Source organism: Rutidosis leptorrhynchoides, chromosome 9 (assembly GCF_046630445.1).
Source record: "Rutidosis leptorrhynchoides isolate AG116_Rl617_1_P2 chromosome 9, CSIRO_AGI_Rlap_v1, whole genome shotgun sequence".
Lineage (NCBI taxonomy): Eukaryota > Viridiplantae > Streptophyta > Magnoliopsida > Asterales > Asteraceae > Rutidosis > Rutidosis leptorrhynchoides.
This window is the reverse complement of record NC_092341.1, coordinates 137569843-137641931: the sequence shown is the minus strand read 5'-3', so window position 1 is coordinate 137641931 and position 72089 is coordinate 137569843. Positions and strand designations below refer to the sequence as shown.

Sequence of the window (72089 nt, the reverse complement as noted above, 5' to 3'; positions counted from 1 at the left end):
CCTAAATCGTACTACTCCTTATTATGAGTAAGGGAAATATGACCTAGGGTCGTATTTTTAAGATATCAGTAGAATCGAACCTATATTTAAAGCCTAAGATAGTTATAAAGGAGTAGTGGTTACCTAATTTTGGGTTTTTCTAGTTTATAAGATAGATAAAGTAAATGCAATAAAATTCGTAATTCAGATAAGTTTAAAATAAGTGCATACTATGATTTCATCAGTTATTCTGCCGAGACTATGGAATGCTGGCTCATGAATAGGTAGAGGCCTTGTATTCATTACATTGGTCCTAAATGCCCCTGTCGTAAGACATGTCACTGGGTAATGCGATAGACTTGAAGATTCTGAATAGACAGCAATGTTCCTTACCCCCGACGCCCGTGCAGTCTGACTACATGCATACACGTTCAGACGGCTCATCCAATTGAGCGACTCGGTTGGGTGACGTATTAACATTCTACAAAGGTCTAAACTTTCTTAAGCATAATAGAATACAAGGTTTACCATATCCGAGAGACGTGATGTGTTTAAAAGATAGTTAGGCCCTTAAAAGAGTTCAACCATAAAGAACACCATGGCCAAGTCAAGTTGACTTCCATGAACACGTTCGGTTATTCTAACGGTCCAATCCTTTATGTGTTTAAACAAACGGTTCCTTAATTAACCAAGAATCCCTCAAGCGAGGTGCAATGCTTGAGATCACGTTATGGTGCAGTGTACTAATCAGCACTGACCGGGTTCCATGGCCTTACTTAGCAGAGGTACAGCTTACAACAACCATTGTGCTTCAGCATGCACGTACGAAGTTTATATGCTTGGTGACTACACTAGCATGGTCTTAAACCGACAATGTACTAGGGGTCTAGTTAGATGTTTCACTACGAAAGAGTCCTCAGTCGGAATCCAAAGCTTGATAGACTTACTACAACCGATGTGCCTCAATCGATCTTACGTTGTATTCGATATACTTCTCTTACCAAGGGGTGACACACATAGTGTACTCTGAATCGGGGTTTGCGACTTCCCAATAACAGAGCCAATAACTACGTTCTATTAGTTGGAAAAATGATTGCGTTTAAAGCATAATCAGAAACCATTTCAACAACATACGCAAATCATAATACTATTTCGGCATACACTAAAGATAACTACTCGCTAATCATGGCAACAACATCACAGAACATAATGATAAAAGACATTATAATAAGATAAAGGATAGAAGTACCAGTAGATTAAATGATTTTTGAATACAAAAGTGACAACTTCAAACTCCAGACCGTTCCTAATACAATCTTCGGCGTTCTTCTCCGGGTATTAGATTTCCCGCACGGAGTCGAAGACCTTGAAAGTATGACTAATATTGTACAAGAGAGAGAAAGAAGTGAATTGAAGTGTGTGTTGGAATGAATGACAAAGACCCTTTAAATAAGCATGAAATTTCCTGCAAACGGCTGACAGGCCGTTTGGCAAGCCGTTTGCAGGGGCCGTTTGTCAGGCCAGCCCGTTTAACGTGCCCGTTTGATCTAGGCATATGGCAGGCCGTTTGCCATACTGGCAGGCCATTTGGCATCCCGTTTGGCAAGCCGTTTGGCTTGCTGATTCGCTGGATCGTAACTTGATTTCTTGTCTTTCACCGTTTTCGCTTTAGAATCTTCGTTTTAGCTCCGATTCTCTTGATTCTTTTTGCACCGTCTTCGTAATTACTTGCTCTTCAATTTTAACCGACGAAGCGGGTATTTTGCCGATAAAGTTTGAATCTTTCTTGTTTTTGGGCCTTAATACCGGGGTGAAAACGTGACGTTTTAGCCGATATCAACGCTGCTTCCGACCGGTGTACCCTGGGAATAGACGCAGAATCTGTTTAGGGAATTGTGTCAGACACAAGATCGGTTCAACCTATTATCGGTTAGATCATTTTAACTTTCTCTTTTTGATTATTTATTAGCAATCTGATTATTACGTTTGTGATTACTTGTTTAGTTATTTCAGTTTCGTATACAATTTACCTACAGTAATGACACGAACGATCTTTAAATGAAACGTTTTAAAGAGACATTTATTGCAGCGGAAAAAGTAATAAATCAATAGTTATTACAAACCAATACGAAATTTTTAAGATAAATAAAATGTAGAATAAATGCGGATTCCAAATAGTCAAGCAAGATAACATCTTGTTCAAACAACATCTAGTTTCCTAAGACAAAACATGCTTAAGAATGTTGGCATAATGGTTAAGTGAGTTCATAGGTTTATTATAACAGTAAAGTTTGTGGACCACGACATTTCAGTTTCAAATGTGATATAACAATATCAAGAAGTATGCCATTAGCGCTTAATATCGAAGCTAAACATTGTACCCTTGACGCTTAAATCTCATGTTGTTAGTCATTATTAAGTAACCGCTTGACCAACAGTCAAAGGATAGGGATGTTGAACCCAATAGATCTATACACAATAATTAAACTCACTTAAACCAGTGATTGACGATATGAGTCACCGTAATATAAAGAGAAAATTTTTCCTTGACTCGCCTTAAATTCTTTATGTCATAATGTCGGAACGTTCATATGAGTCACCGTAATATAATCCCGGAAATTATATTACCCTAATTCATATGTGCATTCGACATCATTTCATATAGTCAAGGTGGCGTGTCAATCAAATCAACCACGTGAGATTAAGGTAGAACAAGAGTTAGATGTGAATAAAAGAGTTCGAGTATAAATGCACAAGTAGTCAAGTAATTCCTACTTCAAGTCTATATGCCGGTTGTAGTCTAGATTCACTAATGTACCCTATGACTCGGGATCGACACCAATGAACTCTAAATCCCTACAACCAACACTCTGATACCATCTATAGCAACCCGACAAAATCGTCATTGACGGCGCCGACTACTTAGGTCCCGTTACGTGGTCATAAGTCTTTAGAATAACGTTTGAACAAAATGCGTCACCTTCATTTCAAAAGTAAAGATTGTTTCCAAGTTTACAAGAATGGTTCAACCAAAAGTTACGTTACAAAGTTATAAGTACAAATGAAACCTATGCGACACAGTTTTAAATAAAGTCAAAAGACGCTCCATGTATGCACATATACTCGACATCCAATGCAAGTATCAAAATAATGAGCGGAAGCATGTATCACAAATCGTTCAAAGACCTGGGAAAACATAGAAATCTGTCAACGAAAACGTTGGTGAAATCATAGGTTTAAGTAAGTAAGTGAGTAAATACAAATGAACCACAAGATTTATAACATTTCAATAATAGTTAACCATTCCAAAAATTGTTGTCACGAGCACCCAATTATCAATGCTTAACTTTCCATCCATAGAACCCCATTACAATAGTGTTAGAACATACACTGATTCTCGAAAATATATTTCATCCGATATGACGGTGGCGAACCGTCCGAATGAGGGTTTGTCAAACCCATATGGATCCACATAATATAAGTTCACGCTTACACCCGGCAAGTGTAACTAATGATAATCGAATTAAGGATTTTGTTCTAAACTCGTATGTAGAATGTTTGTTTTCCTGTACTTGTGTTCACTTAGTAAAAAGAAACGTTTATGTTTTCTCATCCCAAATGTAAGTTCAAAAGAGTAAAAGTGGGACTATGATCTCACCTCGAGTGTAAGAGTAAAAAAAGATACTTCAATAAGAATTTGTGCACAGAACAAATGCTAGTCTTGACCTAAACAAGTAAGTTGTATCAATAACGGTAAACACGATTGGTCAAAGTTGTTCAATTAGTCCTATGGCTCGTTACGACTCGATTATGTAGCATGTGAATCAAATTGTCAAGTTTCATGCAAGATACAAGTATAGAAACAAGTTAGAAAGATTGCATAAGTATTCAGTTAAGTTTGATTAAAAGTCAAACTTGATCGGGTCAAAGTCAACGAAAAAGTCGACATGTTCGGGTCGGGTCCTGAACTATTTTTCTGAGGTTATTAATCATATATAAGCATGTTAGAACAAGTTACATGTGAATCGGAGGTGCGTAGCATAGCAAACATTTTTCAAAATTTGACAAAGTGGGTCATAAGCCAAACACGACAAATGTCGCGCCGCGACCAGGGGCGCCGCACCGCGACAATGAACGTGGTCTGGTGCCTGGTCAGTTTTAAAAGTTCAAGTCTTTTCCAAACTTCAATTTTGCATAAATCACAAACCGTAAACGCTTAGAACACGCATCTTATGTCGTTGAAAGCTCTTTTGACAAAGGACACAACTAAGAACATATCATCAATCAAAACTAGCATTTACAATAGTCAAACTCTCGTTGAATGTTCCATAAACGTTCATAACCAAAAGCTTCAAGTTTGTAAAACGCATTTCATGATTCGGGCAACCAATTTACATGTATGATACGCCGTTTCGAAGGTAATTAAACATACGATACAATCAAACACTTACTAATAACATTTCATGGCATTCAAAACATCAAAAGTTCGTTTTAAGTCTATCAAACCCTAACCAAAATTCACAAAAATCAATAATCATGTTAGTGAAGTTTTCTTAATCAACCTACACATCAAATTGAAGCTAATGATGCTAGGAACACATTTAATACATGAACTTGCAACATTTAACAACATTTAAACAACCAAATCATCAAATCAAACACCCCAAATTTCAAGTTCATGCAAGTTACTTCAAATAACAAAATCGAGCATATAAATCATATATTAATGTTAGACTTGAGCCATAGACACTAATTAACAACTTTATAAGTTAAAAACATCAAGAACACAAAATCTAGTGATTTTAGAAAGTTACCCAAACTTGATGAAATCGGTATGGAATCGAAGAGGAAGAGGAGAGGATTCCGAATATGCAATTTGTTTGGATTGATGCTTGCTCGATTTTATTTGGATGATGAGTCTTTGGATTGAAGATTGAGAGAAAATGTGGAAGTATGAAAGAAAAAGGAAAAAGGAAATAGAAAAAAATGAATGGATGAGGATGGAGTTTGACTCCTTTGACCTAGTCACCATTTTGGCATTTTGGCAAGTTTAGTCCCTCAAGTTTGTAGTCAGGTGCGGGAATTAACCGAATGAATTATTTTGAATTTCATGAGAGTATGGGAGACGTTATAATCCAATAACGAAATTATTAAGAATGTTAGCTAACGGGGGATACGAATCTAGTTACAAAGGATATTATTTAAAATAAAAAGACGGGCGTTAAAACAATTTAACGAAAAAATGCGGGATGTTACATTACCCACACCTTAAAAGAAATTTCGCCCCGAAATTTAGTTGGAAGCAATAGTCGATGTCTCTTCCTTGAGACCTTGCGTTGTCAATGCTATGAATAAGTGAAGACACGTCCTTGGGCATTCTCATGAACTTTGACATTTGGGATTTCACGTTGTATTAAGGCTTGTTTTACGATCCACAATTTCAACCGGTTTTTCTACGAAGAGGAGTTGTCATCGATAGTAAGTTTATCTGGAAGGATAGCATGTTCCTGTTCCGCAGGACACGTCTCTAAGTTTGTTACATAGAACGTAAGGTAAACGGAAACTTAATTGAGTCAGGAGACCTAAACGGTAGGAAGCGGTTCCAATACGCCCCAAGATTTCAAAAGGATCAATGTTGCGGATATAACTTTCCTCAATTTCCCGAAACGGATTACACCTTTTCGAGGTGCGGTTTTTCAATATTACACGGCTACTGACTTTGAACTTGAGAGGTTTTCATCTAACCTCGGTCTAACTCCTTTGGTGATTACGGGTTGTCTTGAGCCCTTCTCGGACTTAAATTATCTCAACGGTTATTTCTTAAATGATTTCGAATCTGATGATTTGCTTGTCACCTACTTCGGTCCAGCGAAATAGGAGAACAACACTTGTGGCGATGTAAGGTTTCGAAAGGTGCGGCGTTAATATACGAGTGGTAACTAATGTTGTAAGAGAATACAACTAAAGGCAACAATACAAGTTTGTAACATGTCTTTCCAAGATTTGAACCGTACGTTTTTTTTGGTCTGCTGGTTTGTGGATAATACGTGGTACTCATGTTTGGACGGGTCTCCGAGGTTCCTTGTAAGGCATCCCGAATTTAGAAGTGAGACGAGTATCCCGATCTGAAATTTTAATGGAGATGGCACGCCGTGCCGAACTAGAATTTTCTTTAAAACACGTTTGAACAAGTTTTGTCTCTCAAGAGGTCCGCGCTGCGGAAGATCTATCGGTTTCCGAAAATGTTCGTTAGGACTATTCACCCTCGTGGCGAATACTAATATAATGTGAAGAGTTTCTCTCTCCATTGAGAAATTTTATAAAAAGTTTCTTTATACGAAAGTGCGAGCGAAAAGACAGGAGTGAAATGGGAACTTAGAATAGGATGAGTTCACACCTTGAGGTAACCATGTCGCGCATCTAGTGGTCAAATGTTGAGACTTGGTGGGAAAACGAGATAGTACACGTAGTTTTATAGTTCGGAGTTGAGTAGTAGTTGGCCATATCAGAAGCATAAGAGTGATAAGTCAAAGAAGAAGGAGGTATCCTTGGATTGTGTGTCATCTTGGGTCCCAGTAATATCAGACGGTCATAGTGAAATAGCAGAGTTATGTATCGTGGTACGTGATGACAAGAAGATTGATCGGATCCATAAATAAGTATTCAAATTCTTCGTGCAAAATAATGAATTTCAGTTTCCTTGATTTCGAGTCGAGAGAGTATGCCTTTCACGCGTTCAAGTAGAAATATTTCCATATTTGAATTCCATGGTGCTACACGAATTTAGCTAGTAAGGTTGGTGTGAATAATCGCGTTCAAAGTTCGTACACTGAGAGTTTTAATTCTTTCCTCGGTGAGTTAATGGGGTTAAAGGAAGAGCAACATGAGAAAAAGTCGGAAATGAATCTACGGTAATAACCGGCGAGATCTAAGATTTTACGAATACAAGTCAGAGTCGTGAGGGTTTCCTAATTACGTGAGGCTTCGATTACGAGATTTATTGTAATACCTTGACCACTAACAACATGGTCTAGGATTTGAACTTCGTTTAACCAAAATTCTCACTTGGAGAATTCGGTATAGAGTTGCTCCTTTCTTGAGAGTTCGAGCGTAAGACGGAGATGTTGTTCGTTTTCTTGTTTACCTGAATAGGTTTAGACATCATTTGTAAATACGATAATGGATTTGTCTAGATAAGTTTGCATACGCGGTTCAGGAGGTCTATGAATACGGACAGAGCCTTAGTTAAACTGAACGATATTAAAAGAAAATTATAACTATCGTAGCGAGTTCGGAAATTGGTTTAGGAGGCATTGTCTCCCTTAACCCTTAATTGATGATAACCAGCATGAAGGTCGAATTTAGAATACACGCGAGATCTTTGTAACGGTTCAAGAGGTTGTTGATACGGGGAAGAGGATATCGGTTCTCAACCGGATGTTATTTAGTTCACGATAATCCATACTCATGTAAGGAATCATTTTCTTCTTAACGAATAGGTTTTGAGCTCCCTAGTTCTATAGGTATCAAGTCAAAATTCAAATTATCCACCCAATAAGTTTAACGTACACCCTCCGATAAAATTTATCGGTACGCAATGGTTTTCCATTGGTCACTTGAATGGCGTAAGTACTATCTAGGGGGAGGGGTGGAGTGTAAAGAGTAGGCTCCAAAGCCTTGGATACAAAACATATATCGATACTCGAATCGGATAAACATGAAACATAAGAGTCGTTGAGAAGAAACGTACCCGTAACTAATTGTCATTCCGGGCATCCTAGGTGTTAATGTTGAAAGCTCATTCGCGTACATTGGGTTGGCATTCTTCTTGGGATATGCATTCTTAAAATGACCCAGTTGTCCACATTCGAAACAAGCACCCCTTCTGCGTGCACTGGGCACCTTTTTAGCGACGGGGGCGGAACCTTTACAACCATGGGCCACATAGCCACTTCTTTGACACTTGATGCAAAATGGTTTGCCACATTTTCCATAATGATGTTTGTGGCACGTATTGCAAAAAGGTCGTGTTCTGGCATAATTTTTCCTGCCATCAGGGGTGAAAGGCTTCTTGGTGGAGTCGTTGTGGTTGCTTGATGGAGAGGCTTCCTGTTTTCTTTTGTTGTTAACCGGTTGGGCCTGGCCGTTGGTGCCGGCGCTTCAATTTCATCCATCGTTTTTATAAATCGGCGGACTATCATCACAGCCTCTTGTAGGTCGGCGGGCCTTAATGGCATCACCCCGTGTGGAATGCTCTTAGGGAGGCCATTCATGTAAAACTCAACTCCTTGGGGCCCGGGAGCCCAGAGGTTTGGACAAATTGAGGTTAGTTCGGCAAACCATTGACTATAAGCTTCGAGGTCATCTCGGGCTATTTTTAAATTTCTTGGCCCCTGTTCGAGCCTTCGAGTCTCTTCGCACGGGAAGTATTCGGTGATCATTCTTTCTCTTAATTCGGTCCAAGAGAGTGTAAGGGCTTCATCGATACCCACCGATTGTACATACGTGTTCCACCATGAGAGGGCAATACCGGTGAGAGTGAGGGTGGAAAACTTGACCTTATCTTGGTCCCGACATCCGATTATGCTAAAAATGGCTTCGTTTGTTCAAACTATCGGGTGAGAGCAACCGGTCCCCCGGTTCCATCGAAAGTGGGAGGGTTGTACTTCATGAAGTTTTTGTAGGAGCACCCCCCCGTTTGAATTACCGGCCTCATGATTGTTGTTGTTGTTGGAGAAGTGACCGGCCACGGCCTCTCCCACGGCGGTGGCTATCATTCGTTGAAGAGCTTATTCGAGAGTTTCGGGAGGGGTATTGTATTGACCTTGGTGAGCCATCGTTCCTTCATGACACAAGAATACCGTTAATTAGTATTACCAATAATACTAATCGTGATATGGAATCAAGATAAAGAGAAAATTTTTCCTTGACTCGCCTTAAATTCTTTATGTCATAATGTCGGAACGTTCATATGAGTCACCGTAATATAATCCCGGAAATTATATTACCCTGATTCATATGTGCATTCGACATCATTTCATATAGTCAAGGTGGCGTGTCAATCAAATCAACCACGTGAGATTAAGGTAGAACAAGAGTTAGATGTGAATAAAAGAGTTCGAGTATAAATGCACAAGTAGTCAAGTAATTCCTACTTCAAGTCTATATGCCGGTTGTAGTCTAGATTCACTAATGTACTCTATGACTCGGGGTCAACACCAATGAACTCTAAATCCCTACAACCAACGCTCTGATACCATCTGTAGCGACCCGAGAAAATCGTCATTGACGGCGCCGACTACTTAGGTCCCGTTACGTGGTCATAAGTCTTTAGAATAACGTTTGACCAAAATGCGTCGCCTTCATTTCAAAAGTAAAGATTGTTTCCAAGTTTACAAGAATGGTTCAACCAAAAGTTACGTTACAAAGTTATAAGTACAAATGAAACCTATGCGACACAGTTTTAAATAAAGTCAAAAGACGCTCCATGTATGCACATATACTCGACATCCAATGCAAGTATCAAAATAATGAGCGGAAGCATGTATCACAAATCGTTCAAAGACCTGGGAAAAACATAGAAATCTGTCAACGAAAATGTTGGTGAAATCATAGGTTTAAGTAAGTAAGTGAGTAAATACAAATGAACCACAAGATTTATAACATTTCAATAATAGTTAACCGTTCCAAAAATTGTTGTCACGAGCACCCAATTATCAATGCTTAACTTTCCATCCATAGAACCCCATTATAATAGTGTTAGAACATACACTGATTCTCGAAAATATATTTCATCAGATATGACGGTGGCGAACCATCCGAATGAGGGTTTGTCAAACCCATATGGATCCACATAACATAAGTTCACGCTTACACCCGGCAAGTGTAACTATTGATAATCAAATTGAGAATTTTGTTCTAAACTCGTATGTAGAATGTTTGTTTTCCTGTACTTGTGTTCACTTAGTAAAAAGAAACGTTTATGTTTTCTCATCCCAAATGTAAGTTCAAAAGAGTAAAAGTGGGACTATGATCTCACCTCTAGTGCAAGAGTAAAAAAAGATACTTCAATAAGAATTTGTGCACAGAACAAATGCTAGTCTTGACATAAACAAGTAAGTTGTATCAATAACGGTAAACACGATTGGTCAAAGTTGTTCAATTAGTCCTATGGCTCGTTACGACTCAATTATGTAGCATGTGAATCAAATTGTCAAGTTTCATGCAAGATACAAGTATAGAAACAAGTTAGAAAGATTACATAAGTATTCGGTTAAGTTTGATTAAAAGTCAAACTTGGTCGGGTCAAAATCAACGAAAAAGTCGACATGTTCGGGTCGGGTCCCGAACTATTTTTCTGAGGTTATTAATCATATATAAGCATGTTAGAACAAGTTACATGTGAATTGGAGGTGCGTAGCATAGCAAACATTTTTCAAAATTTGACAAAGTGGGTCAGAAGCCAAACACGGCAAATGTCGCGCCGCGACCAGGGGCGCCGCGCCGCGACAATGAACGTGGTCTGGTGCCTGGTCAGTTTCAAAAGTTCAAGTCTTTTCCAAACTTCAATTTTGCATAAATCACAAACTGTAAACGCTTAGAACACGCATCTTATGTCGTTGAAAGCTCTTTTGACAAAGGACACAACTAAGAACATATCATCAATCAAAACTAGCATTTACAATAGTCAAATTCTCGTCGAATGTTCCATAAACGTTCATAACCAAAAGCTTCAAGTTTGTAAAACGCATTTCATGATTCGGGCAACCAATTTACATGTATGATACGCCGTTTCGAAGGTAATTAAACATACGATACAATCAAACACTTACTAATAATATTTCATGGCATTCAAAACATCAAAAGTTCACAAAATTCACAAAAATCAATAATCATGCTAGTGAAGTTTTCTTAATCAACCTACACATCAAATTGAAGCTAATGATGCTAGGAACACATTTAATAGATGAACTTGCAACATTTAACAACATTTAAACAACCAAATCATCAAATCAAACGCACCAAATTTCAAGTTCATGCAAGTTACTTCAAATAACAAAATCGAGCATATAAATCATATATTCATGTTAGACTTGAGCCATAGACACTAATTAACAACTTTATAAGTTAAAAACATCAAGAACACAAAATCTAGTGATTTTAGAAAGTTACCCAAACTTGATGAAATCGGTATGGAATCGAAGAGGAAGAGGAAAGGATTCCAAATATGCAATTTGTTTGGATTGATGCATGCTCGATTTGATTTGGATGATGAGTCTTTGGATTGAAGATTGAGAGAAAATGTGGAAGTATGAAAGAAAAAGGAAAAAGGAAATAGAAAAAAAATGAATGGATGAGGATGGAGTTTGACTCCTTTGACCTAGTCACCATTTTGGCATTTTGGCAAGTTTAGTCCCTCAAGTTTGTAGTCGGGTGCGGGAATTAATCGAACGAATTATTTTGAATTTCATGAGCGTACGGGAGACGTTATAATCCAATAACGAAATTATTAAGAATGTTAGCTAACGGGGGATACGAATCTAGTTACGAAGGATATTATTTAAAATAAAAAGACGGGCGTTAAAATAATTTAACGAAAAAATGCGGGATGTTACAATAAATGGCTGATGTTTGGCTGGAACTTGACTTTCTTTGACTTTTCCTCCATACATCCTCTATCTTTCGGCCTTTTGTCATTTTATCTTCTTTATCCATCATTTTTCATCTTTTTGCCTATAAAACCATATACACTACTCCAAACACATAAAACGTTAAATGTTCACGAAAATAGGATATAATTTAGCTTAAACGAGTAATATCATCTTAAAATAGTTTGTAAAACATGTGTAGAATATGTGATATCAGTATATCTCCTGATTGAATCACGCTTGTCAAAAGGTAGTTGTGTTGAAAAGTCACAAGCCAAGTTTACGAAATTTTAACAAGTGCCCGAAAGGATGTTGAGCGAACCTTTCAGTACTTCAAGGTAGGTTTGTTATGTTGATGACACTCTCTCAAGCTATAAGTGTGAATAAGATGCGTAGGGTAATGTACACTTTTGTAATATTATACAACATTCAAGAAGATAATGGATTCACAGTTAGTTCGATTAAGGAAGAAATGATTGTTGAACCAGAGAACCGAATCTAACGTATCGGAGATAGAGGAAGGGGCAGTGAAACAATTAATAGAGAAATACGAGATAATTAGGTGCACGATCAACTAAGGGATCGATCTCGCCGGGCATTTCTGACACCTTCCACCAAATTTTCGCATAACGAATGGATTTTATAAATTTATTGAATCTTGTATTTTATATATTTTTTATGTTTTTAGGAAACATTATTTATGTAACTTTATATATTTGTATATATGTATTTTATTTTCTTATATTATCATTCATAAAAAAAAGACATAACAAAAAATAGGGGACCGAATAAATTTGACATTCCATATAACACAACTTCAAAATCTTATATTTTCACATTAGACCATGCCTCCGATTAGAGATTTCACGATGCCATAGGAAAGGGGGTGCATCTTTACTTAGCATCACGTGTGACTTTGGTCGAGAGCAGCGCCTCAGACTCTCTGGTATGGCAATGCCCTAGGCTAGGGATTGACTTACGCTACGGGTCACAATGAACCCCAATCTTTGAGCCACACCGACCACAACGGGCTCTGTGGGGACGTTGTGGTCCAATTTGTTGCACCATTGTGGGGCGACCACAATGGTTGCAACGACCCATTTCGCGTTCATGGCATATTTTGATTAGTTGGCCGAATTTGACTGAGAATTCAAATGGAGGACTTTTCGTTGATGATTAATAAAAAAATAATTTAATTTTTCTATATAATTAACACACTCCATTTCATTTTTCAAACACACTTCATATCGTTTTCAACATAATTCTTTCTTATTTTATACATTTATCAAACACAATTCTCTCGAATTTTATACTCCTCAACCATTAATTCGAGTAAAGTTTTCATTGATGTGCATTACGGGAGTAGAGCTGCGTATGACTGGAAGTCATATGTTGAGGGGGAAAAATATCATTTGAAGATGTCGACATTACTGACTTTGATATATCAAAATTGAACGAGTACCTTGAAAAAGAAATAGCCTAACTATTTACGAATATTGTGTATTTCGACGTAAACTGGGAAGAGTTGATGTTTATGTTTTGAATATCATATGGGATAAGCAAAAAGAACAAGCTTTGACAAGTCCCTGTCGAATTGAGTTGTATATTGTAAACTTAGGCCAATCGAGTCGAGTCAAGCTCCGGTCCCTTCCGATTCGAGTAGCCTCGAGTCAGGCTACGTGAGTCAGGACTCGTTCGACAGAAAATATTAAATTTGTTTTATGTAATCGTATTATTAAATTTTAGGACTTTAAATTATTTTCATTTTTGATTTTTATGACGTTTTTAATTTTATATTTGTAGGACTTTAATAATTTGTAATCGTTTTGTTAATTACATGTGTTTTAATAATTTCTTTTGTTTTAATATTTTAAAAACAACAATTTAATTAATTAATTAATTAATATAAAAATTAAATTAATTAAGTAATTTCAAGAAATGAAAAATAAATATCACATCAACGCCTCACAAACCCTCCTACAACACAACAATAAACTACACCGTACCATATGGTCTTACAATCAAAATATTACCTCTTTCTAAAAACAATAAATTTGTTTCATTAGACTACTCTTAACTATGCCTCTGATATCAAAGGCAAGTGATGTACTTTTTGATGATATAACAGGTTTAGAAGTGAAGTTTTTTAAAGGAGAGTGTCAATTTTAAGTGTTAAATTTGTGAGGAGTGATGTGGTAAAATATTATTAATGGTTTGGTATAAATTATATTAATAAATACTATATAAAATTAATGGTGAAATTTGATTGGCTGGAAAATTCCTTGACACAATTTTTTTCTGTCAAACTATTAACTGACGCCCCGGAACATTAAAATTTAACGCCCTGTTTATAAGCGTCGGGAGCATCAAACTAGTGCCACTTTGAATCCTAATTTGAAGGGCAAAACTAACTCCTAGTATTCTGGACCAATGGGAGTGGAGAACCACTCTTGCATTTAGTATATATGATAATTTGACGGGTAAAACTCACTCCTAATTAGGAACAACCTTACACTCACGTTAAAAGGTAACGTGAAGTTTAATAATAAAATGAGTTTTTCTAAACATAGCTCTAAAGGCTATGCTTAAGAAAAGATTCCATGCATGAATACTAGTACAAAAAGTGTAGGAGGTAGTTATTAACAAGTTAGTGGGGTAATTTTTAACTATTTACAAGTATGTAATGCATGTTGATAGTAGCAAATCTGGAATGCGGATAGGATATGAGTCCAGGTTACAATCACGTTAACGGTGAGCGGTTTGATATCTTCGAACTCCTCTGAATAACAATGATTACTGAATTCAAATACTTGTCTTGAATCCAGTCGAGGTCAAACTTGGTCAATCACTTAGAGAGAGAAAGTTCTCCTACAGAAAGAGAAAGTTTTGCTCTAAAAAAATGATGTCATCTACCAATTAATGGAATCCAAGTGACCTATTTATAGGCAAAAAAGTCAATGATTCTCTTCAGAAAAGGAAACACGTCATGCTCTCATTGGGGAGTCAACCCTTATTTTTCGGAACTTTGACCAGTCAACTCCAAAAAGATCAGAACATGACTTTCATCCCTCATCGATCCTCGCTCTTCATAACCTTTATCCGCTATTCTCTTAAATTTATACTTATATGGTTTTTATACTTTTGTTCACGTTTACGGTGATCGGTTCTTCGTTCAATTTTATTTTTCTGTTAAATTCCTATACTCTAGCCGAATAGCGTATCATTACATGTCTTAAAGGCTTAACATAGCGCTATCTTTAGAAAAACTCAAAATGAAATTAGAAAAAAAATATTATAGTACTCCTCCGTCTCATTTTAAGTGTTCACTGTTAAATTTTCAAAGTCTTTATTCGTCAACTTTGACCGTAAATATTTTAATTTGTGTTACATAATATTTGATGAAAGTTATATGAATGAAAAAACACATTTAAAACTCAATTCATTCATATAATTTCTATCAAATATTATATAGCACAAATAAAAATATTTACGATCAAATTTAAGAAATCTATCTATAGTATAATATAAATCTCTAAAATAATGATGTCATAAATAAGGATTATCCAAGCTTAAAAAAATTCAAAAATAAAGAAAAAATTTCTAAACCCCTCATGAAGATGTCATTAAAATAATTAATTAATTTTAATAAAAAATATTAACATGTTAATTGTCATTGTATAATATATGAAGCATTATGTACAAACTTATGATAAAATACCCATATGATCATATGTACAATATTTGAAGCATTATGTACAACTTTATGATAAAACACCCTCATGACTATATGTACAATATTTGAAACATTATGTACGACCTTATGATAAAACACTCTCATGATCATATGTACAAATTTTAAAATAAATTGTACAATCTTTTACAAAACACCTCATGAACACATGTACAAACTTTAAAGCATATTGTACAACTTTCATATGATAATTGTATTTTTGTTTTTTTTTTAAATAAAAAATTAAAGAGGCATTTGTTATTACTAATAATTATTATTAAATATATAAATACTCAATTTTAAAGCAAACATTATATTATTATTAGTATTATTAGTATTAGTATATTATTATTATTATTATTATTATTATTATTATTATTATTATTATTATTATTATTATTATTATTATTATTATTATTATTATTATATTATAAGTTCTTTTTACGAGATTAATTACGTTACATATGTAATTGAAATACATGTCTCAATAAAATGTTGTAATGTAGCTTTTATGACAAGAAAAATAATAATTGTGATGAAAATTAGAAAAAATGGTAGGAGAATAAATGTAATTAATTTATTCTGATCAAGTTAAGTTTTTCAATATCTTTGTAAAAATAACAATAAGTTTCTTAGTAGGAATCTGTGGTTCTACGGATCATTAAACTAAATAATTGTAGCATGTACGTTCACTTAATATCTAAAACATGTCATTAGACTGTTTTATTTAAACAAACCCGTAATTTCACGAGTTATTTCACTAGTAAAGAAAAGTCAAAGGTAACACGAGATGGGGGTAGTAATTTATCCTTAACATACTAAACGTGATGCGATTTTGTGTCGTTTAAGTTATATTGAAATGTAGTTTTGGCTTTGCGTTCACACTACAAACGGTCACTCAACTCCTGCTATTTTTACACAAAGGCCCCTCAAATTTACACTTTTCTAGGGATTGAAAATGTAAATTTGTAATTTTATTAAATTAAAAGAAAGTAATTTCACCCGAATTTATAACGGGCCCTATCTTCTCGCTCGGTGCGAGTTAAATTTTTTCGAGCCTACCGTTCAACTCGGAAAAATCTTACGAACCCAACGGGACTAACTATACGCGAAACAGACAATTTTAAAAAACTGCTAAACACAACGACAACCGTATCTTCCCGCTCGCCGCGAGTTAAATTTTTCCGACAGCACCGCCAGACTCGAAATAATTTTATGAACAAAACGATACTAACTACGTCCGAAACGGGCACTTTTTAAAAAAAAACGCTAAACACAACGACATCCTGTATCTTCCTGCTCGCCCCAAGTTAAATTTTTCCGCCAGCACCGTTAGATTCGAAATAATTTTATCAACAAAACGAAACTAACTACGTTCGAACTGGACAGCCTTTAAAAAACAATAAAGACGACGACACCAATAACGACGCATAACACATGAGCCGTTTTCCCTTCTGTAAATAAAACTGCGTTAAATATGAATACACCGGTCGAAAGCTCCCGCCGCATCGCGCGGGCCTGCCCGAGCTAGTTTATTACCAACGTGGATTGCATCGATCTAAAATAGATCTTAACCTATCAACAAACCCCCACGAAAACAAGAGAGAAAAAAACACCAAAAAGGTCAAACATTCAAATTAATTTCAATCAAAAGAAAGATTAATAGATTCGTTGTCTATTTAGATTAACAGATTCTTCAAACTTCTGAACCCAATCAAATTCCTATTCAATCATTACATAAACCTTCGCGGGTAAAAACTAAAAAGTAAATAAATTTCTGTTTCCATATAATCCCCCAAAATCAAATTTCTGCCAAATTGAATGTTACTGTTGCAATGTCATACCATCTTCCTGTCTGGAATCTGATCTCTATTTAGCACGACGATATTATTATTATTATTATTATTATTATTATTATTATTATTATTATTATTATTATTATTATTATTATTATGAGAATACGCTCTAACTTCATCAATCCATCCAAGTTATCTAAATCAAAGACCAATTTGCGTAACATGAAGTAAGTTTATTTACTTATTTAATTTTATCGTTTTAATTTAAATCTACTATTACTATTATTTGTTGTTGCTCTTGCGAATCTGCGTAACTTGAAGTGAGTTCCGGTTGTTTTGGATATTTTTTGTCCGTTAAGTGCCTATCAATTATTTTATTAAACACGAAGTTCTAAAGAACATAACCAATTAAAATCGATTATATCGTGTAATTTGTGGCAAAAGGCTAATAACTGACATCCAATTCGGCCTACGGTTCGCTTCCTTTTTTGTTAGGGCTGCGCAGCAGTTGTCAGTTGACTGCGCAGCATCAGTTGCTGCGCCAGCGCAGCGGTTATAGGGTTTGAACCCACCCATGACCTTGCGATTTTTCTAGGAAAATATGCCCCACCTAGTACTAGCCGAGCTATGCGCCATTGGCGATTGTATGGTGTTAATTTACGTATAACTTACTTAAACTCAGTAACCTTGAGGTTATGAGTTCGAGTCCTGTCGTGGACAAAAAGAGCGTGTGTGTTTGTTGTTCCCAAAAAAAGACACTGTTACAATGATGTGTTAACGTATCTAGCTATCATATCAACAAAATACGGGAGTACCTGACGAAGATGTAATCATATACATACAATATCAACAGTTGAGAGATTATTATCACGCATAAATGCTTCAATTTTAGCTGGTTAGACTCAATAGGAGTTTGTTATATATATTTTTATTTTATGCACTAAACCCTAATTGTATATTGTGATTTAAAGTTCTTTTCTGTTTTGCACTTAAAAGTAACATAGAAAATGCAGTACCAGTAATGTGGTAAATGAATAATTAAGATTCCTTTAATTTTTCTCCAAACTTGGTTTACTTAATTTGTAATTTTGTTGATCTGATAGGACGCGAAGATTTTTCGGGATTTCAATTTCATTAATTATCATTAACTTAGCTGCGATAATGGAAAGAGCTGATGAGAATCTTCTACCATCTGTATATAAAGAAGTTAGTGAGGCTTTTAATGCTGGTCCATCTGATCTTGGTTACTTAACATTTATAAGAAACTTTGTTCAAGGTTTAGCTTCTCCAATGGCGGGAATCTTAGTTTTAACGTATGACCGACCCACCGTTCTTGCATTCGGGACCCTTTGTTGGGCCCTATCTACAGGTGCTGTTGGTGGTAGTCATTATTTTAGTCAGGTGGCTTTTTGGCGGGCGATAAATGGATTTGGGTTGGCTATTGTGATTCCTGCATTACAATCGTTTATAGCTGATACTTATAGTGATAGTGTTAGAGGGACCGGGTTCGGGTTTTTGAGTCTGATTGGTATGGTTGGCGGTATTGGTGGTGGTGTGGTGGCTACGGTTATGGCCGGTCATGAGTTTTGGGGGGTGCCAGGTTGGCGGTGCGCGTTTGTTTTGATGGCTGGGTTGAGTTGCTTAATTGGGTTTCTCGTGTTTTTGTTTGTTGTTGATCCTAAACGGTTCTCTACAGATAATCGTGATGGAGTAGAGACGAGTTACCTTGAAAGGTACTGATTTTGATTTTTTCTTTTTTTTTTCTTTTTTTTTTTTAATGTTTACGGTTGTGAGTATGTATGTTAATGTTATAAATGGTTTATTTTTAGGAGTGTATTGTTGGAACGTGGGCGTGATTCCGGTTCTGTTTGGGGTGAGTCGTGGACGGCTATGAAAGCCGTGATGAAAGTCCAAACGTTTCAGATTATTGTCTTGCAGGGTCTTGTTGGTTCACTCCCTTGGACCGCCATGGTGTTTTTCACTATGTGGTTCGAACTAATTGGTGAGCATGTAAATCCTTTTCGTCTTCGTTTTATGGTATTTAGATGTGTTTTTCACATAATCTTTTCCATATCAGACTTGACATACATTAGTCATGATTTTATACCTGGAAAACGGGTCAGGTTGGGTCAAAACCTGAACGATTTTGGGTATGGGTCGAATGAGTCAGTTTCTTAAACTCGTAAAACCTCTAGAACATAATATTTTTAAAATCTCGTTAAAACCTGTTAAGACCTATTAAGGACCCATTGGCAAGGTTGGAGAACTCGGATCTCGGGGAGATCTCGTTAGGACATTTATGGGGAGATCTCGGCATCTCGGAAATTTCTCGGGGAGATCTCGGACGGTGACTTACGTTGACTTTTCAGTTTTTTTAATATAAATATAAATATATCTATAAATATTTCATACTTTTATGAGATTTTACAAAAAAATCCATAAAGTGAGTGAGAAAACCTAAGAAATTACTAGATTTTATGAGAAAATCCAAGAAATGACCGAGAAAATCCGATAAACTGTTGCTTTGACCAAGTTTGACCTCGTTGACTGAGAAATCTTGGGAGATGGACATCTCGTCTCGGCTGCCTTCCAAAAACGAGATCTCGGATAGAAATAAGGAGATTTACAACACTGCGGCACTCCCCATTGGACATTATATATATTTGTTAGGCTTCATAAGGGTCTAACTTGGACCCATTCTTTAACTTATATATGAGCCCAGTTGGTTAAATACGACCCATTTTTCAAGCTATGGGTCTCAATTGAGTAGTAATTGGTATTTATAACACATGTTTCCATTTTTAGGTTTTGATCACCAAAAGGCTGCAACACTTTTGAGCTTATTTGGTGCAGGCTGCTCATTTGGGTCACTTTTGGGTGGGATTATAGCGGACCGATTGTCTCAAACTTACCCTCATTCGGGTCGAATCATGTGTGCCCAATTCAGTGCAATAATGGGGATTCCATACACTTGGTTTCTCCTACGCGTAATCCCGCAATCGATCGATAGCTACTTAACTTACGCAATCACACTTCTCTTTATGGGACTTACGATAAGCTGGAATGGAACTGCAGCCAACGCACCAATGTTTGCGGAAGTGGTCCCCACCAAACACCGGACCATGATCTATGCGTTTGATCGTGCTTTCGAAGGGTCATTTTCGTCTTTTGCTGCACCCATGGTTGGAATACTAGCAGAGAAGATTTACGGGTACGACCCAAAATCTGTGAACCCGATTGGGGGGTCCACTAGAGAAGCGTTAGCGTTATCAAAAGGGCTTTTTGCGATGATGGCGATTCCGTTTGGTTTGTGTTGCTTATTTTACACTCCGTTGTATCGGGTTTTTAGGCGTGATCGTGATAATGTGAGAATTGCTACTCTAAAAGAAGAAGAAATGATCTGATCTATTATTATTTTGTTCTAAATTATGCGTGTGATGTAACTGTATCGCAAATTGTTGTATGTGATAGAGAATTTGATGGATTGGTAGTTAGTTGAAAAGGTAACACACGTATCATATACGGATTACTTAATATCCATTCTTACAGACAACAGTTTATATAAACCCTTTCCTTTTGTTTTTATATCTTTGTATGTGTCCTTTTTGATAGTAAGATGATCAATACTTATGTTATTGTATCCAGGCAACTTAAAAGTCAAATGTTTGACATTGAAGTCTATGTTATTGTATCTACCGCATCTGCCTCTGTGTTTGTGATTCTCTGTTTTGTTGCTGCAAAAATGGCATAATTAATACACAACACAAAGTTTCTTTACAACTATTCTATCAGGAAGAACATTTTGAAGAGACGGTTAACGGCAAGTTGAAAAGGGCAGGATCGAGGTTAGGTTGATTTCTATTAGATCGTTTGGTTTAGTTTCCTTTTTATTATGTAGTATTCGTTCTTGTATTTGTTAGTTTGTTTTAGTGTTTATCAGGTTGTTAGGGCCTAGGTGATGCTCATAGATAGTTTTCATTTAGTTAGTTGCTTTTTAGGTGCAAGCTCCCTCGTTGCCTCCGTTTTTTTTTTCTTTTTTTATTCCTTGTTGAGGGTGTTTTCCTTTGGACAACGGCGTCGTTTCTATATGAGTATTCGTTATTTTTGTTGAAAAATAATGAACTATTCTACCACATGGTTAATTTGGTAATCTTATTGTCTGCAGAATGCATATCTTTTATTCATTATGTTCAAATCACCTCCATCCATTGTAAGATCAAACGCGTAATTCATTGTTTGGTGTTTGGCGGGGGCCACTTGTGCAAACTTCGGTTTGCTTATTCTGGCTAGTCGAGAGGCTTAGACTTCGAACAAAGTTTCTCTCAAGTTAAAACCAAGTTCATCAACAAAGATTTTGGCTAGTCGAGAAGATAGTTATTTTTGGCAACGGGAAAAACTGAGTGATATGTCAATCACCACTTCTTGTACTCTTATAATTTAAAATTCCACGAAAAAAGGGTTGATCGTCCATTATAATTTTTGCATATATGATCATAACATTTCAAGGCGAAATTCAAATTCCTCTCAACAGTGGCAGCTTCTCCCGTGGTTGCAACATCTCGTTTATTTCTCATTAACAAACGGAAGAATACTTTTGAAAAAAAATAAACGAACGGAACAAATAAAAGATTTTATGAAAATTTGGAAAAAAAAATTAGAAGTTAAAAAATGACTACATTGTATATAGTAGTAATGCTTTATAAAAATAAAATTAAGGTTAATTAGTTAGGTACCAAAATATAAATAGTACGGAGTATACATTTTAATGTAATATATTAAAAGAGATGTGAAATAAATAAAACCGGAACCATGAATCGAACTGGGGCAATCCTTTGACAATAAGAGCCTTCTGCTCTAGTTCCATCTTTGTTTATTTGTTAGAGAAAATTAAATATCTCATAAATTGTGAATTAGAAAAAAAAAATAATAAGTGAATGGACGTCGTGTGAAATGTCGTCATTATTACTATTCATTTATGTTTATGTTTTAGTATAGGTGGGTATGTCTTTGTTTATTTGTCAGAGAAAATTAAATATATCTCAGAAAATTGTGAATTCGAAAGGAAAGAAAGTAAGTGAACGATGACGTCATGCTGACATGGACATGCCGTCATTGTGTAACTATTCATTTATGTTTATGTTTTAGTATGGATGGATAATGGGTAATGGGTAATGATGATGAGTGGTCATGGAAGGTCAATTCTAAAGGTGTTTTTAAGATGAAATATCTTTCAATATTGATCGACAAAGCAACACTAGGAGCTGCTCCTGATCTGAATTCTGTATCGTGGTTGCCATGCCTCCCAAAAAAGATTAGCATCTTTATTTGGAGGTTATCTTTAGATAAACTAGCCACTCGATCAAACCAATCTAATCGAGGCATTGTTTTGGATTCAGGCCTATGTCCTCTATGTGAAGGTATGAAGGAAGGTGTGGGATCACCTTTTTGTCAACTACATATATACAATTCCACATTGAAGGAGCCTTTTAACTTGATGGCAAATCGATGATCCTATTCCGGATAGCCTATTTAACGTGTTGAGTACCGCAAACTATACTCTTGATGCGTCAAAAGCTAGCAAAGCCTTCTTAGCAACGAGGTTCATTCTTTTATGGTTGACTTGTGAGTGGCTGAACAGAGTGGTGCACTCTCCTTTTAACTTGAGACAATCAATCCTCAATGAAGATCTTATGGTGAAGCTCAAGGTGTTATCTCATTTGTGGATATCAAATAGATCACAAATGTTTCAAGGTGAATATGAAGATTGGAGGTTGAACCCAGCTAGCAAGATAGTTTCACTTGTTAGTATAGCTTGCGGTTCATAGCATATGTGGGGTGTTGGTGTTTTGATCATTTTCCCCCTTTGATATTATATTGTCGCTTATTGCTCGATTTTGTGGGCTATTAATAAAATTTTAAGCTTTCCATTACCAAAGTTTAGCTTGTTGTCCAGTTTGATGACATAAATTAACTAATATATGTTATTTAGTCATATCACAAAAGTTGATCATCAGCACCTTTAGAAGTTTGAAGTGTTCAACCACTATAGTTCACACAATATTATATAAAGTTTGGAGCGTTCAACCACTTTATAGTTCACACAATATTATATATCAACTCGCTCAATCCTCCTAGGAAAATTTTCATTTAAGGTAAGGCATTTCATCACAGTAAACAGATAGAGCTGGCTTCGATCACAAACACTCAACTAAATAAAAGATGAATACACGAACAACAATGATTTAACGATGATCGCTAAACATGAACATTTCTTTGCCACTTCAGATGAGAGAGATGGTGAAAGAACGAAGGCTGGCAATTGGCAAATAACCGGACTTGCACGAATTTTAGTACTACTAATAATAAGCTACAAATTAAGAACAAAGACGAATATGAGTATTTTTGTTTAAAATTGTTTCCTATTGTCGAAAATAAAAACATTAACTAGTATATAGAAGAAGCGGCATTTTGACATGTAAATTGGTTCTCATGGCTCTGGGCAACAACAGCAGCTCCTGAGACGGAAATCATTAAAACATATTCCAAGTTAAGACTTTATCCTAGAAAATAGCAACAACACTTCAAATATTCAGATTGAAGTCTAAACAAAGAGCAACTATATAAATAAGGTACTTTAGATATAATTTATCTAGGTGTCATTTTTTGTTAAAGACATCATTTCGATAGCAAAGTATTTCATTAATGGTAGACATGAAAGTGTGTTATCTCTTTAAGACCTACAACAAATATACTTGTTATCATAGGATATCTGAAAATAAATAAGGCATACCTGTCTGAGCATAACTAGATTGAACATCAAGCTTCTATTCACACTTGATTGAGCGGTATATGTGGCGGACAAAGAACAAAGCCGCACGGAAACCGACCATCCCAAGCATCAAAAAGAAACCATAACAAATGCATGCCATGTAACCAAAGAAAAACGAAGTTTGCATGAAGCCTGACATGTCAGAACGTTCGTAATAGTAATACAAACAATACCCAAAAATGAAGACCCCGGTTGAGCCACCACAGAGAAAAGACCTGATAAATATTCAGCAGATCGAGTCAAGTGTCACATTAACAAAACAAGTAAACATAATAAATTAGAATGGTACATATAACATACCTCCACCACCATTCATGGTCTTCGGCAGCAAGTTGGAAATAAGTCAATGCGACGGTGATAAAGGCAGTAACGATCAGGAGAATGATGAAAACTATAAATAAGATGCTGTAAATTGTATATATCCTGTGGCCCCACACACTAGCGAATATGTAGTAAAGCTCGATGTAGATTGCACTAAAAGGAAGAAAACCAGCCATGGCCATTTGAGGGATGGTTTTGCGGTACCATGGCAAAGGTGGGATCTCTCGGGGATACTTTGTGGTACGAACAGGAGCCTGAAATTCAGCCTTGCTGTTTTTTCCAGCAATACCGCCTAATACGAGCAAAGGTGATGTCACCAGTGTCCAAATTAAAACGATCACAACAATGGTGCCGAAGGGCAGTGCAGCAGTTGCGGTATATGAGATTGCGACGGTATTTAAAAAGCAGAAAGTGAGGAAGAGAGGTCCGCAAAAGAGGCAGCCAGTTAACAATAAGTTCCTAACCTGTTGATCGAGATGGAAATTATTGACTTATATTTATATCAAACAGTATTTATAAGGCGTTATAAAATAATAACAACAAAAGGAGCAATAACAATATGGAGACACCCCCAGCATTATCAAGTCAGATGAATGTAATATTAGAAGGCATTCATCAATTTAATAAATAGGATTCTCCTAACAACTATCCTCCCTTTCTTGATCTTTATGAATATATACAATGTTTACACAGAGCATCATAACTCATAAGACGTAAAAATCAGGTATAATTATTTTTAACCCAGAAACGTGTAGATGTGCAAAAAGGTCTACGTGTGTAAGATAGAGTGAAACGTATTAGATGCAGGAAGAATGTAGCATGTTACTATCTCACCACACAATTGCACCTTTAATACTCGTATTATAGAAGCATTTCTATAACTTTACATCCATAGACTAAACCTTAAAACAGCAATTTCTAAGATAAAATGTCAGTGGAGATCATAACACCATTAGGGTAGGCCTGTTGACAGGTCGGATTTGGACCAGCAACCCAGTGACATACTAATAAAAATGAAATCACTTCCCCATAGGAGTGTGCAAAACTTTAGACGAAACAAAACCATGAAACCACAGAGCACAAATACCAACAAAACACAATGAACCATACCATCATGTACCAGTATACTCGGTAAGATACTCTACCAAATGTAGCAAAGAATTGGATTTCCGTAATGTAGTATTTGGTACAAATCTTTTGTTCCCCTATCCTACAGGCTACAGCTAAACCAGGCACTATTTTGTGTGTGTAGGGTGGTGGGGTGTGTGTCTGTGAGTGTGTCTGTGTGTGTGTGTGTTATAATAATTGGGAATTATGGCAGAATAGGGAGGAAGACGGTGATGTGTTATGTAGTGAAATTCGTGTTTATGGATGATGAATGGACCGAACAGCTCATAGATTAATCCAAATAATGACCCACTTAAAAATTAGTTCACAACCATAATTTTAGACCTGGCCACCAGATACATCATATCAATGGATCAACTCAAAACAGTTCAATATCAAAACACTGGCCCACTTATAGCCCAGTCATAGGCCCACATATGATTGCAGTTCAAAATCTACACTAATCATTAAACAAGGTAAAGGGGTTACTCTATTCATGTAACTATCGTGTTCAGAATATTAAACAAATGTTATACCACGAATCCTTTATATGTAAAGTGACATACCCAGTTAGTTCCTTCTAGCTGGTGATAAAAGGAGGCTGCAGTGTAGCCAGCAATCCCAGAAGTAAGAGCATATATGACAACCAATGCTGTAAACAGAGCTCCTCGATTGTAAGGATAAAATACACCAACAAGAGCCAGTCCAAAGATAAAAAGTGCACTGACAAACCAGAAAGTAGACAAAGTTAACACTGTCAGAACTAACCCATTGAAGATCAAAACTGTGACGTAATCAAGTCGCCAGTATTCTACTTACAGTGAAAATAGCTGGGTACCAGAACCAAGAGCAGCAGCAAACAGAGACTTGTACTTTGGATACCTGAAAACATCACCATGAATGTACTTCCACCCAGTTTCCTCTTGATCATCAGCTGCCTCCTCATCATGAGCATACCTTTTATAGATAACAAAACCTACATTAATAATCAAAACCGGATTGATGATGCCGCATCTAAAGAATATATATATTATTCCTTACTTAACAAAGTCATTCTTAAGGACTCGCATAAGAATCGTCGCAAGAAAACCAGTTAGAAGAAGAACGGTCACACACGAGTTAATAATTGAAAACCAATGAATCTCCAAGTGATGTGGGTGGGACCCATTCTCCATGTACTTGCCCATCCTTGCATCAAACGAAACGTTTGTTTCTTTCCACCTCACCGTATACATAAACTCCACGTCAACTTCCTTGTCTTCTGTGAGATCTACTACAGCACTAGGATCAGCTTTTGCATTTATCTCTATGACACGATCTTTATTGTAGTGGATCTCAAAGTGGAGATGTTTAAACAGGTAATACTTTTCCTCACTGGGGTCAGTTTTGTCTTTTTCAACTTTCCCTAAAAAGCCCCAAAAAGGGAGGTCATCATAGTACATTTGAAAATAATAGTCCTTGGAAACAGCACTTCTGAATTTGGAAACTTCATCTTTCGTTAGTTTCTTTCTGCAAACAATTTCTGAGTCCTTTTCAACCATAAACGGAAGCTTATAAGGAGCACTCACTAAACGATCTCCATTTAGTACTTCACCCAGAGCCTCCGGTTTCTCTTTTAAATGAGCTGCAAACAATATATGCATCAAGGATCTATGCTGGTAAACAACTCAAACAACATAACAATAAAGATAATATGTCATGACATAACAATCAATAGATCAAGGATGAGTGCACAAACCTGGTAAACAGAAGGGTAGATCAAAAAAGCGGTATGTTTCACTGTAGAAAAAATAGAATAACAAAATTATGTATGTACCCATGAATATATAAGTATATAACATAATTATGCAAAACTATGGGCTTGGTGTTCTTTGTGCTCTAAAGTATATACAAATAGAAAAATGAAACTAAAAACACAAGATACACTTCAAAGAACATATAACTAATTCCTAGCAATTCTTGGGCTGAAATGAAAACCAAGTTTTCCAACACAACCTTATTAGCACAAGAAGGGCAGCCAACGCAACCTCATCACAGCAAAGCCATGCAACACACAAGGGGAAAAATGGTTTTCTTAAATTACTAAATTTCATACCCAAGAACATAGAATTATGTCAGTTCCCGTACATCCAAACAAGATGCATGAAATACACAGGATGAAGTGGTTTCTAAAGAAGGCATAGAGAAGTGTAAAAATGGCTTTTAACGTGAGTTGACCCTGACAAGAGGTAAGTATTCCAATACCTGCCTGTCTGCCTTCATCTATAATTGCAGTATCATGATCAACGACATTACAATTCAATTAGAATGATTCTCTAAAACTGAATTGTATTGTAGTATTGTACAAAACTAAAGAAATGACACTAACCATTTGGACAATATCTACATCGTGCTTTCATATTTCATTATATTATTTATAATTCAAAAATTTGTAACAGGTTTCATAAATTTGCTCAATTCTTTCCAAAACAGAAATATATCTAAACAGGTGAGATATTTTGAGTTTACATTTATCAAGTACATACACCGACACACACAAAACCCTAATCAACTCAATTCAACCTCAGATCCACCAAATCACAAACATACACCGTAATCCATCCAAATTAATCAGATGAACAGTACAATAAGCATCAAAATCATCAAATCAGAAGAAATTAACTATAAAAACCTAAACGTAATTCACCTTAAATCAAACGCACGTAATACAGATCTAGTGTAACGTACCTAGGGTTGTGAAATGGACCGACTTTGTTAGCGTAAATCGGTACTTCATCATTAGGTTTATACTTGTGGTCGGAGGAACCTGATCGGACTTCCTGAAAATGAAAAACCTGTAGTAGCGCCACCAGTAACAACCGGATCACCGCCATTGTGCTCAACATTTTTTTGTGATCTAGCGCTCACGGTTACTGTTAGATCCAGCAATTAGGAGATAACCAAATATATAAGGAATTGAAGAATAGCTTAGATTAGAATTAGATTAGATTGCAAGCAAATTATAATTATAAGTACTGGTATGGTATGATACTAGTACGAGTAGTTGTGCCGTAATCATTTGTTTTTTTAATCAGTAAAGTTCAGATTTCAACTTTATAACTTAATTTCAACTTTATTATAATTATAATAATAAATAACTTTAAAAAACTTTAGATCTCCATTTTAAAATAACTACATCCAACAACATAAAATTTAACCGCACGAATTACTTTCTTTATATTTTTATGGTAAGACTATATTATTATTTTTTCAAAAGGCAAGCAAATTATTTAAAAATAAAAAAGACTAGTTAGAAGTTAGCAAATACAATTGACACTCGACACGTACATCAAAGGACATTCGAGACATCAACTCTGACAACTAACGAATATAATGAAAAAACACGAGAAACTACACCGCAACTAGATTATCTCGCGATCCCAACAAAATGAAATTAACACGAATAGATAAAATCCATGATCGAAATTGAGAATCCGAAAAGAATCTTCTAAGTTTTCGAATCCGATGATGATATATCTTCGTCAGACCCGTCTTCATCTACATCTTGTGAGTGATCTATCATATCAACTACCTGAAGACACCACTTAAATCAATTGTGATATTTGTTTCGTTTCATTTGTTTTTTATCCCGAATATATATCTATATTTCAATAAACGTTGTATCATTGAGTCAATGTGTAATCGTTATGTATAATTTTTACCGCACATTAAAGAAAAATTTTAGATTATCAAGAATGATAAAGCGTTAACTCGAAATTCTATTTTGAAGTTCTACTAGAAATTTGCAATGGAAATAGTAAAGAAGTGATTTAGTGTTTATGAATATATATATATATATATATATATATATATATATATATATATATATATATATATATATATATATATATATATATATATATAGACCATAAAAAAGAAATGAAAAAGACTAAAAAAATAGCCCACAACTTTGAAAACTCAACGCTCTTTAAGAACTTCAAATTGAGAATGTCGAGGGAACGTCGGATGGAACGTTTGGACGGTGTGATTGAATGCCAAAAACCCGTCATTTTAAGTGGGAAACTTCAAAACATTGGTGCTTCTAGAATTTCATTACAGTATTATGTTTTATTAGTCATTGTTGAGGACATTAGCTTAGCAATTTAGAAATCGTTTATTGGCAGCTCAGAGGATGATTGCAGGGGGCGCCTTTTGGTCTTGGATTCCAAATCGAGAGAAAAATGTTTTTGTAAGACCCAAATATTTAGTGTACATAAGGTATATATGGTGTACATGAAATGGGTGAAGCGTGGTGTGGTTTTTCTTTTAGGTTAGAAGAGACTCAGTTTTAGATAGCTAAAGTTTGATTTTGTTTTCTAGTTTCGAGACTCTTCATATACTTGATGTACAGTGGCGACTCCAGGATGAAAATTCAACGGGGTCCCAATTTTTTTCTCAATGATAATTATATTTAAAAGGTACTTTAGTGGTTATTTACCTCCAAAAATCTATAAACTTTAAAAATATATGGGGTCACATTGTTAAATTTAGTAGTGTCCTACACAATTTGATGTATACATTGTATAATTTTTTTTTAAAGTAGTGGGGTCATAGGACCCCACCACACACTACATAGAATCACCCTTGTTGATGTATCTTTTGGGGGAGATGATTCTCACACACACTTTTTTGATCCTCACACACCTATTTTAACCTTTTACTCTTCTAATAATACTCAATTGGTGTGTGAGGATCAAAAAAGTGTGTGTGAGAATCATCCCCATCTTTTAGTTGAGTTCGTTTTCTTTTGAAAAACGTTTTCGTATCTATATGAGTTTGCGATATGTTTGAAGGGAAAAAGGTAAAAGACAAATAAGACAGATGTCGTTTAACTTAGCAAAACGACTATTATACGGGTTTCTTTTAGTATATTAGATGTATAATTTCATATAATAACACATGTTACTATATAGTTTTATTAGTTTGAATATAATATAATATTTTATTTTATTTTATTTTATTTTATTTTATTTTAGACAAGTCATCTCTATGTAATTAATTAAATGAACGTGTTCATTAAATTTATTCGATGACAAGTTTCGAAAGTACTTTGATTAAAATGAATAGGTACTTTCAAATGCTACCTTTTAAAGTTACGCTACATATCAATTAATCTACGCCATCTTGATAAGTACAGTGATAAGTAATTATATTTAATTAATTTAATTAATAGATATGGTTAAAAATAAAGATGTAAACAAGAAAGTGTGGAAGTTTTGTAATTGATGTGATAATGTTATGAGAAAGTAAGAACACCTCTAACCAGGCGTTTCTTTGCTCCGTCAGTCCTACCTGGCTCAAACTGACAAAAACTGATGACCGTTAACCATGCGTCAATTAGTTGGGACTGGTGGCGTCAGTTGCAAACATGACGAGTTTTTTTGGTCTGTGACTTCCTTCAACAACCAATCACACATTTTCTTGATTTAATTAATATTTATTTATTATTATTAATTTATTTTTTTCACTCCATTTCCAATCAGATTTTACTACATCACTATACCCAATATTTAACACATAAACAGTACCTAATCACAGTCAGTTTGCACTTTTTAGTCAAACTACCTGTGATGTCACAGTCATGATTAGAAATGGTCTAATAAGAAAAGATTGTTATGACGATGTTTGAAACAAGTCATTTATCTTACTCTCAAATAACTTGCGAGTAGAGGCACGTGAACATGTTGATATTTTCGGATATTTTGAGTTTTTTGTTTTCATACATATTCAGGCTCTATTTTTAGTCAACAGTAAGCGTCGATTTATTGGCGTCTTGACTGTGGTTTAGAGCTTAAATTGAATTCCAGTCAGGATTTAAAACTCATGGAAATTTGATTCTACCATTTTCATGGCGTCTCAATATTATTTTACAATTTTTTTTAAGAAAATTTCTTACTTATTGGCAATCAGATCCATTCGAAAGCAATCTCTTTATCCGTCGAATAGAAATAGAGATGACTTTCTCTACTTTGAAGAGTGTTTCACTCTGGGTGAAAAAATGACTTGTTTTAATTCTCAGATAGGGAAATGATTGTCTATATCTCACATCCCCATACACCACTCATGTGGTATTGAGTTTTGTTGTTGTTATTGTTGTTTCCATCCATATTATAAAAGCATTTATGAATATTTAATTTATATTGTACAAGTATTTATCTATGTGTTTACTATATTGTAACACGTACACTCTTTAATGCATGTTGTACAACACTTTTTCTTCATTAATAAGTGTGATTTAAAGAATAAAATAATTATAATTATGATTATATTTGTGTTACCTAAAATATTAAAAGATAAATTAATTAATGATGTAGTAGTTTTGGCTAGTTATATGTGTATAGTGTTGATGCAGCGCTGATGGGACAGTTATAATGAGTAAAATATTAGTTACGATAAAAATTTGTCTTATGGTCATTCTATTATTCCATAACATGATATATAAATGATGTTTCTATTTTTATTAGAAAATAACTACTATGTAGTATGGAGTATAATTTTATGTATATTTAACTAATCTAAAATAGTAAATAAAAAATTTGTTATAAAATATCTAGATTGTGTTATAAAATATCTAGATTGGATGTTAATTTTATTATTATTATATTTCTTGCATAGTAATATTTTATACTATAAATAGACATGTATGGTAACCATTTAAGGTGTACCATTTCTCTTGAAATATCAATATCAATATTTCTTCTCTCTTTTTTCTCTCTTTGTTCTTATAACCATTAAAGGTAGTTATAAGCCTACTGAATTATAACACGTTATCAGCACGAAGAGCTTAGTGTAATCAAAGGATATCTCAAACGATCACGAGTCACTAATCAAGGTATGAAATTATTAATAATTTTCAGACTCGGACATATCAAATTTTGGACTACTAACATTTTGAACTACTAATTTTTATTAAGTTCTTAGTGCATTTGTATTGTTCTTATTATATGGTTGGCTCTGCCACCTAAATTATATATGGTCGACACTGTCGCCTAACTATCATTTATGTTTACTAACTTTTATTAACTTCACTAACATTTATATTTATGTTATTTAAGTTATATATGGTCGGTTATACCACCTGAATTATATTTCTGTAATCTAACTATTATTAACTTCACTAACATTTATATTTATGTTATATATGGTCGGTTATACCGTCTGAATTATATATTCTGTAATCTAACTCTTATTAACTTCACTAACATTTATATTTATGTTAATAAGACCTCATGATTGTACGCAACACGTCATTTGACAACACGGTACTTTATGTACGCAACACGTCATTTGACAACACGGTACCATGGGTCGAGATTAATTCCGATCAATACGAATACGATGGGGTCTTTATATGTTATCTAACATTTATGATTACTTATGCAATTAATCATTATTTATTTCATGCATACTAATGTTTATTCTTAAATTTATAATCTTAAAAGTTAAAATAAGAAAAAGTAGTTTGTACTTTTATTAAAAGTAAATCTTAAAAGTTAAAATACAAAAAGTAGTTTGTATTTTTATTAAAAGTAAATCTTAAAAGTTAAAATACAAAAAGTAGTTTGTATTTTTATTAAAAGTAAATCTTAAAAAGTTAAAATACAAAAAGTAGTTTGTATTTTTATTAAAAGTAAATCTTAGAAGTTAAAATAAAAAAAAAAAGGGTTTGGTGGCAATTAGGGATGTAAACGAGCCGAGCCGAGCCCGAGCTTGGTAGTGTTCGAGCTCGGCTCGTTTGGTTTTCAGAAAGCTCGAGCTCGAGCTCGGCTCGATTCGAGCCTAAAATTTCAAGCTCGAGCTAGGCTCGTGATTAATGTTTAAGGCTCGAATTCAGCTCGTCATTAGCTCGTTTATTTTTGAAGAAACCTTTAATGTGCTTCAGTTCGAACTAAACTCAATTGGTTAATAAAAATTTGAACTCATTATTTCATTTGGGTAAGCTTGTTAAATTGCTTTTCACGTTCCTGAAGTTCTGATTCATGAGATGAGAAGGAGAAAGAGAGCCTCAGGTAAGTAATATGGAGTAGCCGATCGAGTAGGTTTGATCTGATTCAAACTTGAAAATTTAATGAGGATGATTTTATTTAAATTAAAACATGAATGAAAATTTGACTATTAACTTGGGAAAAGGAAAACACACTTGGGGAATGGAAAAAACAAGTACTTCGAATGCGTAGTTGAGAATATGAGTAGACGTCAGTCACGTGATTTTTTTTATTTTAAAAACTCACCTTTTTCTCCTAATCGTTTAACAATGGAAATTGGGAATACATTAAAATGGAACATGAAAAAATCAGTTCAATATTTAGTTTGGTAAAAGGAATGATCTTATGATCAACTTTGGGTGATTACAAACTTTCGGACTCTACAATACACTACTTATATATAATATATAATTTGTTATATATTTTTATATGTATAATGTATAATATATATGAAAGCTCGTTTAGGCTCGGCTCGAATCGAGTTTTTAATGAGCCGATCTCGAGTAGCTCACGAGTAGCTCAACTCATTTACAGCCCTAGTGGCAATGCTAATTATTGAACCGAAAAAAAATTATAAACCTTGGATGGCCACGAACCAAAACAAGAGGAGGCATGGATTTTAAGTTAGTATATATTCTGAAATGGTACGGGTGATGGATCCAATGAATCCGCATCAAGGACCCGCGGGTGCTATCCCTAATTGTGACAAGTACAAATCAACTAAAAGTCTAAAAGATAAATGCTCTTATAGGGACCAAATGTTCACAATAATTGTCTAAGTTAGATATGAAACAAATAGTTCATCAATAAAAAATATGCATCTAAAGCTTCTACTGAAAATTAATGTGCAATGTACAACATATAACTATATGGTCAAATTCATTTGAGCCTTCGGAGTCACAAGTATATGATGTATATATATTACTCAATTAACAAAATAGTAAATCGAAATTAATTCATATGAATAGTAAAAAGAAATTAATTAATTTACTATTCACATAAAAAGCGCATATGATGAAAAGCACATATGGTGAAAAACACAGCGCATATGATTAAAAGCGTATATGGTGAAAATGATATATAATGAAAAAGCACATATGGTGATTTATGAAAAAAAAAAAAACACATATGTTGATTAATGGAAAGCACATGTGATTATTAATGAAAAGTATATTGTGAAAAAGAATCACAAATGTTTCTTGAAAGAATTCAAGGTAAGATATATGAACCAATTCATCCATCATGTGAACCATTTTGATATTTCATGGTTCTAATAGACGCATCTAGCGGATGGTCTCATATTTGTATGTTATCAAGCCGTAATATGGCATTTGCAAAGTTTCTTGCACAAATTATTAAATTGAGAACACATTATTCTGATTACACCATTAAAAGGATGAGACTTGATAATACCGGTGAGTTAACATCTCAAGTATTTAATGATCATTATATATCTACAGGGATTGTTGTTGAACATCCAGTTGCTCATGTGCATACACAAAATTGGTTTAGCTGAATCAATAGATAAACGCTTGCAGCTAATAACTAGACAATTGATATTGAGTACAAAACTCTCGATATTTATATGTGGACATGTAAATTTACATGCTGCGACATTAATTCGCATTATACCATGTGGAAGTCATAAATATTTTCACTTACTACTTGATTTTGGCCAAGAGCCAAATATTTTCACCTTAGAACATTGGTTGTGCAGTGTATGTTCCAATTGTATCACCACAACACAATAAAATGGTTTTTCAAAGAAAGATGGTAATATATTTTGGATATAAAACATCTTCAATCATAAGATATACTGAACCCATGATGGGTGATGTTTTTACAGCACGTTTTGCTGATTGTCATTTTAATAAAACATTGTTCCCTAGATTAGGGGGGTGAAGTAAAAAATAAAAAAATAAAATGATGCTTCATGATGTGAACATCAATTAAGGTATATTGAACTCGCACAAAAGAATGTGAAACGAAAGTTCAAAAAATAATGCATATGCAAGAACTTTCAAATTAATTACTTTATGCATTTACAGATATAAAAAAAAAGGTGACTAAATCATATATACCAGCGATAAATGCTTCAGCTCGAACTGGAATTCCAAAAGCTGGCAATAATGTCACTGTTGAGTCTTTGCCACGCATCAAACGTGGAAGATCAATTGGTTCCGAAGATAAAAATCCTCGAAAAAGAAAATCAGCTGATAATGAGGTAAAAGAAAGTGTTCAAGAAGACCCACAAATCAATATTCCTTCTGCAGAGGATATTGATAAATGTAAATACTAAAATTGCGATAAATTATGCAATATTATGGAACCGAAATGAAATTAAAATCTCTATGAGATATTTTCATATAATGTTACAATGACATTATGAATAAAGATGATGATCTGGAACTAAAATCTGTCATTGAATATACAAAATGGACATGATTGAGCTCAATGGAAAGAAACAATACGAGCTGAATTAGAATCGCTCGATAAAAGAAAAGTTTTCGGATCAATCGTTATCACTTTTAAAGATGTGAAACGTATGGGATACAAATGAATTTTTATCCGAAAAGAAATGTGCAAATGAAGTTACAAGGAAAACTAGACTTGTAACTCAATATTTCCCACAAAGACCATAAATGAATTCGGAGGAAAACTTATCCTCCTGTAATGGATACAATTACTTATTAGATACTTAATCAACCTGGTAGTTATTTAAATGCATCTCATGAATGTTGTTACTACTTATCTGTATGGATCACTTAATAATGATATATATGAATATACCTAAAGAGTTAAGGTATCATAAGCATCTAATGTAAAACCCAAGGGAATATATTCCATTAAATCACAAAGATTTCTAAATGGGTTTATACAAACGGGACATATGTGGTATAACCGATTAGATGACTACTTGATAAAAAAAAAGGGTATAAATATAAACTTATTTTGCACGTATGTTTTATAAAAACAATGTTCGGATATGAGATCGTAGTTGTTTATGTCAATGTTCTTAACATCATATGAACAAATAAAGAGATCTATGAAATCATTCAACTTCTAAAGAATTATTTTGAAATAAAAAATCTTGAAAAAACCGAGTATTGCCTTGGATTGCAAATTGAGCATATGCCTAATGGTCTACTTGTACATCAAACAACTTATACTGAAAATATTTTAAAACATTTTTTTTAAAGATAAAGCCAATTGGTTGTTAGATCACTCAATATTGACACTGATCCATTTCATCCCCGTGAAGATCATGAAGATATTAACGGATCAGAAGTTCCATATATTAGTGCAATTGGGACTGTTATGTATCTTACAAATTGTACAAGACCTGACATTTTTTTGCAGTTAATTTGTTGACAAGGTTCAACTCAGCCCTTACAAAAAGACATTGGAATGGGATAAACACATATTTTGATACCCTTGAGAAACTGCTAATTTAAAATTATTTTATTCTAACGTTTCAAAACAAGATTTGGTTGATTATGTATATGCAGGTCATTCATCAAATCCTCATAAAGATCAATCTCAAACTTGATATGTATTCCTAAATGGAGGTACCACAAAAATCATGGCGTTCTTAAAACAAACACTTGTTGCAACATAATCAGATCATGACGAAGTGATTGCATTATATGAAACTACTCGAAAATGTGTTTGGTTGAGATCAATGACAACAAATCATTATTGATTCTTGTGGACTAGAACGCTATAAAAGACTAACAACTATCTTCACCAACAACTATATATGAAGATAATGCAGCTTGCATAATACAAATGAAAGAAGAGTATCAAAAGTGACTGAACAAAATATAAATACTGACGAGGCGCCAAAGCCATAGACAGTCTTAACGGTCATAAGTTTGATGGAAAAGAATGGTATGTTGGTAAGGCTCAGAAAAGACTACAAGGGAATATGAATTGAAACAAGGGTTTGAGCAAACCATGAAGGAGACTGTAGACAAACACAGGGGCTAAACTTGTACATAAAAGATTTAGATGATACAGTTTCAGATGAAAACCTCAGATTCTTCTCATATACTCAAGATCTCGTAAAAGACAACCAGATTAAAATGAGATACGTTCAATCAACAACTCTGCTGATCTTTATACCAAAGCACTGCCAACTGCTATTTTCAGAACTCACGTTCATAATATTGGCATGAGGCATGTTCAGAAGATGTAACAACTCAGGCGTTGCCTACTTGAGGGGGAGTCAACTCTATACTGCACTCTTTTTCCCTTAGCTAAAGTTTTATCCCAATGGGTTTTCTTTAGCAAGGTTTTTAACGAGGCAGTACTAGTTATTCTCTAATAAAATTGTCATCCAAGGGGGAGTGTTATAAAATATCTAGATTGTGTTATAAAATATCTAGATTGGATGTTAATTTTATTATTATTATATTTCTTGCATAGTAATATTTTATACTATAAATAGACATGTATGGTAACCATTTAAGGTGTACCATTTCTCTTGAAATATCAATATCAATATTTCTTCTCTCTTTTTTCTCTCTTTGTTCTTATAACCATTAAAGGTAGTTATAAGCCTACTGAATTATAACAAAATTAAGTTTTTAGAGGTGTTTTGGACGATTTTTTGATGTGTATTGATTGAATATGTATTTGAAAAACTTAAAGAAAAAAACACAATTGTCAAAAGAGACGGTTTAACAAATAGAAGGGTACAATGATTGAGAGAAAAAAAAACTGTCTCAATTCGCAAGAAACGCCGCCAGAAATGTCGAGACAGTGTGGAATATGTCAGATTTTCAGCGTTATTGGTAACAAACGGCGACAAGTCGCTCGCACTCTATATGATGTATGACCACTCGGAGTGGTGACGCGTTTGTTCGAAGTTTGTCCAAAGTTCTTCGGGCAGTGGAAATAGTGATGAGTGGTTCATTTTTCTCTTCAAAATTTTGAAATAAGATAATATTTTTTTTTAATTAAATTTGAATCTAGTTTGATTTAAAATTAGATGATTTAAACATTAAATTTAAGAAAGAAAAATCAAAAGGAATTCAAGCTTGCATTAATTAAAATATTACAAATCATAAAAACATTAATAATTAAAACATCACAATTCCTAAAGTACGTTAAATTGAGTACACGTGAATTATTCTAGACGATTCAACCATAGATGTTCTACAAAATCGAATTGAAGTTGTAGTGACCCGAACTTTTCCATTATTATTCTATGATTATATATTAAATGAAAACCATATTTACATGATTAAATGTTTCCAACATGTTAAGCAATCAAACTTGTTAAGACTTGATTAATTGAAATAGGTTTCATATAGACAATTGACCACCCAAGTTGACCGGCGATTCACGAACGTTAAAAACTGTAAAAACCATATGATATATATATATATATATATATATATATATATATATATATATATATATATATATATATATATATATATATATATATATATTAATGGTGTATCCTATCGTATACACGCATAAAAGATATAATGATCGCATAAAATTACCATCAGAAGCACTGAGAACAACAGTTTTATGAGACTGTCCGCCCAGCGTTCTCTGCTGTACAGGCTGCTCCGTCATGCGTAAGCCCTGAAGGCCGCCTAGTGCATAAGCCCTGAACGGAGAGCACCCTATTCAGCATAAATTTCGGATCACGAATAACAGAACGTATCATTATTTGACACGTGTCTCCGAACAATCCGGTGGATCTGACACTATAAATAGACCCATTGGGTCGTCATTTTAGAGGATTCAGACATTCTGACAAATTTGAGAGCAGAGACTTCACTTCTCTCTCTCTAGCAATTTCTCTCACTAGAAGTCATCCGGCTAGCAATTCTACGCTCTACGGACGACAGATTGATTAAGCCACCCCACAAGTTTTTATACTTGTGAACCGGGTCTGCAGGGATTATTTCCCAAGGGCAAACATCAATCGGCAACACTCGCCCACCTAAAGTTAGATTACTTCAGGTATCGCGTTGGCACACTAAGCCTTACCTCATAAGAAAATAGGTGTTAACAATGGCGCCATCCATTATTAAGACGAATCATCTCACCAACACTGACAAAGAAGGCGAGGGTAACGAATTGGTACCCATAGAAGTAGGAATGATACATCCATGGAAGGCTGGACAACGGAGGAAGGCGAAAGTGTTAGAAGATTGGAAAGAGCAATTAATATCATTTCCTTCTATGTTTAACACAAATCCATCCGATGGTCCAGTGATTATAGAAGCATGAGTTACTAATTGCTTAATACGCAACATTTATACTGACACAGGAGCTGGAGCAGACATTATGTATGAACATTGCTTCATACAGCTTCCCAAAGATGTACAAGAAAAAATGAAGGAAACATATGTGCCGTTAGCAAGTTTTACAAGTGAACCGTCTTGGTCTGAAGGAAGTATTCTGCTTGAAGTAACCTTGGGCAAGCCACCCCTAAGACGCACAACCAACATTAAGTTCCTGGTGGTTAAAGCAAATTCACAATATAACATAATTTTGGGAAGAACTGCTTTAATTATGTTTGGAGTTGTAACATCAACTGTACATGGCATGATGAAGTTTCCAACGCCAGGCGGAGTAGCGACGTTATATGTAGAACGGCAGAAGTCAATTGAGTGTTCTCAAATAACAAAATCAATAGTTAAGCCAATAATACATGATAACGGGTCAATCTCGCCAAATCCACAATTTCCAAATCAAAAAATCATAATTGGGCATACATTGTCCGCCGAATGCAAAGAAAAATTGTACACCATTTTGGCAGCAAACTTAGACGTCTTTGCATGGCAACCGTTTGATATGACCGGTGTTCCAAGGGAAGTTGCAGAACATAGATTAAATGTGAATCCTAACATACATCCTGTTTGTCAAAAGAAGCGAGGCATGGCGCCAGAAAGAAGCAAATTCCTCCGTGATGAGGTACGCAGTTTGGTAGATGCTGGAATTCTGCGAGAAGTTAAATATCAAACATGGGTGGCCAATCCAGTCATGGTTAGGAAGCCGGACAACTCATGGCGGATATCAATAAAGCATGCCCAAAGGATAATTATCCTTTACCTGAAATTGATTGGAAGGTTGAATCATTGGCAGGATATCGATTCAAATGTTTCCTAGATGCAGCTAAGGGATATCATCAAATCCCAATGGCTTTAAAAGATGAAGACAAAACGGCTTTTCACACGACAGAAGGCATATTCTGTTACATGAAAATGCCTTTTGGTTTAAAGAATGCAGGAGCAACATATCAACGACTTATTGATATGGCGTTTAAGGATCAAATTGGGCGTAATTTAGAAGCTTATGTTGATGACATTGTCATCAAAAGTCATACTGAAGAGAAGATGTTGCGAGATATACAAGAGACTTTTGCATCTCTACGAAAAATCAATATGAAATTAAATCCCAAAAAGTGCACGTTTGGTGTAGAAGAGGGAAAATTTTTAGGTCATATTGTCACAGAACGTGGTATTAAGGCTAATCCTAAGAAAATTCAAGCAATTGAAGACATGAAGTCACCAACTAGCAAGAAAGATGTTCAACGGTTGCATGGATGTCTAGCAGCATTAACAAGATTCTTGTCCAGAGCAGCTGAAAAGTCGCTTCCATTCATGAAGGTGTTAAAAGGCTGTTTAAATAAAAAAGATTTTGTGTGGACGGTGGAAGCCGAAAATGCATTCCAAGAGTTCAAGCAGTTGCTAAAAACGTTACCTACATTAACAGCACCAAAAGAAGGGGAAACCTTAATTTTGTACTTAGCTGTCTCAAAAGAAGCGATAAGTTCTGTGTTAATCGCAGAACGGAACGGCGTGCAAATGCCTATATATTTTGTTAGCAAAGTGTTGCAGCTTAGTGAAACAAATTATCCACCACTTCACCGCATGATTTATGCCCTTGTGCATACTGCACAGCGTTTACGAAGATATTTTCAAGGTCATCCTATCTTAGTGATAATAGATCAACTGTTGAAGCAAATACTCCGGCGTCCCGAATCATCTGGCCATTTAGCAAAATGGGCCATCGAGTTGGGGGAGTATGAAATCAATTTTGCTCCCCGGAATGTAGTTAAAGGACAAATTTTGGCAGATTTCCTCTTGGAAACAAATGAAAAAGTAGAGTATGACAACATAATGGCACCACAACAGCATGTGTGGGAGTTACACACTAATGTAGCATCCAGTGAAGAGGGAACAGGTTCAAGACTAGTTTTAACAAGTCTAGACGGAGAAGAGTATACCTATGCATTGAAATTTTATTTTTATGCTTCAAACAATGAAGCAGAATATGAGGCATTACTCTCCGGCCTCCGCATAGCGGTAGAAATGGACATAACAAATTTACGAGCATATGTTGATTCTCAAATCGTCGCCCAGCAGGTTAATGGAACATTTGATGCAAGGGATACGTCCATGAGGCAATATGTAAAGTTAGTGGAGGCAATTTCAAAGAAATTTGATACCCTTGAAGTCGTGCAAATCCCTCGAAATAAGAACAAAAAGGCTGACGTCTTGAGTAAGTTAGCTACTTTAACCTTTGATCATTTGCACAAACGAGTGTTGGTTGAAGAGCTTAAGGAGAAATCAATACATGAAAAACCAATTATGGCAATAGTTGAAGGTGTTAAGGAAACTTGGATGACTCCATATTTGAGATATTTGCATGACGGATGGTTACCTGTTGATAAGACGGAAGCAAGAAGAATAAGAGTGACAGCACCAATGTATGAAGTTGTTAATGGTGCCCTTTATTGAAAATCTTACAATGGTCCGTTGTTAAGGTGTTTAACCGATGATGAAGCATTAAAGGTGGTCAAAGAAATGCATGAAGGAGTTTGTTCTCAACACTCCGGCTTCCGTATTGTGGCATCACGGATCATGCGACAAGGGTATTTTTGGCCTTCCTTTTATCGAGATGTTGCAGAAATCATAAAAACATGTGAGAATTGTTAGAGGCATGGTACAATTCAGCGTCTTCCAAAGTATGACTTGATACCAGTGTCATCCACTTAGCCGTTCTGCAAGTGGGCTATCGATATTGTGGGGCCATTCAATAGAAGCACTGGTAATGCTAAGTTCTTGGTGGTAGCAATTGATTTTTTCACGAAATGGGTTGAAGCAAAGGCTTTAGCAAAAATCACAGGAGAAAATGTCAAAAAGTTTGTCTGGCATGATATCGTGTGCTGTTATGGGGTGCCAAATGAAATAGTCAGTGATAACGGCAAACAATTTGCAGAAAATCCATTTCGGAGTTGGTGTGAAGAGCTGGGCATAAAGCAAAACTTTACATCTATTGCTCATCCTCAAGCGAATGGACAAGTGGAGGTTACCAACAAAGAAATCGTTGCTGGCATTAAGGCACGGTTAGGATTGAGTCAAACTGGATGGGTGGACGAGCTGCCAAATGTGTTGTGGGCACACCGGATAACGCCAAAGCGGAGCACGGGAGAAACACCTTTCAGTCTAGTGTATGGTACAGAGGCAGTAATACCGGCCAAAATATGTGTGCCAACGCAACGCATTATGACATTTGATGTTGAGGCTAATTCTGAAGCGTTAAGGGAGAATCTCAACTTGTTGGAGGAAAGAAGGTTGATGGCTGCCATCCGGCAAGCAGATCACAAGCATAAAATGGCAAAATATTACAACAAGAAAGTGCAGCATGTGCAGTTTGAAGTAGGTGATCTGGTGCTACGTGATAATGAGGCAAGCAGACAAATTAAATTTGGAAAGCTAGCCCCAAAATGGGAAGGACCTTATAAGGTCACAAAAGTAAATCAGAATGGATCATACATGCTTGCTGCGCCTTCCGGCGAGCAATACGAAAGAGCTTGGAATGCAATGAATTTAAAGAAATTTTACGCATAGCACTATATGCATGGACAGCTTGATCAACTGTCAAATGCATGAGATATAGTCATAAATGTAAAAATTTCTTTAAGAATATGAATAATCGCAATTATTCTTATGGCAATATTTTTCATAAATTTTATCCGGCCAAGGATTTTTTAGCCCAGGTGTCACATAGTTGTGTGTCATCCCTACCCGCAGAAAGAAAGATACCCTTTCGGTGGTAGAAGTGCAATCATACTCAAAATGGTTGTATCGATAGTGAGACATGTAGAACTCACTAAAGCATCGAAACGATGAAACGAATCTACAAAAAATGTCATGACACAACTTATATACACAAAATGCAGAGCAAAACGGATAACGGACCATGGTGTCCAGCAAAATGTTTAAAGGCGAAAATAATTCATAACTTTTCCTCACGAGTTTCATGACGGAAAGCGTATAATGGAGAATATAATTTCAATATTTACAAGCATAACGGTTGCAAAGTCCAATATCAATATCTTGTGCATTGTTCACTCCAAAAATCTTACTAAATTACAGCATCTTTCTAATAATTACAACCAAGTACAATATTAAACGTTATGCAAAGCATATGTATATAAACATAGTATTTCATTCATCTTGAGGAGTATAATTCAGTACATCGTCTATTGTTACATTTGATTTTTTACAAAGATTTTCAAGATCAACAAACTTCATATTTTCTATCAGTGCACCAGCCGCATCAACTTCTTTCATGGAGTTTTCATTAATCTTTGATGTAATAATAACAGGCATTGGATTTGGCAATTCTGGCAGTTTTCTTTTCATAAAGTTGAAAAAACTTAGTCGTTCAGCAAACTTCGCAAGACGGACGAACTAGCGTATCCTGTGAGACAGAGCTTGACAATTAAAGATACGCTCTACAAGGGCAGGGATCCCAGCTATCATACATTTTTCATTCTCCTCTTTAGCTTTAAGCTGTTCTTTCAGCGCGTTATTCTGCTCAAGTATTTTTTCATTCTCCTTTACTAGTTCATCAATTTTGCTCAAGTGATGCTTTTCTCTGGAGGATAGTTCTTTGACTTGTTCCTTATAATCCGCCCTCTGTTTGTTGCTATTATCATAAAGCCTCTTCATCATCTCATATTCCCTCTTTAAGGATGTAGCTACTTGTTCAGTCTTGGCTACTTTCTCTTTTTCAGCAGATAGTTCCTTATTTGTGGTGATTTCGTTGCTTTGCAACTTAGATAGGTGTTGAAGGTCATTTAGCCCAGAAGCAATGTTAAGAATGATACTCTGTACCTTAACCTTCTTAGCATCTGCATCAGATAGGCTGCTAAAAAATTAGGCTAGTGAAGGACACACCATGGCGTTCAAAAAATTCATGAAATCCTCGTAAGAGTGTGGTGGTCCCTTTAAAAAGGTGGAAAGTATATTTGTATCAAAATTGGGAAGCGTAATTTGTTTCTGAGAAGAACTAGTGCCAGCTCCTTGTTGAGCGTATGACGGAGGATTTTGACCAGTTCTTCTTCTCTTGGCGGAAGGCGGAAGAGTCACTAATGTAGTGTCTTGGCGTGATGCACTAGCTGTTGGAGATAAAGGGAAATTGTTACTTATAAAAGAGTTCCAATATGCTTCACAATATTTCAAGGGTGGCATAATGTATAAAGAAGGGTTTGGATTATAAAATCCACCAGTACTGGGCCTAAAAGAAAATAAATACAGGTTGTGGTCTGGTATTTTACTAAATTTAGTGTTATCATTCTCATTACCCGAGGCACGACGTTCCCTAGAAGCAACTCGGTTCATACCTATATCTTCTACTTCTTCTTCTTCATCTTCCTCCTCCCTTACAGCATCCTCTTCAGGAATGGGAGTATCGTCAATAATTGTCTGAGTGGTAAAGGTAAGTTGCGAGTAAGAAGACGATCGCATGACGGTAAGCGGAGTAATTTTTGCAGAAGTTTAAAAGTCACAGTGGTTAATTGGATAAATAAAGGGGAGGATCTTATTAAGCATATATAGCAAAAGTAAGCACTTACTCTTCCTCCCAGCAAGAACACAGGCATAACCTTGTGTGATATCCCAATCCTGGCTTACAGATGTCAACGAAAGCATGTGTTCCCCATATTTAACGTCGTTGATCTGTTCAGCTTTAATTTTCTTAAACAAAATGTTTTCCTTGTTCTTTAATCTTGGAAAGGTAGCTGATACGGTATGCAAGTATTTACGCCAAACTCGAGCAGCTGAGTATTTATCATCAATTGCATCTTCATTTATAAAGATAAATGAAGCGTACCAATCATTGCTGGGATGATCAAGTGCACGTCTCAGAAATCCATGAACTTTGTTGAAAGTAAACCAACCTTTTTCGTGGGATGCTATACGTACCATATGGCAAAATATACGAATAGATGGCTCTATATTCCTTGCGTGGCAATACATTTCAAAAATAAGAATCTTTTGAATTGATGCTGGTTCGAATTGACCAACGACAACATCGTAGAATTTACAAACTTCTAAAAAGAATGGCGTAAATGGCAGTCGCAAACAAAAGTTGAAAATTGAATGGTAATAAATAGCAACCTTGCCAGGGGGTGGTGAGCAGACTCTGGCATTAGTTACAGGAATTATTGGTTCAACACCAGCTAATCTAGGAAAACGTTGCAGTAGCTCGCCCAAATATTTCTCATTTACTCTGCTATGAATAGCTGTAACATCCTTTATGGCTGCCATTAAAGTTTTAATGAAATAGGAAGTAAAGAAGGTATTGATGGTAAGAGATGAACACTGTAGAAGGAAGCTGTAAAAGTGAATGCTCGATTAGGGTTTATGGTGGTTAAAAAGGAAAAAGTTGTGACAGCTGTGCTTGGTGGTGATTTTGGGGGTTTTATTTTCAACCACTGAAACAACCCAACCCGTACTCCGTACGATAATTTTTTTTTTAAAATGATACACATTTACGCGCCAATTAAATATGTAAACCATTCCACATGCTTCATTAAAAACATACTACGAGTTTAATGTTTACAAAAAGGCACAAAGGCCATTAACGAATATGATACAAGTTTGACCAACTACAAATGATAGTTTATAATCCAAACGACCCCTTGAGCATGGTTTGGGACTAAACTACCCAAAACGTAGGTCAACTTCTAAAAGCTTCATCGTAACATCAACAAGGACACCTAGTGCCCAATAACCCCCTTGCCCTTGTCCACACCTGCATCCAAAAAGATAAACAACGAGAGGGGTAAGCTAATGCTTAGTGAGAGCAACAATTATACGTTTACATATACAACCTACTTACTTGCAATCACTTACGCATTTACCGCATACATGCTAGCATTATAAGTATTCATACCATCACAAGTATAACACTAAACCTTCCACCATACGAGCTAGCATAACAATAGCATATAGTTTAAACAATATAATATGCTACAATCCACACACACAACCATGGTTAACAAAACGAATGAGGGAACGGTGTTTAAAAACCGTTGGAGTTCATAATAACCATTAGTGCACTTAACACTTCGTACACTAACTCCACGGGTGGCATCTTAACACGTCGATACTTCACCCCGGGTGGTGCCTTAACACTTCGGCACTTCACCCCGAGTGGTGTCTTAGCACATCGACACTTCACTCGTTACATCTCTCGGAGTGGCATCTTAACACATCGATACTTCACTCCCGAGTGGTGTCTTAACACATCGACACTTCACTCGCCACGTGAGGAGTGGTGTCTTAACACGTCGACACTTCACAACTCAACTACACAATAAATACATCATATATGCACGCATATAATTATTCCACTCACCTTAACACTTCGGTGATGATTATGCACTTCCGAGCTTCAAAGCAAAGTACCTAATACATAAGTACACATTCCATTACACAACTAGTGGAATTAACCACATTGCACCTACTTGAGCATTTAATGACCCAACTCGCATTAAATGACTCAAACACACCATAACCGCCCCTTTAATGGCCAAGACTCGACTTTAATCACTAAAGCTAGTGAATTAAAGTCTAGTAACTTCAACTAGCACCAACTTAGGGTAATTTATACCCATTTCACCCAAACTAGGTCCACTAGCACATTTTGGATCCATTTCAACACTTTCACTATCAAACTTGTCAAACATGACCCAATTAACATCTCTTTCAACTTTAACAAGTGTTTTAGTGACTAAAAACGCCATTTAACATTTACAAATCCTATTTTCATTAGACCAAACCCTAGCTTGTGGCTATTACTGTTTCATTACAACCACATAACCCAAATTCGCCCATTTTACCCTCAAATGGGTCAAACAAGTCCCTAGTAACCAAAACCCTAACCATTAACCAATTAAAACTCAAAACTTAGAGTTAGAACTTACCGAGACTATCAATGCGTAGCTAGAGACACAAGGAACAACTTTAATTCTTGCTCTAAAGATCAACCCTCAATCCTTCACTCTCAAATCTCACTTTTAATCTAAATGGGTGTTGAGTTTTTGGGAGAGAAAATGAAAGAAAAGATAAAAGAAATTAAATGAAATGGATGAGTGGTTGGGATTTAATGCTCCCATCAGATTTATACGCCAAATTACCTATTTACCCCTTGAAGTCATTTAATTTGAGTTAAAACCGGCACCAGTCTGGCAGAAATGTCGTGGCGCGGCTCAAATCGTCGCGGCGCGACGAACAAAGGGAAAATCACCCCTTCTTAACCCAGGTTCTGTCCCTGGTTTGCTCGATATGCCGCGGAGCGGACCCGTCTGTCGCGGCGCGGCCTAAGGCGCTATCTGGCCATCTCGACAACCTTAAACACAAAAATCGTTTTACACAGCATTCAAGTCGTTCAAGCTTCCAATACATGTCTAAACATCGTATCTAAGCCACACAAGACTTAACGCTAACCAAACTCATATACAAACTTATATACGCACACATTAACAAGTACATATATATATATATATATATATATATATATATATATATATATATATATATATATATATATATATATATATCTACACAATTACGCCTAAACGACGAGTTACAAACGTACAAATGATTAAGTATGTACCTTTAGATACGTACGGGAAAAATGGGATGTTACAACCACACACGTGTATGGACACGATTAAAGGTGAATATGAAGAAACGCTTTTCACATCTGGAGGCGCAATTGTAGCCATGTAAAAACAATCATTACGAAGTCAGTAAATTTTGCCTATCATTGAATGCCTGTAATGTGCTCCCCGATGCAAAAGGGAAACGTGAAGACTTGGTTGGGATGTGTTATCAAAAGTTTAACAACTTCATCATTTTTCAAACGCTTAAGTCATTAAACTACTGGGACTTAATGGTGTATCCTATCGTATACACGCATAAAAGGCATAATGATCGCATAAAATTACCATCAGAAGCACTGAGAACAATAGTTTTATGAGACTGTCCGCCTAGCGTTCTCCGCTGTACAAGCTACTCCGTCATGCGTAAGCCCTGAAGGCCGCCTAGTGCATAAGCCCTGAACGGAGAGCGCCCTATTCAGCATAAATTTCGGATCACGAATAACAGAATGTATCATTATCTGACACGTGTCTCCGAACAATCCGGTGGATCTGACACTATAAATAGACCCCTTGGGTCGTCATTTTAGAGGATTCAGACATTCTAATAAATTTGAGAGCAGAGACTACACTTCTCTCTCTCTAGCACTTTCTCTCACTAGAAGTCATCCGGCTAGCAATTCTACGCTCTACGGACGACAGATTGATTAAGCCACTCCACAAGGTTTTACACTTGTGAACCGGGTCTGCAGGGATTATTTCCCAAGGGCAAACATCAATCGGCAACACTCGCCCAACTAAAGTTAGATTACTTCTGGTATCGCGTTGGCACACTAAGCCTTACCTCATAAGGAAATAGGTGTTAACATATATATATATATATATATATATATATATATATATATATATATATATATATATATATATATATATATATATATATATATATATCGTTAACATGATATTATGATAAGTAAGTATATCACTAAGTATATTAACAATGAGTAATATACATAAAAATGAGATTATTGAATTAAGAAACTCGAAACGATATATATAACGATTATCGTTATAACAACGTCTTACTAAATACATATGTATCATATTAAGATATTGTTACACTATATTTAATATGATAAAATGATAATTAAATATATTATTAAGTGTGTTAACAATGAACTACATATGTAAAACAAGACTACTAACTTAAGAATTTCGAAACGAGGCATATATGTAACGATTATCGTTGTAACGACATTGTAATGTATATATATCATATTAAGATATATTCATACATCATAATATCATGATAATGTAATAATTTAACATCTCAATTCATATGATAAACAAGGGATTAATTACATTTAACAGGATCATTAACTTAAAGATTTCAAAACAACACTTACATGTAACGACTAACGATAACTTAACGACTCAGTTAAAATGTATATACATATAGTATATTAAGATGTATTAGTACACTTTTAAAAGACTTCAATACACATATCAAAGTACTTCTATTTAACAAAAATGCTTACAATTATATTCTCATTCATTTTCATCAACAATTCTACTCGTATGTACCCGTATTCGTACTCGTATAATACACATCTCCTAGATATACATACTATTGGTATATACACTCAATGATCAGCTCTTAGCAGCCCTTAGTGAGTCATCAAACATGCGAGAACCATCATTTGGCAACTAGCATGAAATATCTCACAAAATTACAAAAATATTATAAATCATTCATGAATTATTTACAAGAAAACAAACTTACATATCCTTTATATCTAATCCATGAGTCACGACCAAAAACACATACAAACACTTTCATTTTTCAATTTTCTTCATCTAATTGATCTCTCTCAAGTTCTATCTTCAAGTTCTAAGTGTTCTTCATAAATTCTATAAGTTCTAGTTTCATAAAATCAAGAATACTTTCAAGTTTGCAAGTCTACTTCCAAGCTTTCTAATCCATTCCATGTAATCATCTAAGATCAAGAAACCTCTGTTATTTATAGTAGGTTATCATTCTAATTTAAGGTATAATTCATATTCAAACTTTGATTCAATTTCTATAACTATAAACTATCTTATTTCGAGTAAAAAATCTTACTTGAACTTGTTTTCGTGTCATGATTCTACTTCAAGAACTTTCAAGTCATCCAATATCCTTTGAAGCTAGATCATTTCTTGTCACTTCCAGTCGGTTTACCTACTAAACTTGAGGTAGTAATGATGTTCATAACATCATTCGATTCATATATATATATATATATATATATATATATATATATATATATATATATATATATATATATATATATATATATATATATATATATATATATATATATATATGTATATATATATATATATATATATATAAGCTAGATCATTTCTTGTCACTTCCAGTAGGTTTACCTACTAAACTTGAGGTAGTAATGATGTTCATAACATCATTCGATTCATATATATATATATATATATATATATATATATATATATATATATATATATATATATATATATATATATATATATATATATATATATATATATATATATAACTATCTTATTCGAAGATTTAAACTTGTAATAACTAGAACATAGTTTAGTTAATTCTAAACTTGTTCGCAAATAAATTTAATCCTTCTAAATTGACTTTTAAAATAAACTAAACACATGTTCTATATCTATATTATATGCTAACTTAATAATTTAAAACCTGGAAACACGAAGAACACCGTAAAACCGGACATACGCCGTCGTAGTAAAACCGGGGGCTGTTTTGGGTTAGATAATTAAAAACTATGATAAACTTTGATTTAAAAGTTGTTCTTCTCGGAAAATTATTTTTCTTATGAACATGAAACTATATCCAAAAATCATTGTTAAACTCAAAGTGAAAGTATGTTTTTCAAAATGGTCATCAAGACGTCGTTTTTTCGACTGAAATGACTACCTCTACAAAAATAACTTTTAAACTGTATTTTCGACTATAAACCTATACTTTTTTTGTTTAGTTTCATAAAATACAGTTCAATATGAAACCATAGCAAGTTGATTCACTCAAAACGGATTTGAAACGAAGAAGTTATGGGTAAAACAAAATTGGTTAAAAATGGTTAATTTGACTACGGGATGAATTGAAAAAAATCTATACTAACCATATCCTAACTAACTTATATTGTATTATACATATATTTTAACATATATTATGTAATCTTGATAGATCATAGACACGTATACTATGTTTTGACATATCATATCGACGTCATCTATATATATTATTTGAAACAACCATTTCGAGTTAGCTATACAGGGTTGAGGTTGATTCTAAAATAATATATATACTTTGAGTTATGATCGAGTCTGAGACTTGTATACACCGGGTCGTGGATTGATTCGAGATAATAGATATTGATTTATTTCTGTACTACTAACTGTGGACAACTAACTGTGGACTACGAACGTTGGACTGTTAATTTAACAAACTTAAATCGTTAAAACATAATAAAACATATTGTGAATATATTTCGATCATACTTTAATATATATGTATATATTTGTTATAGGTTCGTGAATCGACCCGTGACCAAGTCTTATTTCCGACGAAGGAAAAATCTGTGAAAGTGAGTTATAGTCCCACTTTTAAAATCTAATATTTTTGGGATGAGAATACATGCAGTTTTATAAATGTTTTACAAAATAGACACAACTACTTGAAACTATATTCTATGATTGAATCATTATACCGGATATCACCCTTTCAGCTTGGTAGCCTAAGAATTTGGGAACAGACCCCCAAATTGACGCGAATCCAGAAAGATAGATCTATGGGCCTAACGAACCCCAACCATGTTATGGATGCTTTAGTACTTCGATTTTATATACAGATGAGTGTACATGTATATTTGGGGATATTTTAGATGCATTTGTTAATGTCAATTACCAGGTGTTCATCATATGAATAATTTTTATGCAGATTGCATGATGTTTATGAGAAATGGAAATATGAAATCGTGTGGTCTATTATTACGATTTGATAAATATATAGGTTAAACCTATAACTCACCAACATTTTTTGTTGACGTTTTAAGCATGTTTATTCTCAGGTGATTATTAAGAGCTTCCGCTGTTGCATGCTAAATAAAGACAAGATTGGAGTCTGGATGCTTGTATTATATTGTTTAAAAACTGCATTTGAAGACTTAAGTTGATGTGTAATATTATTGTAAACCATTATGTAATGGTCGTGTGATAACTCTATATTTTAGAATATCATTATTTGATAATCGTCGTAATATTTTTAAAACCTTTATCGATAAAATAAAGGTTATGGTTGTTTTAAAAATCGAATGCAGTCTTTGAAAAACGTCTCATATAGAGGTCAAAACCTCGCAACGAAATCAATTAATATGAAACGTTTATAATCATTATGAACGGGACATTTCAGTTGGTATCTGAGCGTTGATCTTAGAGAATCAGAAATTTGCATTAATGTGTCTAACCGAGTTTGTTAGGATGCATTAGTGAGTCTGGACTTCAACCGTGTTTACTTGAAAAATGATTGCTTAACACTTTTTGTTGGAAACTATATATTGTAAACATGTAAATATTATGTGATATATTAATCTCTTAACGTGTTTGATATTGTGTGATAGATGTCTACCTCTAGTACAAATCCCATCGACTCAACTAATAATAATGAAGAGTCGAATATATTTTGGGAAGATTCACAAAATCCCGAAGAGGAACCGGAAGAAGAGGAACCGGAAGAAGAGTGATAATGCTAAAAACGAACATATATTTCATAGCATTATTCCTCAAGAAAGACAAGCTTTTAGTTGCAATTGTTCTATTTACAAGAGATATTCGTTTAAATAATAAAAGGTGAAGACAAAAGACAGATTCGACGAATTGAAGACGCAAACAACCAAAAAGCTCAAAAGTACAAAAGACAATCAAAAAGGTTCCAATTATTGATAAGAAACGTCTCAAAATTACAAGAGTACAAGATTCAAAACGCAAAGTACAAAATATAAAATTGTACGCAAGGACGTTCGAAAATCCGGAACCGGGACCAGAGTCAACTCTTAACGCTCGACGCAACGGACTAAAAATTACAAGTTAACTATGCATATAAATATAATATAATATATAATTAATTATATTAATTATATATATATTATATATATATATAAAAAACCGTCGGCAGAGAAAACTCCAAGGACTGAGCTGTAAATACTATCTCCGCGACTCGCGGAGTTTGAAGGGGTTTTTGCCGCGAGTCGCGGAGCCCCAAAATTCAACTCTGGCTATAAAGCAAACCGAATTCTGATCAAATTTCATATCTTATTTCATCTCTCTCTCAATATATACGTAATATATATATATAATTTATATTTTAATTTTAATTTTAATTTTAAATCCTAATAATAAGGGTATGTTAGCGAATGTTGTAAGGGTGTAAGTCGAAATTCTGTCCGTGTAACGCTACGCTATTTTTAATCATTGTAAGTTATGTTCAACCTTTTTATATTAATGTCTCGTAGCTAAGTTATTATTATGCTTATTTAAAACGAAGTAATCATGATGTTGGGCTAATTACTAAAATTGGGTAATTGGGCTTTGTACCATAATTGGGGTTTGGACAAAAGAACGACACTTGTGGAAATTAGACTATGGGCTATTAATGGGCTTTATATTTGTTTAACTAAATGAAAGTTTGTTAATGTTAATATAAAGATTTACAATTGGGCGTCCCTATAAATTACCATATACACTCGATCGGACACGATGGGCGGGGTATTTATATGTACGAATAATCGTTCATTTAACCGGACACGGGAATGGATTAATAGCCACTAGAATAATTAAAACAGGGGTGAAATTACATTCAAGGGTAATTGGTGTAATTGTTAACAAACTAGTAAAACCTTGGTTTACACGCAGTCGATAACCTGGTGTATTCATTAAACAAAGTATTAAAACCTTGTTACAATTCGAATCCCCAATTAGTTGGAATATTTAACTTCGGGTATAATAATAATTTGACAAGGACACTTGCAATTTATATTTATGACTGATGGACTGTTATGGACAAAAACCAGACGGACATATTGAATAATCCAGGACAAAGGACAATTAACCCATGGGCATAAAACTAAAATCAACACGTCAAACATCATGATTACGGAAGTTTAAATAAGCATAATTCTTTTATTTCATATTTAATTTCCTTTATTTTATATTTAATTGCACTTCTAATTATCGCACTTTTATTATTTGTTATTTAATCGCACTTTTATTTATCGTACTTTTTAATTATCGCAAATTTATTTTATCGCACTTTTATTATTCGCAATTTCATTATCGTTATTTACTTTACGCTTTAATTTAAGTCTTGTATTTATTTTATATTTTACATTAGGTTTTAACTGCGACTAAAATCTTAAAATCGACAAACCGGTCATTAAACGGTAAAAACCCCCCTTTATAATAATAATATTACCTATATATATATTTGTATTTTTATAAAAGTAAACTAATATAGCGTTGAGCTTTGTTTAAAGATTTCCATGTGGAACGAACCGGACTTACTAAAAACTACACTACTGTACGATTAGGTACACTGCCTATAAGTGTTGTAGCAAGGTTTAAGTATATCCATTCTATAAATAAATAAATATCTTGTGTAAAATTGTATCGTATTTAATAGTGTTTTCTGCAAAAATTTAATAGTATTTTATACCCCTCTGCTTTGACATCAAGTATTTTTGGCGCCGCTGCCGGGGACAACTCTTAAAAGCCGGAAGCGCAACGCTAATATAAAAAAAAAAAGATTTTTAGTTACTTTTATTAAAAGTCGTTTTTGTAAAAATACGTTTTAATTATTGAAAAATATAAAAAGAAAAACAAAAATATAAGCATTTTTAAGATTTTGTTAAATATTTAAGTTTTATAAGTTTCTTTATCTTTATTTTAGTTTATAATAATATAAATTTTATTAAACATCTTTCATTTATATAAAAATTAAAAACAGAAAATAAAATAAAAACAAAAAATAAAGAAAAACGCGTAAAAATTGAAAGCTGTCAACAGAATTTCTAAACCCCGCGACTCGCGGGGTTTTCCTCATTAATCACCGCAACTCGCGGAGCCACTCTGACACGCGAACAGAAGCCCTAAAACTGCATTAATTACGGGTTATTAATTATTATTATTATTATTTAACCTAATTATTATTATTATTATTAGTTTTAGTTTTATTTTTACTTTTTACTTTTTATTTATATATTTTAGTTAAATTAGTTTTATTAAATTATAAAATTAATAGTTTTATAAAATAAATAATATAAAAATAATATTTTTATAAAAATTGTACTTTTTACAACTTTTTGTATATTTTTATATTTTGTCCCTTTTTAATCATTGTAGCGTAATATTTATTTTTAGCTCATATTTAATTTTAAACTTAGTTTTTGCTATAGTTATTTTTACTCCTAGATTTTTAGGCTTTGCCGTAGAATTCCTTAAGTGCTTTTTCTTTAGACTAAAGATTTAGGTGCTTTAGAATTTTGCGACGCCTTTTTAAGTTTTAGTTTTTTTTTAAGTTATTTCCATTTGGGATTTAGTTTTTCCTTGTAAGCTTTAATATTTTTAGACACCTTTTACTATGTACCAATTATCATTCCAATTAATAATTTCAATTTGCGATTATAATTTTAAGTTAGTTGTAGTAATAAGGTTAGGTTAGTTAAGTATTTTTAAGTTTTTATAAGTTTCTTTTATTTTTCCGTCACCTTTTATTTTTTAAACCATTTTTTCTTTTTCGACCTTTTTCGACGAACTCTTTTTCTCTCTTATTTCTCGCTATTCTAGTTTTAGGACATAGATTTTTTTTTCTACTTCTTATCTAAATTTCTTAAAATTACGAAAATTTATTTTAAGTGGTTAAATTGATAGACATCAAAATTTTCTGGTTCGTAGTAATAGTTGGATTTGTACGTGGACCGGGTTATTGGAGCCAAACAGTCCTCAATTATATTGAGACCAAACGAATCCTGCCCCTCTGCTGCATCTTTTGGCTATTCGAAACGTGGGCAAAATCAGAAAAGTCTATTGATTGGATAACTTATTATAATTTTTCTTTCCTTTTAAAAACTAATAGGATATTCAGTGAATGCACCGAGCAAGACGTTCATCACCTTTTGTACGTTCACCACCTGTAACTAGATCAAGACATCGTTTAACAAATATAACCGCCGTTGATTTTTCTTTAGAATCGTCATCCAGTCGACCAAGTACTTCAGTTCAAATTACCGATAATCCATTTTTTGAACCCGACCTCACAATTGTGAATCCGGAAAATATTCAGGAACGGTTCATAGATCCTGAACCACTAAACTTTCCTCCGGAACCACCAATCATTCAAACAGAGATTGTTGAGGAACGAACCATTAAATCAGAATCATCTAGTGATACCGAGTCAACAAATTCAATTATGGAGAATCTGGAACCTTTAAGTATGGAAGACCGAATGAGAGCTAAACGCACTGGCCAAGGTCACGCAATTACTCATCCAGACATTAATGCGCCAGATTATGAAATCAAAGGACAAATTCTACACATGGTGACTAATCAATGCCAATTTAGTGGTGCGCCGAAGGAAGATCCAAATGAACATCTACGTACCTTTAATAGGATCTGCACACTATTTAAAATACGAGAAGTGGAGGATGAACAGATATATCTCATGTTATTTCCCTGGACTTTAAAGGGAGAAGCCAAAGATTGGTTGGAATCGTTACCTGAAGGGGCGATTGATACATGGGATGTTTTAATTGACAAATTTCTTAAACAATTCTTTCCTGCATCTAAAGCAGTAAGACTTCAAGCAGAAATTGTTACGTTCACACAGAAGCCAAATGAAACTCTATATGAGGCGTGGACAAGATATGGAAAGTTATTAAGAGGATGTCCGCAACATGGTTTAGATACCTGTCAAATAGTACAAATATTCTACCGAGGATGCGACATCACTACAAGAAAAGACATAGATATAGCAGCTGGTGGTTCTATTATGAAGAAAACCGAAACTGATGCTTACAAAATTATTGATAATACTGCTTCCCACTCACATGAGTGGCACCAAGAAAAAGACATCATTAGATCATCTAAAGCAGCTAGAGCCGATTCTAGCCATGACTTAGATTCCATTTCCGCAAAGATAGATGCTTTCGAGAGACGAATGGAAAAGATGACTAAGGATATTCACTCAATACGAATTAGTTGTGAGCAGTGTGGAGGACCACATTTGACAAAAGATTGTCTCAGTATTGAATTAACAATGGAACAAAGAGAGAATATTTCATACATAAACCAAAGGCCTGGAAATAATTATCAGAATAATTATCAACCGCCAAGACCGATTTACAATCAAAACCAGAATTATAACCGAAATATTCCATACAACAACCAACAAGGTCCTAGCAATCAACAAGTATCCAATAATACTTACAATCAGCAAAGACCGAATTTTCAAAACAAACCACCACAACAAACCGATGATAAAAAGCCGAATTTAGAAGATATGATGACGAAGCTAGTTGAAACTCAAACGCAGTTTTTCACATCTCAAAAACAAACTAATGAACAAAATGCTCAAGCATTTAGAAATCAACAAGCTTCTATTCAAAATCTAGAACAAGAAGTAAGTAACCTAGCAAGGTTAATAGGTGAAAGAAAACCGGGAAGTCTACCAAGCGATACAAATGCTAACCCCCGGAATGAAACAGCTAAAGCTATTACCACAAGAAGTGGTACAACACTTAAACCACCTGAAATACCTGTAACTTCTGATGAAACTATTCCTACTCCACAAGAACCACAACCTGATCAAGATAAGGAAAAAGAACCGGTAGTTGAGAAGGTTAATGAAGATAACACAGTTAAGGATAAACCTTATGTTAAACCATACCAACCACCACTTCCTTACCCGAGTAAAATGAAGAAAGAAAAACTTGAAGCCGAGCAATCCAAATTTTTGGATATGTTTAAACAGATAAATGTAAATCTTCCTTTCATTGATGTGATTTCAGGAATGCCAAGATATGCTAAATTCTTGAAAGATCTAATCTCAAATAGAAAGAAAATGGAAGAACTCTCGGCTGTTACTATGAATGCTAATTGTTCAGCAGTGCTGTTGAATAAGATACCAGAAAAATTATCTGATCCAGAAAGTTTCACAATTCCATGTTTTCTGGGTAGTCTTAGTTCAATAGAAGCATTGGCAGACTTAGGTGCTAGTATAAATCTAATGCCGTATTCACTATACGCTAAACTAGACCTTGGAGAATTGAAACCAACCAGAATAAGCATACAACTAGCCGATAGATCAATAAAATATCCTAGAGGGATAATGGAAAACATGCTAGTTAAAGTTGGTACTTTAGTATTTCCAGTAGATTTTGTTGTTTTGGACATGGAAGAAGATTCTCAAGTTCCTCTCATATTAGGAAGACCATTCTTAAACACGGCTAAAGCAATGATAGACGTGTTCGGTAAGAAACTGACCCTAAGTATAGAGGATGAGAGTGTTACCTTTTCAGTGGATAGAGCAATGCAACAACCACAATCTGCAGATGATACATGTTATTATATTCAAACTATAGATGCACATGCAGAATTATTAGAAGAATTTCCAGAATTACAAGGAACAGGAGAATGTTCTTTAGGAGAAGGTAATGAACCAATTGATGAAGCTGAAATGTTAGCTACACTTATAGCTAATGGATATGAACCAACAACAGAAGAAATTCAAATGCTAAAAGAAGAAGACAGATATCGATATAAATCATCGATAGAAGAACCTCCGAAATTAGAGTTAAAGCCACTTCCAAACCATTTGGAATACGCTTATTTACATGGTGAATCTGAATTACCTGTAATAATATCGTCTTCTCTTACTGAAAATGAAAAATCACAACTCATTTCTGTGTTGAAAGCTCATAAACCAGCCATTGCATGGAAGATTCATGATATTAAAGGAATAAGTCCTTCGTATTGCACACATAAAATCCTTATGGAAGAAGGTCATAAAACGTATGTGCAACGTCAACGAAGACTAAATCCTAATATGCAAGATGTAGTTAAGAAAGAGATTATTAAACTGCTAGATGCAGGTTTGATATATCCAATCTCTGATAGTCCATGGGTAAGTCCAGTTCAATGCGTGCCTAAGAAGGGTGGCATGACTGTCATCACAAATGAGAAAAATGAGCTTATTCCTACTAGGACTGTAACAGGATGGCGTGTATGTATTGATTATAGAAAATTAAATGACGCCACCAGAAAAGATCACTTTCCCTTACCTTTCATAGATCAAATGTTGGAAAGATTAGCCGGAAATAGTTACTATTGTTTTCTAGATGGATTTTCCGGATATTTTCAAATTCCAATAGCACCCGAGGATCAAGAGAAAACCACATTCACGTGCCCTTATGGTACTTTTGCTTACAAATGCATGCCATTTGGACTTTGCAACGCCCCTGCAACCTTTCAAAGGTGTATGATGGCGATTTTTCACGACATGATAGAAGAATGCATGGAAGTATTCATGGATGACTTTTCAGTCTTCGGTGATACATTTAAATCATGTCTAGTTAATCTGGAACGAATGCTAATTAGATGCGAAAAATCAAATCTAGTACTTAATTGGGAGAAATGCCATTTCATGGTTAAAGAAGGCATCGTTCTTGGACATAAAATTTCAAAAGAAGGAATTGAAGTGGATAGAGCTAAAGTAGATGTAATTGCTAAACTTCCACATCCCACAAATGTTAGAGGAATTAGGAGTTTTCTAGGGCATGCCGGTTTTTACCGACGTTTTATAAAAGATTTTTCTAAAATTGCCACTCCTATGAATAAACTCCTAGAAAAGGATGCGCCATTCATCTTTTCAGATGAATGTATCAAATCTTTTAATATTCTTAAAGAAAAACTCACTAATGCGCCGATCATGATAACACCAAATTGGAATCTACCATTTGAACTAATGTGCGATGCAAGTGATTTTGCAATGGGAGCCGTTTTAGGACAAAGGATTGAAAAACGATTTCAACCTATATATTATGCTAGCAAGACATTACAAGGAGCACAAACGAACTATACAACTACTGAAAAAGAACTCCTTGCTATTGTCTTTGCTTTTGACAAATTTCGATCATATCTCGTTCTAGCAAAAACGGTGGTCTATACCGACCATTCTGCTCTTAGATACCTATTTTCAAAACAAGATGCTAAACCAAGATTAATCCGTTGGATCTTACTCTTACAAGAGTTTGATATTGAAATCCGAGATAAAAAAGGAGCAGAAAATCTCGCCGCTGATCATCTTTCTCGTCTTGAAAATCCCGAATTAGAAGTTCTGAATGAATCGGCCATACAAGACAACTTTCCTGATGAATATCTATTGAAGATAGATTATAAAGAAATCCCATGGTTTGCAGACTATGCAAACTACTTAGTTTGTGGATTCCTTGAAAAAGGATTATCGTACCAAAGACGAAAGAAATTCTTCAGTGATATAAAACACTATTTCTGGGAAGATCCACATCTGTTTAAAAGTTGTCCCGATGGAATAATATGCCGATGTGTATTTGGAGATGAAGCTAGTAAAATTTTAAACCATTGTCACACAGGACCAACAGGAGGGCATTATGGGCCTCAACTAACAGCAAGAAAAGTTTATGAAGCTGGATTCTATTGGCCTACAATTTACAAAGACGCACACCTTCTTTGCAAATCTTGTGATGCATGTCAAAGGGCCGGAAAAATAAGTCAACGTGATGAAATGCCACAAAATGTCATCCAAGTATGTGAAGTATTTGACATTTGGGGTATTGACTTTATGGGTCCATTTCCAAAATCTCATAATAATCTATATATACTCGTAGCCATTGATTATGTATCTAAATGGGCGGAAGCACAAGCTCTCCCAACTAATGATGCACGAGTTGTAGTCAACTTTTTAAAACGTCTTTTTGCAAGGTTTGGAACACCGAAAGCTTTAATAAGTGATCGGGGTACTCATTTCTGTAATAATCAACTTGAGAAAGTTCTTAAAAGATATGGAGTAACTCATAAAATCTCCACCGCATATCATCCACAAACAAGTGGACAAGTTGAAAATACCAACCGAGCTTTAAAACGTATTCTAGAGAAAACCGTAGGATCAAATCCGAAGGAAGGGTCCATTAAATTGGAGGATGCACTCTGGGCTTTTAGAACAGCCTACAAAACTCCAATTGGAACCACACCTTTTAGACTTGTTTATGGAAAAGCATGTCATCTTCCAGTAGAAATTGAACACAAAGCATTTTGGGCTTTGAAGACATGTAATCTTGATTTACATGAAGCCGGACGTCTACGATTAAGTCAACTAAACGAATTAGAAGAATTAAGACATGAAGCATACGAAAATTCGTTAATCTATAAAGAAAGAACGAAGAAATGGCATGATAAAAGAATCAGAAGTTCAAAAGAATTTAAAGAAGGAGACAGAGTTCTTCTTTTCAATTCACGATTCAAGCTATTTCCTGGAAAATTGAAATCAAGATGGTCTGGACCATTAATAGTCAAAAGAGTTTTCCCATACGGAACGATAGAATTAATAAATTCAAATGGGATGGAATTTAAAGTTAATGGTCACAGAGTTAAACATTACATACATGGTCCGATGGAAGTCGACAACGAAGTTAATCACAATTTCGATACCACAGCTAACTAAGTGTGGGGAGAATCAAGTCTTTAAAGGATAATATATATTTCTGTTAGAGTTAGATTGTCTGTTTTCGTGTAGTTCTCGAAAATGGAACACGTATGGTCTTTCCCTAGCAGACCCTAAAGAACTAGTCTTCTCCCCCCATTCTGAATTTTTATTTTTTTTTTTAGGTTTTTACGAAATGAAGACTGCCTGTGAATTAAACCATGGTCTAATGCTACACGCTTTGATCACTAAACGTAATAATGACATACTACCGAGTGAATTAGTATCAGTAATCAGAGAAAGAATGGACGGAGTTAGAAAAGGATCCAGATGCGAAGATAATAAGTTACAATTTGGTAAAGGAAAATCAAAATCCGCAGCGAAAAGAAGAGCACGACACCTAGAACGATGTCACAAATGCGGAAAATGGTCACATGGAGGTAAATGTTCAAATAATCAAACCTATTCAAATACCGAATTTGTTACTTTATGCAGAGACGGACCGTTCATATGTTTAGAAGAAAAGACACTGAATGCTCGAGGTTACGCCTTTGGAGCCATGGAAAACCAATTAAACCGACTATCTTATGAATATAATAGATCATATAACTAAGAAATCTATTTCACAGGTATGTCTGTACAGTTTTTAGTTTTTATTTTTATTTTTAACCTTTTGATAATAAACGCTAATTTGTTCGCTAAAAAGTATTAAATTGGTATTGAATAAAATTAGGTTTGGCGACCGAAATTATTGATATCATTCAAAAATTTATTACATCACTGCGAAATTTAACGTTTATTTTTAAGGTATAAATATCTTTAAACAATCAACCCAAAATATTTCAAAAATTCGTCATGAGTTAAATTAGGTCTTGGAACCGAAATTACTTTACCGAAAAGAGGGGCGCATATTTTTGATAATATTTGATTGATTAAAGTGGGATAAAAAGACAAAAAGATTTTTAATTTTATTTTTACCATGTTTTTAATCTTAATATTTAAATCTTAAATTAATATTGTAAATTTTGTAAAAACAATATATTTAAAATTGTAAACATTTGAAAAATTAATATAAGTTTGGTATGAATTTATAATATGAATTTTTAAATTAAGTTTGGTGTGAATTTTTAATTTTTAAAATATGAAATTTTAATTTTATGCATTTCAAATTTTAAGTTTGGTGTGAATTTTTAATTTTTAATTTTTAATTTTGAATTTTATATTTAAGTTGTGTGAATTTAAAAACAAAAATTTACTTTATCTCATTAAGTTAAAAATATGATTATTAAAAATTCGTCGTAAGTTGAAGACTAGGTCTTTGAACCGAAATTGCTTTACCCGAGGGAGGGACGAGAACTTTTATTATCAATATTTTAAACTTATTGAATTAGAGTATGCCAAAAACATTTAAAAAACCCAAAAATCTTAGCTTTTAAAACAATCGCTACAAAAAGACAAATTTTAAAATTTTGTCGAGGGACGAACTAGGACATCGATCCGAAACGACCTCATCCTAAATAACAAGGGAAACAAAATTTTAAAATTAATTTCTTAATTGTTTTATAAGTTAAAGATTATAAAAAAAAAAAAAGAGCAAACTCCGCGACTCGCGGAGTTTGAAGTACAAAACCTCCGCGACTCGCGGAGGGACCAAAACCCAGAAAAAAAAAATAAAAGAGCTGCACGAACTGATCAACTCCCACACAAAAACACTGCGAATTTCACAGCGAAAAACACCCCGAAAAACCCGAAAATCACCCCCAAAAATCCCAATTTTTAACCGTTAATCACCAAATTTTTTGCTAAAATCATGTTAAGAAGGATGCTATCTAAGAATTTCTCAAGAAAAACGGTAAATTTCTACACCTAAACACCATTTAATTCGAAATTTGGTGTTCTTGAGCTATTTTTTCCCCAATTTGATTTTGATGCTTTTTAGTGTAATTAGACTTAAATTGTTTATGTATTATGCTTGTATAACCTAGATTGATGCTGTTTAACATGATTAGAAGCCTTAAACTTCAAATTTTGAATAATCTAGGGTTTGTGTTCTTGAGCAATTTGGGGCTTTTTGATATAAACAGGTTATGGCCGATTTTTGTCATGAATTGTTGCTAAATTGAGTAGTGTAACATGTCTAGGTAGTTAAATGATCCAAACTTTGAGCCTAAACATGATTTTGAGAATTAAAGTGGACTTTTTCAAGTCCAAAATTCATGAACTTGATTTTTGAAAGATAATGCCATTTGAGACTTGTTTAATTGTTAGTAATGATTATTTTGACATGTTATTTGAGTTGAATGCTTATGAACTTGGCGAACATTTTCATATATGCTTATTTGAAAAAGTGTAGATTTGATAAAAATGTGAAAATGAGCTTAAGTTTGATATAAATTGATAATGTCATTGTAATTATTTTGATTGATGATTTTGCTGACACTAATGCATATTTGGATGCAAAAAAAATTTGTGTTTGATGTGTTTTGCAGAATGAAAGGGGTGAATCTTCATCCCAAGCCCGCCATGCTCCTGCTGAGAATTTGGATCAACAGGAGGTAGATAACTACTACAAGCAGGATGTACCTCATCCAGTCATGACTTTTTCCGATATGCATTTGGAAGAATTGCACCCGAACCTGAGATTTGACAGACTTTGGATAGATTATCCAAAATATCAACGGGGTTTGCATACTCTTCACTCTAAGGTTGTTGAGGTACCGAGGGTCATAGAATGGGGACCCTTAGAAGCTGTAGAATTGGCCGGGCCAATTAGGGAATTACTAGTACAGAGGTATGGTAATTCTTCTTTTAATGATTGGATATGTTTATTCACCATACGCAGACCTGTATATAAAGTATGGTGTGAAGAGTTGTTATGTAGTATAGAGTTGAATGATCGGGTAGCTAGTTTAACCGATCGTTCTTTTATTAGATTTTTGTTAGGCGGTTCGATGCGCCACATGTCTTTACTGGACATGGCTCAGGCTTTACGTATATATACGCCTGAGGAGTTAGCATCTGCCGATTGTAGAGGATTGATACTAAACGGTAGAAAGATAGATGAGAATTTTGATACACACGGTGTGTGGAGTCAAATGACAAGCCATCACCGTTTCAAAGGGGGAAACTACTCTTATTTGGATATAGATAGAGCCGAATTAAGAGTAATACATAGGTTTTTAGCTAATTCGATTACACAAAGGGGTAAAAACAAAGAAAAGGTAAATGAACAAGATTTGTTTTACCATATGTGTATTCGAGACCCACAGAGCGCTGTAAGTATACCATATTGTGTGGGTTATTATTTATCAGCTATGGTTCGGGGGATGCGACCACATAGCATAATAGGAGGTGGTATTTTTATTACTTTGATTGGTGAATATCTCGGTGTGGATATAAGTCGGGGGGGATTATTACTAGAAGAGCCGGAACCCCGCGACACTATAGGTTTAAATGTATACCATGGTGCGAAAGTTTTGAAGCGACGAAATAACGCCGCAGTACGATACCATGGTAGACATCCACAGGTGGAGAGAAACCAGGAACAAGGTAATGTAGGAGGGGGGAATGAGATGCAAGAAATGCATAGGTTTATAGCTTCTCAGGAATACGAAAATGCTAGACAGAGAGCATTTGAAGATTGGCAAGTTCATCAGAACCAGATCATAGCGCATTGCCAACATATAGGTAGAAACTATATTCCTACACAGAAACCCGTCTTCCCTCCTTGGTCGATAGAGATGCAGCCACCATATCCTACGTATGACCCTGTCGAAGCATTCTATAGCACTTATGGTTATGCCTGGAACCCCTATTGGTACCAATATCATCCTTAGTTTACTTATTATTATTTTTTTTTTATTTTGTAATTTGTAATTATTGATACATTTAATATTTTTGTTAATATTGTAATCATTTTTATAATTTCTAACTTTTATTCTTAGACTTTAATAATTTTTGAATGTGGGGTAATATACCAAACTTCAAAAATATGTATATATGTTTGCAGTTTATCTTATGTACACAACAGGGTAAAACAACGCATTTTCAAAGACTGGCATTAAGTTCAGCAAAAGCAACTAATTTTGACGACAAGATGCAAAATATATGTGAAATAACAACAAGACGGAATGAACAAATGATGTGCACCATTTATCATTCAGCAAACAAACGCCAATATATTTGGAAACTTTGGTAAAAATTTAATCATTTTCACACAAATCACCCTCAATAATTTAAATTGTTACTGATTTCTTGCAAATGAGGGCATTGCAAGATCTTAAGTGTGGGAAGGGGTTAAATTCTTTCGGATTTTAAAATTTTTTACTTTATACATTTGGTTACCATTAAAAATACTAGTAAAGCAGTAGTTGTATTAGAATCTAGTGCTCTCTGATAAAAAAGAACAGCCCTAGTCTTATATACTGACTACCCAATTCTAGTAAAAATTTTCAATTAAATGAATTCAAATCATGTTTATACATATTTATGAACGATAAAACTAGGTTTTAACACCGAAATTATTGTTACCTCGGAAAGGACATAAATTGAGAAACAAACTAAAATGTTAAAATTCATTTAAAATGGAATAGAGGACGATAAAAAGGAAAATAAAAGCCAAGTGTGGGAAAATTTACCAAGTTATCTTAAACATATGTCACATATATCTGTAACAAATAACTGAAAATACTTTTGCTTTGGACTAAACTAAACTGTTTTACCCAATGAAAGAAAAGAAGAGATGGATCTACACGATGAATCAATTCCATCATTAAAAGGAAGTAAAGTCTTCCGAAAAAGAAACGCGCTTCTTGATTTAGGTCATGAAGTTGTCGTCCAGACCAGCTGTAGGTTGACGAAAAATCTAGAAAAGTCATCACTAAAATCAGCAGGAAATCCACGGACCTCAGCATTAAACAGGGTCGCCATGTGGTCAGATTTATCCTAACCATGAGAAGGATTTATCTCGTACAATGGGGGGGCACCATGCAAATTAGCTGGATAAGACTAATGAATCAGATCCCCAGAAAGGATAATCTCCTTAAAGATTAAAAATCAGCTTTTAAGACTGATATTACTCAATCCTAGAGATTGACCTTAAAGATTGAGAATTCAAACTCATGGAATTCGATGATATCTAAACTCGAGCTTAAACGAGAAAATATTTTGATCAAAATTATAAACCGATTTGTTTTCTGAAAACCCTATTTTCAATGCGTTCATTACCATTGAACGTAAAATCCTAGGAATTCACCTGGAATTCATTAGGTCACCTGAACTAAATCGGGTGTCAACCGTAAGAACGGTGGTTGCATAGTGGTTAAAGACAGGACCTTGTGCCAGACCGAAAAATTATAAGGGTGAGCTTTACTATTGCTCCTACCAAGGATAGTAATTGCGTCCGACACGTTATAAACCATAATTAAAAGCATGTCAGGGGACATTGCCTTAACAAGTTGCTTGTTCAACGCTTTCCTTTACAACCGGACGGTAGTTTGCCGAAAGGTAATATACGGAACAAGTAAACTGGACGTGTTGCTTTCCTAATACAAGGTTAGCAAGTGGGTGACACAAAACCGCAAGTTTTGAGCTAAAATTTTCAATTCTGAAACCCACCAAACCCACAAAAATATTTTGCAAACACCGGTAAAGGGTTATTCCGGAAAACTTATCTAGGGTAAAAAAACTAGATTTAATTTTCAAAAGATCAAATGTTTTCATAAAGATCCAATTTCCTTAATGGATCTAAATTTTTATAGTCATGTGGGACTGTAAACCATATCGTTACTACCATTGTTTATACCGCCGTATAGAAATCACTGATGTACAAAGTGTGAAGAATAAAGAAGTGATTCTAGTATTTCAAGACAATATTGCTTGAGGACAAGCAACGCTCAAGTGTGGGAATATTTGATAATGCTAAAAACGAACATATATTTCATAGCATTATTCCTCAAGAAAGACAAGCTTTTAGTTGCAATTGTTCTATTTACAAGAGATATTCGTTTAAATAATAAAAGGTGAAGACAAAAGACAGATTCGACGAATTGAAGACGCAAACAACCAAAAAGCTCAAAAGTACAAAAGACAATCAAAAAGGTTCCAATTATTGATAAGAAACGTCTCGAAATTACAAGAGTACAAGATTCAAAACGCAAAGTACAAAATATAAAATTGTACGCAAGGACGTTCGAAAATCCGGAACCGGGACCAGAGTCAACTCTTAACGCTCGACGCAACGGACTAAAAATTACAAGTTAACTATGCATATAAATATAATATAATATATAATTAATTATATTAATTATATATATATTATATATATATATAAAAAACCGTCGGCAGAGAAAACTCCAAGGACTGAGCTGTAAATACTATCTCCGCGACTCGCGGAGTTTGAAGGGGTTTTTGCCGCGAGTCGCGGAGCCCCAAAATTCAACTCTGGCTATAAAGCAAACCGAATTCTGATCAAATTTGATATCTTATTTCATCTCTCTCTCAATATATACGTAATATATATATATAATTTATATTTTAATTTTAATTTTAATTTTAAATCCTAATAATAAGGGTATGTTAGCGAATGTTGTAAGGGTGTAAGTCGAAATTCTGTCCGTGTAACGCTACGCTATTTTTAATCATTGTAAGTTATGTTCAACCTTTTTATATTAATGTCTCGTAGCTAAGTTATTATTATGCTTATTTAAAACGAAGTAATCATGATGTTGGGCTAATTACTAAAATTGGGTAATTGGGCTTTGTACCATAATTGGGGTTTGGACAAAAGAACGACACTTGTGGAAATTAGACTATGGGCTATTAATGGGCTTTATATTTGTTTAACTAAATGAAAGTTTGTTAATGTTAATATAAAGATTTACAATTGGGCGTCCCTATAAATTACCATATACACTCGATCGGACACGATGGGCGGGGTATTTATATGTACGAATAATCGTTCATTTAACCGGACACGGGAATGGATTAATAGCCACTAGAATAATTAAAACAGGGGTGAAATTACATTCAAGGGTAATTGGTGTAATTGTTAACAAACTAGTAAAACCTTGGTTTACACGCAGTCGATAACCTGGTGTATTCATTAAACAAAGTATTAAAACCTTGTTACAATTCGAATCCCCAATTAGTTGGAATATTTAACTTCGGGTATAATAATAATTTGACAAGGACACTTGCAATTTATATTTATGACTGATGGACTGTTATGGACAAAAACCAGACGGACATATTGAATAATCCAGGACAAAGGACAATTAACCCATGGGCATAAAACTAAAATCAACACGTCAAACATCATGATTACGGAAGTTTAAATAAGCATAATTCTTTTATTTCATATTTAATTTCCTTTATTTTATATTTAATTGCACTTCTAATTATCGCACTTTTATTATTTGTTATTTAATCGCACTTTTATTTATCGTACTTTTTAATTATCGCAAGTTTATTTTATCGCACTTTTATTATTCGCAATTTCATTATCGTTATTTACTTTACGCTTTAATTTAAGTCTTGTATTTATTTTATATTTTACATTAGGTTTTAACTGCGACTAAAATCTTAAAATCGACAAACCGGTCATTAAACGGTAAAAACCCCCCTTTGTAATAATAATATTACCTATATATATATTTGTATTTTTATAAAAGTAAACTAATATAGCGTTGAGCTTTGTTTAAAGATTTCCCTGTGGAACGAACCGGACTTACTAAAAACTACACTACTGTACGATTAGGTACACTGCCTATAAGTGTTGTAGCAAGGTTTAAGTATATCCATTCTATAAATAAATAAATATCTTGTGTAAAATTGTATCGTATTTAATAGTGTTTTCTGCAAAAATTTAATAGTATTTTATACCCCTCTGCTTTGACATCAAAGAGGAACCGGAAGAGGAGGTTCCGGAGGGGGAAATATTAGAAACCACAGAAAAATGGATAAATAAAAGAAAATCCTCAACCAATGGACCAAAGTTAAAAATGGTCAATGGTGTTTCTGCCGAGGAAGCAAAATATTGGGAAAATTACCAATTTTCTGATGAATCGGATCCCGATGAGGATTCCGATGATGTTATAGAAATTACCCCGACCCAATTTGAAAAAGCAAAAGAAAACAATAAGGGAAAATGTATCAAAATAGAGAAATCTAATTCCAACCCCGATGAACTTTATGTTAACATGAAATATCCCGATGGGAAATACCGTCAACACCCGTATTTCTTAAGTTTTAACTATAACCCGGGGATATCTAAGCCACCAGGTTTTTCTAACCATTTGTCAAAACAACGGCTCGTATTAGAGGAACATTATATATCCCTAGGAAATTAGTGAAACGAACCAAGTTCGAAGAGGAAGAAACAAGTGAGTCAAAATGAAGAAGAGTAATCATGTTGTGTAATATATGTATTGTAGTGTGCTTGTACTTTGATGATATATGTAAAAATTTGTTGTATTGTTTGTTAACTATCTTTTACAAATCTAATCCTTGTCTATTTTACAGTATAAAACACACAATAGACGTTAAGGATAGACAACCGAATATTTTAGAAGACCTACCCGGGGAAATGATTGATGAAATCTTGTCTAAAGTCGGTCAGAATTCATCGGCACAATTATTTACGGCGAAATTAGTTTGTCGAACATTTGAAAGACATTCCAAGCATGCCTTAGTTTATAAAAGGCTTTCTTTTGAAAGATGGGGTATATCACATTGGGGAGACTTTAAGTTACGCCGTGTTTTCTTTAAGGCATTAAATACGGGAAACCCAGATGCAATTTTACGCTACGGGTTGAGAACCTATTTTGACACCACATATTAGTATTAGTATTATTAATAAAATTATTAGCATTATTAGTATTATTGAATGTATTATTATTATTATTATTATCATTATAGTAATATTATTATTACTTTTATTATTATTATTATTATTATTATTATTATTATTATTATTATTATTATTATTATTATTATTATTATTATTATTATTATTATTATTATTATTATTATTATTATTATTATTATTATTATTATTATAAACTCTAATTATTATTATTATAAACTCTAATTATCACTTTTATTTAAAAAAATTATGACTACCATTATTTTTATCATTTTTCTTATTATTATTGTATTATTTTGATATTCATACTATTAATTCTATTATTATTAGTATTTTAATTATTATAATTAATATATTTATATTAAAAAAATAATAATAAAAATAAATAAATAAATAAATATAATACAGATGGGAACGAAATCTGCTTTGTATCCCTATCAAGCTTTATTTGGTTCGTACATTTATCTGATTTTGTCAACTAATATTCCAATTATATGATACAAATTCGATCAGACAATCAGGTACAAGAATTGTTACAAGTCGTTTTCCTATTTTATTTTTTCTGTAATTTTTCTTAGTAATTGATTCCCCTTGTCGATCCACTCTAGTTATAAAATAATCAGACCAGTTGATAATAGTCAATCAATATCCATTATCATTATCAAAGATATCTACAATTTGAAAAATGAAACAGAAATTATATAGAAACAGACCCGGTACCTCTGTTTTTTTTCAAAAGCTTCAAATTCGAATGAATTAGTAAAATGTAAAAATACAGTTCTGTCAGGAATCATCTCTTTAAACTATCTGCAAAAGCTCTTGTTCCAATTCCTCAAATTGAAATCAAATTTTCAAGTCAAAGTTCTGATTTTAAAAAAAGTCAAATTTCGTTCTTCAGACAAATTTGAGTTCTAGTTAACATTTTTGGAGAAATTGATGATTCCAGTACATTTTATTGATGATTTAAAAGATTATTCATTTAGACATCAAGGTCTCAAAATGTGACGACCCGGAAATTTCCGACTAAATTTAAACTTTATCTTTATATTATTCTGACACGATAAGCAATGTTTGTTAAGTTAA

The 72089-nt window shown here is 34.2% G+C and overlaps 2 protein-coding genes across 3 annotated transcripts; one reads left to right on the top strand and one right to left on the bottom strand.

Moving 5' to 3' along the window:
* The first annotated feature begins 17048 nt into the window (after nt 1-17048).
* On the top strand, nt 17049-20993 carry LOC139866842 (uncharacterized). Of its 2 annotated transcripts, none has more exons than XM_071855135.1 (4): nt 17049-17380; nt 18257-18886; nt 18983-19155; nt 20007-20993. In XM_071855135.1, exons 1-4 carry the CDS (start codon nt 17310-17312, stop codon nt 20555-20557), a joined length of 1425 nt encoding a protein of 474 aa, XP_071711236.1. In that variant the 5' UTR covers nt 17049-17309; the 3' UTR covers nt 20558-20993. The 2 variants fall into 2 exon arrangements, with proteins under 2 accessions (XP_071711236.1, XP_071711235.1); XM_071855134.1 differs by having other exon boundaries at nt 17053-17380; nt 19959-20992.
* Nucleotides 20994-23362: 2369 nt separating this feature from the next.
* On the bottom strand, nt 23363-28429 carry LOC139865755 (transmembrane 9 superfamily member 3-like). Its single transcript, XM_071853854.1, has 8 exons — nt 28138-28429; nt 27149-27189; nt 26452-27034; nt 26230-26367; nt 25977-26133; nt 24283-24767; nt 23944-24197; nt 23363-23668 (listed from the first exon to the last, which is right to left on the bottom strand). Exons 1-7 carry the CDS (start codon nt 28293-28295, stop codon nt 23978-23980), a joined length of 1782 nt encoding a protein of 593 aa, XP_071709955.1. The 5' UTR covers nt 28296-28429; the 3' UTR covers nt 23363-23668; nt 23944-23977.
* Between the last annotated feature and the right edge of the window lie 43660 nt (nt 28430-72089).

Excerpts from the sequence above, each read along its gene's own strand:
- LOC139866842 (XM_071855134.1), top strand. The coding sequence starts at position 17,310 with ATGAGAATACGCTCTAACTTCATCAATCCATCCAAGTTATCTAAATCA. Across the intron at positions 17,381-18,256 it reads ACCAATTTGCGTAACATGAA|GACGCGAAGATTTTTCGGGA; the intron begins GTAAGTTTATTT and ends TTGATCTGATAG. Across the intron at positions 18,887-18,982 it reads GAGACGAGTTACCTTGAAAG|GAGTGTATTGTTGGAACGTG; the intron begins GTACTGATTTTG and ends GTTTATTTTTAG.
- LOC139865755 (XM_071853854.1), bottom strand. The coding sequence starts at position 28,295 with ATGTTGAGCACAATGGCGGTGATCCGGTTGTTACTGGTGGCGCTACTA. Across the intron at positions 27,190-28,137 it reads GGTCCATTTCACAACCCTAG|TGAAACATACCGCTTTTTTG; the intron begins GTACGTTACACT and ends TTTTTTCTACAG. Across the intron at positions 26,134-26,229 it reads GGTACCCAGCTATTTTCACT|TGCACTTTTTATCTTTGGAC; the intron begins GTAAGTAGAATA and ends CTGGTTTGTCAG.